The 61,969-nt window shown below is 36.3% G+C and overlaps 2 protein-coding genes across 6 annotated transcripts in view; one reads left to right on the top strand and one right to left on the bottom strand.

Annotated features, from left to right (window-relative positions):
* Positions 1–2,339: 2,339 nt before the first annotated feature.
* LOC114643396 (transmembrane protein 80-like) lies at positions 2,340–37,772 on the bottom strand. 5 transcript variants are annotated; one of them, XM_028791982.2, is made up of 6 exons: positions 37,675–37,771; positions 26,085–26,101; positions 4,539–4,632; positions 4,062–4,154; positions 3,465–3,666; positions 2,343–3,087 (listed from the first exon to the last, which is right to left on the bottom strand). In XM_028791982.2, the coding sequence occupies exons 1-6, from the start codon at positions 37,688–37,690 to the stop codon at positions 3,075–3,077; spliced, it is 435 nt and encodes a 144-aa protein (XP_028647815.1). In that variant the 5' UTR covers positions 37,691–37,771; the 3' UTR covers positions 2,343–3,074. The 5 variants fall into 5 exon arrangements, with proteins under 5 accessions (XP_051778035.1, XP_028647816.1, XP_051778036.1 ...); XM_051922075.1 differs by lacking the exons at positions 4,539–4,632; positions 26,085–26,101; positions 37,675–37,771 and adding exons at positions 4,236–4,281; positions 10,000–10,149 and having other exon boundaries at positions 2,340–3,087; XM_028791983.2 differs by lacking the exons at positions 26,085–26,101; positions 37,675–37,771 and adding an exon at positions 4,236–4,284 and having other exon boundaries at positions 2,340–3,087.
* A 21,335-nt stretch (positions 37,773–59,107) lies between these two features.
* Positions 59,108–61,969, top strand: part of rnf141 (ring finger protein 141) — a 69,899-nt gene continuing 67,037 nt past the window's right edge. Inside the window, exons 1-2 of the mRNA XM_051922064.1 lie at positions 59,108–59,233; positions 60,900–61,110. Of these exons, the coding sequence (XP_051778024.1) occupies positions 60,965–61,110 (146 nt within the window). The 5' untranslated portion in view covers positions 59,108–59,233; positions 60,900–60,964. The remainder of the gene's footprint in view (positions 59,234–60,899; positions 61,111–61,969) is intronic.

The following is a 61,969-nucleotide window of genomic DNA, read 5'->3' as shown; positions in this document are numbered from 1 at the left end:
TATGAACTTAATTTAAACTTTAGGTTTACACGGTGCTTTCTTTCCGAAGTACCTGCACTCATGAATATGTCTGTATGCGTCAGTCGCTCAAATCCCCGCGCTTCGCACCAGCGAAGTACTGCTTTTAAATTTTTATTAAGAAGAAAACCTTTTTAAATTGAGAGAAAATATACTAATAACAATTTGTTAAGGATCTGTTTTTTTGTGAAGCTGCCTTTACTCGAGTGATCACTTTGAGCTGACTTGCTGGCTAACCATAAGCGTTACCTGGTAGGTAACCACCCATACAATCAGACTGTGAATCAGACTACGAATGCCGTGAATGTTATTACCCCGATCTACATGCTGTCAAATAAACGAACCACACGCCGTGGCGCAATTTTAGGGGCTTCGCCTCTAGCGCCGACGTCCGAGGTTCGATTCCCGTAAGGGAGTGAAGTGAGCGCTTCGCACTGGCGAAGTATTGCTTTTAAATTTTTATTAAGAAGAAAAGAAAACCTTTTTAAATTAAGTCTTAAAAAGAGCTGTAAAGATATTGACAATAAGCTACGCAAACCCACCAAGACATGCAATCGCTTAAATCAAGGCGTGAGTCGAAAAACACCATCCCATAATATTAGTTAACGATTAACACATTTCTATATGTATTGTTAGCATACAATACAACTGATAATATGTTGCGCTTATTTATCTGGTGTACCGACATTTTTGCTTGTTTAACGGCTGAAATCCAACGTGGTTTGTGCCCTTCAGAATGAAAACAGTTTGCATTTATCTTTTTAATAAAAGGCGAGCTTTTAAGCCTGAGAAATAACCCTGTAAATGCACACGTTTAATTGCACGTGTTAATATGTATGCTTACACAGTATTAAAAGACACTCAACAACGTCATTTACCTTTGTTCCCGCGTTTGATAAAAGGCGAGCTTTTAAGCCTGAGAAATCACCCCGTAAATGCACACGTTTAATTGCACATGTGTTAATATGTATGCTTACACAGTATTAAAAGACACTCAAAAATTAACGTCATTTACCTTCGTTCCCGCGTTTGACTCGTGCTGTAAATCTCTTCCTTGTTTTTAGTTCACGTGATTACGTAGGAGGCGTGATGACGCGATACGTGACTCCGCCTCCTCCATTAGAGTATATGGACAAAAAACAGGTTCCAGTTATGACCATTACACGTAGAATTTCGAAATGAAACCTGCCTAACTTTTGTAAGTAAGCTGTAAGGAATGAGCCTGCCAAATTTCAGCCTTCTACCTACATGGGAAGTTGCAGAATTAGTGATGAGTGAGTCAGTCAGTCAGTGAGTCAGTGAGGGCTTTGCCTTTTATTAATTAGTATAGATATATATATATATAGATATAGATATATATATATATATATATATATAAACACACACCTACACATGTACATATACATCCATACAGTATTTTTTTTTTTACCCGAACACCACATTCATTTGAAATGTTGGGGTTGACCTCTGTATTTCATTTTAATAATGGAATGAAATAAAAAACAAACTTGAGTTCTACAATTTGTTCTCTTCCACCCCTTAAATAAACAAAATTTGGGCTTTAGGTAAAGGTGTATTAAAGTTATTTTGTTGTAGGCACTGTGATACCTTAATAATGATAATTCATGGTTTTTATTATTATTTTGATGCCTGATGCACAAGAGATTAATCCTGACATTATATATATATATATATATATATACTGTAAATTGTAAAAGGTTAAGACACTGTAGTATTGCTACTTTTTCCCCATAGGTTTACACATATGACTGGAACTTCAATCTTCTTCTATTGTTCATCTTTCTAGTGTGATTGTTGAAGGTATCTGGTGAACCATGAAGAGAGGGCAATGGAACAAAATATCACAGATCAACATTGTAAATGCAAACTTTTAAAAAGAGTTTTCTTTACACTGTTTGTGGGATTGTTAAGTAATACAGATAAAACACTAATTTATTGAACTGAAACATTAAACAATCTCTAGTATTATCTCAACATTTTTATACATTTCTGCCATCAAGTGGACAATTACCAACTGTGTTGGTTTTTTAAGTAATAACATAGTACTAAATAGATATTGCATATATAAAATATGAATAGTCAGATGCAAGTTGACTGACAATATAAAAAAAAACAAATCAATGTATTGTGTTTAAGAGCATTTGGATTTGTAATAGCAGGCATTCCATGATATACTGTAACATTGTAAATACCTGCATAATAATTGTTGCAAACACAGTATGCTCAAAGCAGTAATTATCTGTTACTTACATAACTAAAAAATTATAAGTAACTTGGATAATGGATGGATGGATGTATAAAATCATGCAGTAAAAACAAAATGTCCATGAAAGTTTTCATTATGTCAGTGTTTTATTAAAGAAATGTAAACAGAAATATGAACAACAATAAAATTAAAAATATTTAATCTAAATTCAAATTTACTTTGCTTGTGAACATTTGTTGCAGCTGTTTACACTGAGTACACTTCCATGAAATAAACATGCTGGAATATATGAGAAAATTCTGCAGACACATGTTAATGTTCAGAATAAAAATAATACATTTTTGTGCTACTTAATATATACATACAATGCCTTAAAATATACAGTACAGTACATTATGTAACCACTGTTTTTTATGATAAAAGGGTAGTAATTTAATTTGTAAGGGGAACAAAATAAAACACTGATTACATTTTAGAGTGTAAAATTCAGTGACATGATTTTGTTAGGAAAAAAATGTGCATACATCTTTACATTAGATGAAAATGCCTTTTTTTTTTTTTTTGAGAAACAGAGAATTAAACGTATTTAATGAATGACAGATCTGACCAACCAATTACTGTTGCAATGCAGACAACCTGAGCTCTCTTATTTATGAGATATGTTCTCTGTACTAATTATACAGTGTAATCTGACATATGTCTATGAAAATATTTACAGTATTATAGGTAACAAATATCAATTTATCTTAGATGGATCTGTGTCATACTGGAACTGGCCAAAACACTATTATGAAACTTTTGACCCATATTGCCTTTGTTCAAAATCCCCCTATGCATAAGCACTGTCAAAAGAAGTAAAAAAAAGGAAATGATTACTTATTTGATAGAGATTTAATTTATATTACATTCAGTATTTACTAGCAACAGAGCAAAGCATGTTTTCACTCATTTAACCTGATTCATGATAATGATCAGACACAAAGCATGCATCAGCCCTGGATGAGACAACAGCTCATTGCAGGGGCAACTTGTGCAAACATCCACATTCATCACTGTGCAAATATTCCTTATAACAATCAATCAAATTATTTCAGTATCTTGAGATTTTTCTGGATTCAACTATGTTCGGTCTCTGCTCATAAACAACATGTATATACTGATATACAGTATACTGCAGTGAAAAACTTAAGATTTAAAATAATCCCTTCTTAACACTCACCTGGCAAAAGCAGCAATTGCTATGATGTCAAGCACACTTTCCAGACAATAGATGATTAACAGGATAGCATTAATGATTATATCAGCCCTCAGAACATAAGTCTGCCACACCAAGAAGTAAACAGAAAGCATAGCACTTCCACATGTGAGAGCAAGACTAATTCCCATGGGAACTTTCTCCTCTCTTAAATTGCCCTTTGAACCTAAATACAAAAAACATACTGCATTTAAGAAAACCAGAAACAGTTATTTAATCCTAGGCGTTGACACTAAGACATTCATTTAAAAAAAAATCTAACAATAATAACCAATTTAATAGTATTTGGCCAATTTTCTTATAAACATTAAAAACAATGCAGAATATTTATGAATTTAACTGATGAAGTTACTTTGTATTGTAACTGGCTTAAACTATTCAGTCAATGTATGAATTGTTGTTAGCAGCAGAGGAATAAATATGAATAAAAAAGTCATAAAATATTAATATTATTGAACTTTTGTAATTTATAAAAATGTAGGTGTAACACTTTATAAGTGAGTAATAAATATGGAAAAGACAATAATTTACAGGTGAGTTACCATATTTATTCACACTTACCCAGGTATAGTCTGATTGCCTCCACAAATATCATGATAAAAAGCAAGACCAAGTCCACTGCCAAATTGCCATCAGGGTAGCTTAAAACCTGGCCTATAATATATAGCAGTATCACATTAATTAATATTTTCTAACTAGTCGTTTTTAAACCTAATAATAACAATTGAAACCCACCATTTCCCCCTTTGTCTGATATCCCTTTTCCTGTGGATTCCATGAGCTACTGATGCCGATCAACATAGAAAAAGAGGCTTTAAGATGAATATCATCCACTGATGAATATCTATCTGCATCTGCAGCAATGCTGTGAAGCTACAATGTATGTTTATCATATATTGAATTAATGCACCTTAATGAATTTTCTGTTAGTCACAAGGAGGTTTGGTTAATTCTTCTACAAGGCATCTATATTTATACCAATTAAATACTATGTAACACACAATACCTAACTGCAAGTTAAAAAAAGGTATAACTTACTTTTATAAATGATCATCAAAAGTGTTGCCAAGAAGTAAAATACAAAATAGACAACATTTAAAAAGAAAAGTATTTGTAGTGGTACAGAAGAAAGCTAGGAAAACTCTGTAAAGGAAAACTGTCATTTTATTCATATTCAAAATGTCATCATTGAGATAGTACAAATAAATACAAATTATAATCCATATCTGGTCCAGTGCATAATGTTCTAGGTAAGCTCCTTCTATATATATTTGTTGCATGTGATACAATTTAAAAAAACAATTTCTCTCTTTTTTTAATCACACATACTCGTATATAAAAATTTTGCTTAGGCTATCCATTACTTGGCCAACCTATTTTTATAAAGGTCACTACAAAATTAAACAGAACAGATTACCTCTGCTGCATAATCATCTTCCATTTTTTTTATTAGAAGTAAATTACTTTGAAATATGAAATGTTATTTCTAAGGTCTGTAGGGGATAAATACTTGAAGAGAAATTTTCTCCTTATGGGAACTGTATTAGGTTATTACTTTGTCACTTTAACTTGAGGTCCAACTCAAATAGACAACAACAAAATGATGGTTATATAGCAAAATGTGCTTTTGTACTAATACAAATATTTAAAGTACACGGTAAAACATTACTTACAACATGGACTTTTAAACAGCAGACAACTGATAAAAGCACAGCAACACATTTCTTCCAAAATGTAAAACTTAATACACTGCTGCAGTAACCCTTGTGCTCTGTAATAATGTTGGGATCTTAAATTATAGGTTCTGCCAATTTCGTGCTTTGTTTTAATTTCTAATATAATGCTTGGTTTACCATTAGATGTGGCTAAAATGGTGATATCGATAGCATCCTTAAAAGAGAAGAAAATATATAAATAAATAAAATATAACCTATTGTTAAGTAGATATTCAATATGTTACAAGTGGCCAGCTGTCAACAGTGACTGTGGAACCTACAAACAGTTCAATTCAATTCAAACTCTTCTAAATCCCTCTCAAAATCACATCCAAAAGCCTTGTAGTAAACAAGGCATTCATTCCATTACCAGTGACAATCTACGCTGTAGTTTAACATGTGAGTTTCAGAGACACAGTTAGCACCACACAGAATGTTTCACAAAAAACGGTTATTACCTTTACCATTACACAAACAGTTAAATCCATTTTTAACATTAAAGGATAGATTCTAAAAAGCAAACATAAAACAGGGCACAAAGAAATTCCTACGTGCTGAAAGGAGAAACAAAAAAAAATATTCAACAGCAAAGAGCATCATGTTAATAAATATTTAATTGGCACTATTAATGTCATTGAGTCATAACAGCAAAACATATTGTGGCTTAACTACCTTTAAGCTGAAACTGCATTCACCATATGTTTGGAGTAAGTTGCCGGGGCCACCTCATAAGAGTTAAACTGACAAATTCACTGGTACTGCACATAGCCAATGAATACACAAAAACATTAACTTTTTCAAAGTTTAGATATTCATCAGCAAGTAAAGCCAAATAACGAAATACAGTGGGGCAGACAAAAAAGTGTTAAAAACTTTGCAACACTTACCAGACTGCTGCACTGATCTGTATTAAGAACAGCAGTAGAGAGAATGAAAGAACAAATGTTTTATTGATAAGATACCGTGTGTTTAAAACGTAACTAAACAGTGATCTGCAACATCTTATGCATTTCTGATTTTGAAATGCAAGTAATCTGAATTTCGGTTACATTCACAAAAAAGTTACTCCATCTAATGCATTTTTTCAAATGATCTTTCATTTAAATCCATTGAAGTGGAACTTGCAAAAAGACAGGTCACTTACATAATTACCATCTTCACTTCTAGAATGTCTTTCTTGCATGTCAGACTTTAATTATTTTTCTTGTAAGAAACCACATTGAATCTTTTTTCACAACCTGTTTTATTAGCATTGGGCCATGGGGATCTCAAGCTTATCCTGGCAACATTGAGTGCAAGCATTTGTCTATTAATAATTTAGTCATTATTTACGTGTTTTCAGGTGAAAAGAAAAAAAACTGCATGGTAAATCAGTAATTAGAAAAGCAATACTGATATCGTCTTATTCAAAGGCACTGAACTTTACTTTGGCTGCATCTACATAAAACCTTAAATGTTAGCTTTTTTATGTATTTAACTTAAATTTGTGACATTATTACATTATTGTAGCACATTTCAGATAGTGGGTACAGTGCCTGAAAGAGTTCTACCTACTGATTCTGTAGTGTGATAACAGAGACACCTGAAGGCATGTGATAAGGAGGAATGGTCTTCATGATCGGAACCTAACTGTTAACTGTTAATAGATTTCTGTAATATTCATTTGTTTAAACACAGAAATGTAAATTTATCACAGGCAAAAAAACAATCATCCACTTTGTAATTAAGTTATATGATCTTAAGCTGTATGGACAAAAATAGGAATGTGAACTCTTTACTATTTGATGAGCTGGCTCAGGGGATCAGTGCATTAGTTGGACAGATCTAGGAAAATGGACCTATGAGGCTGTCTTGAGAGTGAATAATAGAAGCCTTTGATTAGGATGAATTTGATTCTGACATCAGGAAGAAGCTCTCCTATAATACAGGGGTGGTTAGGATTACTGTATTGGAATGTACAGTTTTCTAGACTTCGGTAAAAGAGGTGGCTGCACAAAGCTAAGACAGGAGGAAGGCTGGCCTAAACCAGCACAGCATGAATCCGTTTAGGACATACTGTAAGTGGTAAGAAAACGTATTGAGTTAAGGGGGTTTTCATACAATATTAACTGGAGAGTCCCTGGATCAAAACAAGATGTACTAGTGGGGCAAGAAGGTAACAGCTGAAACGGTGCCTGAAATAAAGGCATAGTTGTGGAAGGAGTGGGATAAAGTGAACCTCAGACAAATTCTGATAAACAATTTGAAGAGTCATAAAAGGGTTGACATGATTCATCTCAAATGCTATTAGTGAGGATTGAAATATAAAGAAACAAAAACTTTGGTGAACTCTTTAAATTGTAGACACATCAAGCTCAAAGGAGTTCATGGTATGGTTGGGCCCATTTCTGAGGTTGACATAAATGGTAAAAGTTCAAGATATCATCACAGAAGAATCACAAAGGTTGCCTAGAAACAAACAATAATGGTTCTGTGCAACCATGATAGATATTTTAGAAGCTTTATAACATCATAACAAGATGCATGTGAAAATCACATGACCACCGCACCATGCTATTGCCAGAACTGGGCCACATCCAATTCAAAAATCCAGAAAATTGTGGTGAAATACAGAAGTAAACAAAATGGCAGTGCAAACATCATATAATTTAAAAATACTATTTTTAAATCAAAATAAAATGTGTAAACAATAAAAACATGTTGAACAGCTTTTGTCAATCCTTTATAATACTGAAGCATTAAATCAGACACAATGTGAATATCAGCGTTCACAGATCTGGAACAGGAGTTTACCCTTGTTACAGGCCATGCACCGTAACAGGGGTGGATGGCCAAGAACAAGGAGTCAAACTCCTGTGTTTCTAGATGGTTCCTGGGCATTCAGCTATACAAGTTTGGGGTCAAACATCATTGGGGTATCAAGCATGCCAACATTGATTCCCTTTGCTGTTTGCAATGATCTATTGCTTAAGGACACCCCACCCAAATTTGAGTAGGGGGCATCTTCAGGGCTTATACATTAATTGCAATTCCTCCCCAAATTGTGGGTTGGTGTCATTTACACATTTCATGCTTTTCTCACAGAAATGAAGAGGCTCGAAGGACCCTGACTACACTTCTGAAATCTTTTGTAACTGGACACTCCTGCATCTACATTCTTTATCCCAATGCTCAGACTTGCTACAAAAACTACAATTATCCTGTCTATTTCCTTTCATTATCTGTTTCCCACTTTGTTAAACTGTAGATGGAACCAACTTGTCTACCAGGCTTTTAGTCATTCTTTAATTTCTACCCATACACTTATAATTCCAAAACACGTTCACTAACCTTATTATCTTATACTGTAAGTTTCATATCCACCTACTGGCTTATGTGCAATTGTACTGTGTGATTACTTTTTTCACACTTCTTTACTATGTTTATTTATACATTTTATCTTCTGCTACTCTTATTTATTTACTGTATGTATTTACACATCACCGTAATTGTGACACATGAATTTCACTATGGGCTCGCAGTGTATGTGACAATCAAGATATCTAATCTGATCTATTATATGTACTAGTTCTTCTCCAGTCAACAACTGTACCAAAACATTCTAAAATTATTAAAAATGTCTTTAGCAACAGTCATTCAGATCTTTCACTGCTGTTTTTGTACTATCTTTACCAACCAGCTTTATTTTTATTTTCATTTTATGAAAGAATGAAAAACTACAATGTACTTTAAACCCATGAGTATTCCTAACTTTCTCCAAATATTTAATACATTGTATAACTGTTTTGCTTAAGGTATTAATTCAACCAGCGTTTTATTTCTTTTCAGCTAGGAGGCACATAGTGATGGATTTCCATTTGTCCCTTTGTTCCCATCTCTGTTTTTTAAATTTGTCATTTTAGTAAATTTTTTTTCTCTTTTCTTTACCAATTCCTTTATAAACACATGCATGGCTAGCTTTTGTCCATTAGTTTATTTAAAGACTTGTATTTTTTGCACAGTTTCTTTCCTTAACTTGATAGAGATAACAGAGCAAAACAACACAGATGCCACTTTGCAGTGCCATTCTCTGGCATTTGCTAATGCCCTACCACAAACTGAACAGTGAGAAAAACAGAAAATGTACAAGACAGGGAAATGAATCAAATCCTGGGACAGAAAAAGGGTCATAATTAATTGTCAATATAACCATAGCATCAAAACCAAATAATAAACCAAAGATCGTAGTCAAAATGGTAATGACTCTGTTGTTGAAAATAAAAGTTAAATGCAGTACTTCATTCTTGCAGTGGCCACACACAATTCTTTAAATGTTTAATCTGTTCACATGCCTTCTGTAACTGATTTTGCTCATTTACCATTTAATGCATGCAATCCTCCGCTCTCTCTCTCTCTAATATTCTATGGGGTAATATTCTCATTTTATTTTTTTGCATAGGTTCTGCCACGGCTATTGATCTAGACTAGCTAAAGGGTCCCGTCATAAACCTGAAGCTACTCACCATTCCTTAAACCCTAAAAAGACTAGTGAAAGGTTCACCTTCATAAGTATATTTGCTTTTCCCAGACCCTACCTACTTGCTTTTTCTTAAGCATTATAAATCTTTCTTAAGCTAGAAGAAAAAACAAAAACCACTGCAAGTATGCTTGTTGATTTTTGATCATATGAATTTCCCACTTTAATGCATATAGGGTCCAACACTTCCAGTCTTCCCACAACTCACCTGGTATACCACTTTACAACAATCTGTTGAAAAAACAATATGTAAAAAAGAATCCCTTACCTCATTCAATGCAGTCTTGCCATTGTCCTTCGACAGAGTGTTGGGGTCCTTTGACTCAGCTTTGAGTCAGGATTTTGTCTGACTATGCCAATTGTTGAATGCAGTAAAATATGAATCCTTATGATTCTTTTAAGAATGTGGTTGTGATACTCATTTGGACCATGATTATATTTTAATTATGATATTTTTGGAAGTAGCAGCACAGTGCCATCGTGCATTGTCCTGCCTGATTTAAAAAGTCTTATCTAAAATACAGTATTTAACCACAAAAGAGCAACTTGATTACATAAACAGATTGTTATGTACATTTGTACATCAAAGGCTTAAAATTATATTGCTGTCCAACTTCTAAAACTGTGAGACTCTTTGAATAAACAAGCTGTTAAACTAAGCCACATCCTAACAGACTATTTCCTTACATTAACGTGTTGAAGTAGGTTACTATCCTTTATGTTCATAAAGGTCCTGAAGCTGTTTCATTCCTTAATACTTACAATAGGAAGATCATATAGAATAAGCCAAATTATTACAAATGGACTTGGAAAGAACTCAGATTTGGGCACATTTTTGACAATGAAATTTAAAGCAAATGGATGTAAAGTATTACACATAAGAAATAAACATGTTAGATTTGAATACACAACATAGAATATGAAATTTGAAAATATACCTTATGCAAAGAATTGATGAGTCATAGGGGACCCATCACTATCTACATTCAGAAATGTATAAAACTCATTAAGGTTAATAATAGGACGTTGGCCTATAAATGTAAACCAAGTCAAGTGAGGCTGTAGTTAAGCTATATGACCACTAGTCTGGCATTATCTGAAAAATTGTGTTTACTGTGCTAGTCTCTATAGCAAAAAAAGAGATAGCAGTGCAGAAAGTTTTGTTTAAAACTACAGATGGCCTCCCAATTGTCCTTCATTCACTCAGAATATGGAACAATTGTAGGAAGCACTTCCAAGTTAGAGAAGCTTTTATCTGTGGCCCCTCTACATAATAACCACCTTTTTCCACCCTCTCAAACTTACACAGTTTTTAATGTTTGGAAAATGTATTGGATTAATTCATTTAGAGATCTGTATAAATATAAACGTCTTTGCATCCTACGAACACTCCAAGTTTACCTTCCTATCAACACAATTTTCCACTATCTCCAAATTAGAAACTTTGCTAAATGAAATCTGCCGGATTTTCTCACCTCCCACATATTTCTATCCCAGAAGAAATATTGATCAGTCTTGAAGACTCAGACAGCATTTCTATAACATATAAAACCATTTTAAAGTCCATTCTATTGCAATCGAGCTCCAGCCTCACTAGGCCACATGTTTTGAGCACGTGCCAAATCAACATCATTTTGGACAAAAATTTTAAATGCCTCTCAGACAGCCTTGGTGTCCCAATCACTCCTAATCCATTAATAGCTGTGTTTGGTGTACACCCAGATGATCTTAAAGTGGAGAAGGACAAACTCTAATTGTCTTGTATATATATTTTTTAAACTTGGCAGGATCTAATCAATAATAATAATAATAATAGAATAAGTATTTATAAGGGGGGGAAAGACTCCTTTCCCCCTATACTACTCTCAAAAGTTTTAATCTGGCTGTTGGCCTTCCTCTCTTTCTCATGGGTGAGGGTTGAACTGAATTTAGTTTTAAGTTTAACTTGATTATACGGAATGTTACATGCTTCAATAAAAGATAGAAAATAATAATAATAATAAAAAAATAAAACTAAGGCTGGCCTGATTCCAGGACTGCAAGCTATGAGAAAAGACTGAAGAAACTGAACCTTTTCAGTTTAAACAAATGGTAATTAAGAACCAATTCAATTGAAGTGTTTACCATTAGGAATGGAAATAGTATACAAAGTCGATGCATTAATTTAAAATGTGTTCTTCAACAGGAACATAAGGACACAGATGCAGAAGGGTAAATTTAACACAAATGTTTGAATGTTTTTTGTTACAGTGGTAACCAAAGATGCATGAGAAGAGTATCCAAGGACTCTGGTAAATAGTAGTACTGTGGTTCCTAAAGGACCTAGATGATCAGCCATAATTGAAGGGCCTATGAAATCTTCTGTTATGTAAGAGAACAAAGCACATACAGTAACACAATTTAGTTAAATGAACACTACAATGGTGCATCCATTGCATTCCAAAAACGATATTATGAATACTAAAAAGAAAAACAAAACTAAAAAGAAACACACAAAATCTTTCCCCTCCCCACATCTGAGAGCTATATGGCAGAAAAGGTTTAATGCAATTCCTAATATATATTAAAACAACAACAAAGATAAAGCAAACACTTTAAGAAAAAACATGTAAGCACTTTCCCACTGAGTTGTGAGAGGTGGAGTAGGTTCTTCCAATTAAGCAAAATGAGTCTTTATGCAGTGTATTAAAGCAGGGGTAGGCAATCTCGGTCCTGGAGTGCCACAGTATGTGCAGGTTTTTGTTCCAACCCAGTTCCTTAACGAGAACTCAATTATTGCTGATGAAGCACATATTGCTTAAGTGACATTTTAATGCTTCATTTTAGTGGTCTCGCTTGTTAAGGTTCTCCAACCTTAATTGCTTATTTCAATCTTAAACTGCTGCATTCAGTGTTTTAATTGCTCCTTATTAGCAATAAGATGTAAAAGACAAAGCAGCCAGCAGTTCTCCAGCTAGCTTTTTTCCAATTACATCTGTGTGTGTTCATCATGCACGGTTTGATTTAATAAAACACTTAATAGAAAAATGTGACAGACTGAAAATGATCTGTTTTAGGCTTCAAATCATTTGGATGATATCCTTGGAAAGGAAAAAATCTACGATATAAAAGCCTTACATTGCACAGACTAACAAGCCATAAAATTAAATAAGGTCTGAGATTGGCAATGATTGGTTTCTAATTAAGCAATTGGGTTGAATGAAAACCTGTAGCCACTGCGGCTCACCAGGACCGACATTGCCTACCCCTGTTTTACATCTTATTGCTAATAAGGAGCAATTAAAACACTGAATGCAGCAGTTTAAGATTGAAATAAGCAATTAAGGTTGGAGAACCTTAACAAGCGAGACCACTAAAATGAAGCATTAAAATGTCACTTAAGCAATATGTGCTTCGTCAGCAATAATTGAGTTCTCGTTAAGGAACTGGGTTGGAACAAAAACCTGCACATACTGTGGCACTCCAGGACCGAGATTGCCTACCCCTGTATTAAAGGATATGACAGTTGGCTTTACCTTAGATGATGTTGTCCCATTAAATGTTACTCCAAAGACTGCTGTAAAGGGGCTGGAAGTGATTTTAGATTCAAGCCAGTCTAAAACATGTGCAAAAAATTGAACATAAAAGGTCCAAGTTTAGATTGCTCCGAAAACATATACTTTCTGAGAGCGTTCACAAAGCCGATTTTGTTGTGGATACATTTCAGGCCATTTTAAACTAGATAAATGTACCCAATGTTGTTTGTGATTCAGAGCCTACTACTTGAAAATGGCTTCAATCCTTCAAAGATGCCTAAGGGTGAAATTTAAAAAGGCATGAGGCCTACATGTTATTTAATGGACAGATATTGTTGTTTTTAATTTATGTTAATTGGTTTCAAACTACTTTGTTTTCCTGTTTGTTTAAATCTGTGTCTTTATTTGTAGTAATTCTGTATTTAGTAATTTGTCAAATTTATACTTGCATTTTACTTTCACTCTGCACCTGCATTCAGTGAAAAGCACTGTACAAACATGAAGTGAAATGAATATATTTACAAGAGAGAGGGGAACTGTAATTCCCATGACCCAAAGAAACAGCACTATTCATTATTTAATGTCATAACTCTCTATTATAAAAAAAAAATCTTGCGACAAGATGTGATCTTCTGAAGAGAGACACTTCAGAGAGGCAGAGACACTTTCACTTCCCGTGACACATGTCATACTGACATCCATTGGAAGCATGTTCCCATGAGATGGTGACCTAGGCAAGGAAAGTAATAATCAGCCGGGAACAAGTGGAATGAAAAATGTTGCAGGTTCAAATGGGGTCAGAAATAAAAGACAAAGAGTAAAAGACACAGTAGAACTTCATACAGACGTTAAAAAATGTTGGCGCCATACACATGCAGAGCTGATTACAGATTATGAAAGCAGTGGAATTGGAAGCATGTTCCTGTGAGACGGTGACCTAGGCAAGGAAAGTAATAATCAGCCCGGAACAAGTAGAATTGAAAACCTTGCTGGTCCAAATGGGGTCAAAAAACCATGGTGTGATATACACACAGAGCAAGTTCAAAAATATGAGTACTAAAATTTGAAAATGTCAAACAAAAGAGACTACAGATCGCATTCGCGCAAACAAATGGAAATTATTACTAGGTGAAATAATGGAACAGCGAAAAGAGAATGAATATATGGACATAGGTGATATGTCGGAAGTATGTAGATATTGTAAGGCTTTAAACTTTAAGTCGGAGACTTGTAGATCATCTAATTCATGTTGCCATCAGGGAAAAGTACTGCTGCTTCCCAATGATGAGGCGTTTCTGCAAGAATTAAAAGATTTGTTGTTTGGTGAAAGTGCAATCCACAAACACTACAGGCAAAATATATGCGTCCGTTTATAGGAGATGGACGTCTGAAGCAGAGCTCCGCTAGCAGTGGCTTTATTTTCCCACGTATTTCATATTATTTAGAGGTATCCTGTATTTAACCCGACCAAGGAAGTTCCACTACAATATACAAGCATGAGTAACAAGAAGAAAAGTCAGAAAGAACCAGAAAAGAAACTTAAAGCTGCATCAAAGTCCGGACAGACTTCTGGCCTGAGTGCAAGTGTAAGGTATGGCCTCACGGAGACTGACCTGGAACAGGCAGACGAGAGCGCAGAATTCCTGGGACCCCGCTCCATTGTATCGTCTCCAGTCGAGAGTGAAAATGGGAGCGAAGGCGCAAGTGATATAGGTCGCGATGGATCGCCGATTTCTGAGGATCATTCGAGACTAGAAAGGGCTCTGCAGGACGTGCTCTCATCTACTCATCGCGAGCCTGTAACAGGTGCTGCATTTTCACTTGCGGAGCACGAAAGCCGAAGCGAACTGTCCGAACTGAAAGAGATGATCGCTACACAGAAAGAGATGATCGCTACACAGTCCACTGCCATGGTTACGGCCATGAAGGAGGTTAAGAAAGATAACACAAATGATCTTAAGAAGGTGGCCATTGAGCTCAAGAAGGATAACAAAGATAAGGAAACGCGTTTATTTAAACGTTTTGACGTGAACTTTAAAGCTATGTTGGAGAAATTAGTGGAACACATTGAAGAAACTAATTCCAAACTGAAAAGGCTTGATGATCATATTAATGACGTTTCAGATCAGCTGGAAGACGTTAAGCAGGGGACTCACGGCTCGAGTGGAAACAGCGGAACAACTGGCATCTAACGCCGATGAAAAAGCCACAGCTGCGAACTCGGAATGCAAAAAAACTTGGAGACAGACTTGCAGCCCTGGAGGATGGGTGCAGAAGAAATAATATAAGAATTGAGGGTATACCTGAGAAACGAGAAAGCTCAAGCCCAGTGAAATTTGCAGTAGAATTACTGTCTAAAATAATTGGAGATGACTTTAAACTCGACATTGAGATAGCCACGGCTTATCGCACAAAGATACCAAGTGCCTTTAAACCTAGGTCTTTTATTGTCCGCTTCGAGCGACTAAGATGTAAGCTTGATGTGATGGCACTTCTCAGACACAAGCAAGAGATTATATTCGAAAATAATCTTATTCGTATTTTTCCCCGACTTCTCACCATCAACAGCTGCAAAACGCAGATCCTACATCGACATTAAAAGGATGCTACGGAAAGCCGATATCAAATACAGCCTCTTGTATCCTGCCAAACTGAAAGTGGAAGTTCAAGATCGACATTATATTTTCTTCAGCAAAGAAGAAGCTGAAAAAGAACTAAAGAAGCTGTTTCCGACACTTTTTTGAAAGTTAATAAAGAGCCGTATTCTATCAAGGCACGGGAAGAACCTGTGATCTGATCTCTGGATCCATGTTTAAAGAGACTGGTATTATAATTATACATCCCTTATTTTCTTTTTTTTATCTGGACTTTATATGTTATATGTTTATGTTTTAATCAGAGTTATACAGTTATAGACGTGAGTGTGAAAATGTGGAAGTGATTAACCCTTTAACCGCCAACTCCCTAAATATTCCCCAAGCCAGGCGAAATCTGAACAATTTTTTGTTTTTTTACTTTTTTACATTTTTTTTACATTTTTTACATTTATTCAAGCAGTATTGACCACTAAATGTTGTGCAAGTTGCCAGTGTATACACGAAATCTATAAATGTAACCTGAATTCTCAGCTAAGCAAAACATCTTGATACCAAACCGTGCCCTTTTCAATGGTAGATACTGTCGAAACTGTAAGCGGCCCTTCCACGACAATAAACTTTCATCAACTGCAACTGACGGTCCTGGCATGTAGGGCAACTGAAATGCTTCAAATAAATGATCAATCAAAGGACGTAGCTTGAACAAGCGGTCGCGGTTTGGATCTTTCTTATCTGGCTCGTTTCTGTTGTCATTCAAATGAAAGAATTTCAGCAGCAAAGAGAATCGGTTACGTGTCATGACAGCTGCAAAAATATGTGTTGCATACATAGGATCTGTAGACCAGTACATCTCAATATCTGGTTTTCTGATTATTCCCATCAACATCAAAATCCCAATGAATTTTTTCATTTCGTTTTCATCAGTGTCAAACCAAGCACGAACACGGGAATGTGGAGGTAAATTGGGATTTTTCTCAATAAACTGTGCTGCATACAGATTTGTCTGATGAACAAAATGTCTGATCAAATCAGGTGACACAAACAGCTCATAAAACTGCTCAGCAGTGTAATTGTTTACATCAACAATAAAGCCACACGTTCCCTCAAACGAATGCAGAAAAGGTAGTTCACCTCGGGCAGCAGCCCAGCTGAGATGCTGGGGATACACCCACTCAGCGCCGTCATCCGATGCGTCTTCATTCACAATATCATGCAGCGCACGTTGCTGCTCATCACTGTCACTAAAATCTTCTTCAGAACTGCTACAATCATGATCAGAACTGTCCAAAATCGCCTGCAAAGCCTCACTTGAAGTCAGTTTACGTTTCGCCATATTCACAGCTGTTACATGCGAATCACGTCACATGACCGGCCAAAACAACCACAGACTTGTCGAAATACAACGTAGTAATAATACCCACGCCAAACCGTCAGTTATACTACTTGCCAGGCATTCATATAACCACAGGCAAATGTGCCGGATAATTCCGGCAGTATGGCGTTAGCATTAAAACAGCGGTGCCGGATATATCCGGCAGAGGGCGGTGAAGGGGTTAAAGTAGGATTCGTTTTTTTTTTTTTTTTTTTTTTTTTTATTTTACTATACCTTAAAGTAGACTGTTTAACTTCATACCCTTGGTTTATTGCTTGTTCTACTATTTATACAATTACCATTATACTATTACAGTAGGAATTACCAGGTTTATCCTAGACTAGTTTTTAAAATCATTCCCTGGGTTGTTTTTTTTTTCCTTTTTTTTTTTTTTTTTTTTAATCTTAATATCTTAACTTAAAAGCGCTGAAGATTACTTCAAGCTTAAATATTGTTAATGAGAACATTTTCGGCAGATAGTATTAAGAATTTAACTGCAAAAGATATCTCTGTTTTAATTCTGTAACGCCGCTGCAGGGTGGGGTTTGTTTTGTTTTGGACGTGCTCTGTCTCTTCGTATGTCAGAGGACTGGAACATCGCGAAGTGGGATCTAGCCTCATGTGGGGAGGCAAAATGGGGGGGGTGGGGGGATAAAGGGGGGAGAGAAGGAGAGCAGGTTATATCTAATCTATTCTTGTAATTCTTATAATTATAAATATCAATGCAACAATAGGCTAAAATGCAATAACTCATGGGGAATCTTGAAACTAAGATTAAAACTGCCATATTACCAATTAAAACTATAAATGACATTAAAAACTCAGAATCAATGTCTCCATGATGGGACAGTTAACTTTGTGAGCTGGAATGTTAAAGGCCTGAATCACGAATTAAAGAGAAAGAAAGTATGCTCTCACCTAACAGGCTTAAATGCTAAAATAGTATTTCTACAGGAGACCCACTTACTAACCAAGGATCAGTTCAGATTACAAAAAGACTGGAATGGCCAAATGTTCCATTCTAGCTTTATAAAGAAAACTAGAGGGGTGGGAATTCTCATACATAGAACAGTTCCATTTGTAGCATCAGAGGTAGTGTCGGACCCTGAAGGGAGATATGTGATGGTCATGGGCAACTTATATAACAGTAAAATGATTTTGATAAATGTTTATGCACCCAATGTTGATGATAAGGAATTCATGCAAAATCTATTTGCATCCATTCCCAATGTGAACACTCATAAAATTATAATGGCTGGGGACTTTAATTGTGTTTTAAATCCACTCTTAGATAGGACTCCTGTGACAGGGGGGACAACATCTAATACTGCAAAGATAATTACACAGTTTTTAAATGATCACAACTTATCAGACCCCTGGAGTTTTCTTAACCCAAACTCAAGAACATATTCGTTCTACTCACCAGTGCATTATAGCTACTCAAGAATTGATTATTTTTTTATAGATAATAATTTCCTGCCTACAATTAAATCATGCAAATATGACACAATTGTTATCTCTGACCATGCCCCTCTAGTCTTGGAGCTAAAATCATTAAGCCCCTCACACTCACCTCGCAGATGGCGTCTTAACCCTCTTTTATTGGCAGACGAGAACTGCACAGAATTTATATCCAAACAAATCAGCTTCTTCCTAGAGACAAACACGTCCACAGAGGTTTCTGCAGGAACACTCTGGGAAACTCTAAAGGCCTTCTTAAGAGGCCAGATTATTTCATATCTTTCCCATAGAAATAAATTAGAAACCAAGAAAGTGTCAGAGCTAAGAAATGAAATTACTAGAATAGATGAAGAACAAGCCAGGCGTCCAAGTGAAGCTCTTCACAGGAAAAGGCAGGCCCTGCATACAGAACTTAACATCTTAACAACTAAGGAAACTGAACAACTTATTTATAAGTCTAGACAGCATTACTATGAACACGGAGAGAATGCTAATAAGCTTTTAGCTCAACAAATTCATAAACAAGAAGTTCACAATGCAATACCAGTAATCACCAACAAGAATGGAGAAGAAATCATCGACCATAATAAAATAATGCACACATTTAGAGATTACTATAAGTCTTTATATTCCACTGAGCCCAAAGAAGACAACACGCAATCTAATGCATTTCTGGATAATTCACAAATACCACAAATAGATGCTTTAAGTGCTGAGGAACTGGATAAACCTCTAACGCTAACAGAATTATTAGACGCTATAAAGTCACTACAAAGCGGGAAATCATCAGGCCCTGATGGTTACCCCGTAGAGTTTTATAAGAAATTCTCCACTCAGCTAGCTCCACACTTATTGGCAACATTTACAGAAGCTAAAGACCACCAAATACTACCTCAAACATTTCGACAAGCATTAATCACCGTCTTTCCTAAACAAAATAAGGACTTGTTACAATGTGCATCATATAGACCAATTTCACTCCTGAATAATGATGTTAAGATACTCTCAAAAATCCTAGCTAGAAGGATGGAGAAAGTGCTGCCCTCGGTAATATCACAAGATCAAACTGGATTTATTAAAGGCCGACATCTATCTTCAAATCTCCGACGCTTGTTTAATGTTATATATTCACCAGCAAAATCAAACACCCCAGAGATATTACTATCATTAGACGCAGAAAAGGCATTTGACATGATCGAATGGAATTACCTTTTCACTGCATTGGAGAAATTTGGGTTTGGCCCGAATATTTGTGCTTGGATCAAACTACTGTATACCAGTCCAGAAGCTTCAGTTTGTATTAATAACATTTGCTCAGACTACTTTAAACTAGAACGTGGTACCAGACAAGGATGTCCCTTGTCGCCACTGTTGTTTGCAATCGCTATTGAACCACTGGCGGTTCACTGCCGAAATTCTTATCAGATAAAGGGGATTGTCAGAGAAGGACTGGAACAGAAAATTTCTCTATATGCAGATGATATGGTCTTATATATATCGGACCCAGAAAACACTGTCCCTGTTGTTTTAACAGCACTAACAGAATTTCAAAAGATATCTGGTCTTAGAATTAATCTGAATAAAAGTATACTCTTTCCAGTGAATTCACAAGCATATAATATTAGATTAGACACCCTACCTTTTACCATAGCAGATCAGTTTAAATACCTAGGGGTAAATATCACAAGTAAACATAAAGCTCTTTATCAACAAAATTTTGGCGTCTGTATGGAAAAAATTAAACAAGACTTGCATAGATGGTCAACCCTTCATCTCACTCTAGCCGGAAGAATTAACATTGTTAAGATGAATATCCTTCCTAAACTTCTCTTTTTATTTCAAAACATTCCAATATATATCAATAAATCGTTTTTTAAACAGTTAGATTCAATAATAACCTCATTCATTTGGAACTCAAAACACCCACGTATCCGAAGAGCGACCCTACAAAGACCTCAGGCAGAAGGTGGCATGGCTTTACCTAATTTTCAGTTTTATTACTGGGCAGCAAACATACAAGCCATAAAAACCTGGACACAAATAAATGAACATACACAGGCTTGGTCCGCAATAGAAGTAAAATCCTGTAGTACTTCTTTATATTCCCTGCTCTGCTCTCCAATAAATGAAAGTTATCGCAAATATACTAATAACCCAATTGTGCTTTACTCACTCAGAATATGGAACCAAATTAGGAAGCATTTTAAGATGGAAAATCTTTTATCAGTGGCACCTCTGCAAGAGAACCACCTCTTTCAACCTTCGCAAGTATATCCAGTTTTTAATACCTGTAAAAGTTTTGGGATTAAAATGCTCAGAGATCTTTATATAGACAACATATTTACATCTTTTGAACAATTACGTTCAAAATTTAACCTCCCAGCTACACATTTCTTTTACTATCTTCAAATTAGAAATTTTGTTAAACAGAAATTGCCCAATTTCCCCCACCTTGCACCCTCCACAATGCTGGAAAAAATACTCAATTCCGAGGAAACAAACACTATTTCCGCAATATATAAAATCTTATTAGAGTCCCTACCTTTCAAAGATCCAAGAGGACATTGGGAAGAAGATCTCTTAATCAATATATCAGAAAAGGAGTGGAAGGTAGCAAAGCAGAGAATTCACTCGAGTTCTATATGCGCAAAGCATAGAATTATTCAACTAAAAATTATATATCGAGCTCATCTGTCTCGCTTAAAACTGTCCAAAATGTTTCCAGGCCAGGATCCAACCTGCGAGCGCTGCAACCAAGCTCCTGCCTCACTGGGTCACATGTTCTGGGCCTGCACCAAACTAACATCATTTTGGACAAAAATTTTTAAGTGCCTCTCAGACAGCCTTAGTATCACAATCCCTCCTAACCCACTAACAGCTGTGTTTGGTGTCCTTCCAGATGGACTGGAATTGGAGAAGGACAAGGAAACGGTGATTGCATTCACTACACTCTTGGCACGCAGACTTATTTTGTTAAATTGGAAGAATCCTAATTCTCCTCTTATAAGTCAGTGGGAAACCGATGTTTTATATTATTTGAAACTGGAAAAAATCAAATTTTCAGTTAGAGGATCTGTACAAAATTTTTTCAAAACATGGCAGGATTTAATCAATATTATTTTAGAATAAGAGAATTAACTATTATTGCATTTAACTCCCTTCTCCATCTCTTATTTATATAGATTTTTACTTCTCCCCTTCTTTTGTCTAATGTTGCCTTATTAAAAAGCTTAAAGCAATTTTCCTTTAGCTAAGCTCTCCTTCTCAGTGGTGGGGTTTGATTTGTCTTCAAATTTGTTGGGTTATAAATTGATCTGTTTGTATGGAATGATTACAATGAAAATTAATAAAATAAAAATATTAAAAAAAAAAAATATACGCGTCTACAATAATCTTTTCGCATTAGCATCATTCAATGCAAACAATGTAGATTTACACAATAATGGACCATACACTATGAGAATCTGTGTTCCCACAACAATTACAGCTACGACAAGTTTAATTTAGAAAAAAACACAATTTGGTCAGGTGTATCTTTATGATCATGGGGAAGCGATGCAACATAGATTCAAAAGAGTTAAATGATCCGATGTAATAGAAATTATACAGCGAAATCCATACGTCCAAACCTATCGCACTTTACACAAAATTTATCAGCAAAACACAGACAAAGAAATTTTCTTGGATTTCTATATGAATCCGAAAGATCACAGTCGCATTTATAATAAACCCACATGTGACGAATTGTCAGCAATAATAATTTTGAAACACAGAGATATTAATGACAGAGTAGATATTCGTGTATATGCAAAGGCAAAGCATGATTCATTATTTATGTCAAATACATCGCCACATGCCGACCTTTTACTCTTTCCTTTGCTTTTCCCAGATGACGAAACAGGATGGTTGTACAATATGAAACAAACACATTCAGAAAAAAGAATAACACCCACACAATATTTAGGGTCAAAATTAGCGATACGTTCCCATGTATGTAACCCACTTCTATCATCTCAACACCTATGGCAACATTATATTATTAATGCGTATGTAAAAGTCGCAGCTAATCACCTCTTTTTATTAAATTGAATCAAGCAGAACGGAAATTCAAAATCCAATATTCAAATATCAATAGTTCAGACAAATTCAAAATAGGTAAAGCAGTAATATTACCATCATCATATCAAGGTAGTCCAAGAGCATTGCAACAGTTATATCATGATGCAATGGCAACATCCAGAACTATCGGTCGGCCAGATTTATTTCTTACAATGACGTCAATGGCCAGAAATCCGCAGCTACTTGAGAACAATGCCACTGGCTACGTCGGCTCTGGTTATTCCCACTTTCGTAAGTGTATTGTTTTAACAGAAAGTCTTTTTTTAATTGAATGAACTCGAAACGGTGTTCGGGCAAAAAGGAGATCTTGATATGCCATTCATATTAAACAGTTTCCAGTGAGAATAGCCTTTGCAATAACAATTAACAAATCACAAGGACAAATATTTGAAAAAGTCAGTTTATTTATAAGAGACAAAGATACGATATTCACTCATGCCCAGTTATATGTTGCATTATAACGCTGTAAGACCAAACAAGGCATCAAAATTCAATGTGATCTTGAAGAAAAGTTCATTCCAAATATTGTTTTTACTGAAGTTTTAAAATCAAAAGTGAAAATAATGCATATGTAGCAATTCACATGAAAAAAAACACTTTAAATTGTATTTCCACAGGACCAAACCTAGGAGTTGGCAAGCAAAGCAAGCAGGGGATAGAGCCCCCTAGTATTTGATAAAAAAAGTCCAAAAGACAAAGACCACAAAAAGATCAAGACAACAAAACTTCAACAAAAATATAATAAGTTAAAACAAACTATTTCAATCCATAAATAACAAAAAAAATCTTTAACAACCAAAACCCAAAATTCTAGTTATAATGGTTAAGGAACCATCAAATCCATGTAGTAACAGGAAATCAAAAAAGGGAAACTGCACAACAGAAGCATGAGCCACCACAAGCATCAAAAGGACAGGATGATAACTTAAACCAACTTAAAAGAAAAACATATTTTGAATAAAACATAACAAAATAATTCACAAAGAATAACAAAAATTAAATGAACTAAATACAAGGATGGAGTTCTGGCAATAACATAACAGATGTATATTTAGCTGCAATATACTGTAGTATGCATTTGCATAAATTGAGGAAGACTATTTTTTTTGAACTGCCGATTTCCATTCTGTTGAAAAAAGGTATACAGTAATCCCTCGCTATATCGCGCTTCGCCCTTCGCGGCTTCACTCCATCGCGGATTTTATATGTAAGCATATTTAAATATATATCGCGGATTTTTCGCTGCTTCGCGGGTTTCTGAGGACAATGGGTCTTTTAATTTCTGGTACATGCTTCCTCAGTTGGTTTGCCCAGTTGATTTCATACAAGGGACGCTATTGGCAGATGGCTGAGTAGCTAACCAGCTTACTTTTCTTTCTCTCTCTCTTGCGCTGACTATCTGTGATCCTGACGTAGGGGGTGTGAGCAGGGGGGCTGTTCGCACACCTAGACGATACGGACGCTCGTCTAAAAATGTTGAAAGATTATCTTCACGTTGCTACCTTCTGTGTGCAGCTTTTAAGTATGCTGCACGGTGCTTCGCATACTTAAAAGCTCAAAGGGCACGTATTGATTTTTTTATCTGTCTCTCTCTGCTCCTGACGGAGGGGGTGTGAGCTGCCGCCTTCAACAGCTTTGTGCCGCGGTGCTTCGCATACTTAAAAGCAAACAGCCCTATTGATTTATTTGCTCCTTTGAAGAGGAAGATATGTTTGCATTCTTTTAATTGTGAGACTGAACTGTCATCTCTGTCTTGTCATGGAGCACAGTTTAAACTTTTGAAAAAGAGACAAATGTTTGTTTGCAATGTTTGAATAACGTTCCTATCTCTCTACAACCTCCTGTGTTTCTGCGCAAATCTGTGACCCAAGCATGACAATATAAAAATAACCATATAAATATATGGTTTCTACTTCGCGGATTTTCTTATTTCGCGGGTGGCTCTGGAACGCAACCCCCGCGATGGAGGAGGGATTACTGTAGTTTAGTTACAGGAGAGTTTTAGATGGAAGATCAGGAGATAACAGAACAAGAAAAGGCTTAAACAAAAAAAAAAAAAAACAGTCAGAGGAACAGCTGTTGGCCATACCAAAAGATCAAAAAATCAGCAACAAAACCAAAGTACGAGACAGGAAACGCAGTCATGAAACAAGACTGAGCGATTCTAACTATAACAAGACAATTTTCGCTAACTAGAAATAATCACAATTCTTCACTACCAGTATTATTATTTTAATACAAACATTGGAGACTAAAAGCAGGGAGTAGCCATCTTACATAGGCAGGGAGTAATGACATAACATGTTATCAGAGACTGAATTATGATGAGGAAAAGGGATATTATTTTTCACAAAATTTCTAACTTGTACATAAAAAAGATAAGGGATTGTTATGTTACTACAGTCGTTTTTGAGATAACAGTTCAAAACAAGCATAACAGTTGTCTATATAAACATCTCTAAAAGACTGGATACTTAGTGATTTACATATTTTGAAGAATGAATAGCTTACAGAAGGATGGCTTATATGGTTATTATATATAATGCACAGTAAGCACAGCTGGTAAAGGCATCTTTGCTTTAAAATATGCTCTACAAATTGGACCAAATCTTTAGTGACTGGTGGACCTCATGATAGCTGGCAGATTGACAGTAGGTAAATTTAACTAGAGCACAAAGCAAGGAATACGGTGTGGATTATTTCCATAGCTAGCCCAGCTAGTAAGCAATTCCATTAAGAGATGCCAATAGCGCCAAATTCCTGGTTACGACTTTTTGTTTTGACTAAATGGCTGTCCATTGATTGATATTATTCAGTATAGTGTCATAAATTTACAGTAATAGTGGACAGGGGCAAACACAAACAATGCAGTATATTATAAAACTTTATTGAAATTAACCCCATGCCATCATTGAGAAAAAAAGTGGATTTTTTATGTGGCTGTGCATAAAAAAACTTTCAAGGTGTTACTGAGTCAACAAATACAGTTTGTATCGATTTCTTAACATGAAATGAAAGGTTAAAACCATGATTTTTATATACAGTATTTCAACTAAAACGGAATTCTTATTTAAAATTCTGTCACCTCAAAAGGTTCATATCATTATTCATTTGAATTAAACAACTAAGCATACTACATAGTTTTAAACATCAATCAAAACTGTAGGTCTGGAAGATGGAAGGCCTCCAGTTTATACTTAACATACTGTAGACAGCTGCTGAAATCAAAAACTATAGTTAGATAAGCATCTTAAAATTTATCATAAAAAGGTATAAAACAAAAGGATACAACAGTTGCTGATCTCCCTAAAAAATAAAGAGTTTTAATTAACAATAAAGTATTTGGTTTAGAAGTTGAATTTTAAATTTTTTCTGTTGCGGGTTATAAATCATAGGCAACAAAGAATAAACTGAGTTCAAGAAACAGACAAAGAAAGTTGACTTTGTAAATGTACTAATGTTGGTGTCTTGACTTGCTATTAAATCAAAGTCAACTATATAGTTTTTTTTTTACATTATGTAAAAACTGGTATTCACATTGTAAAGTCTTGAAGCAAAAACATTAAATTAAATGCAGGGTAATTTTTACTGAACACAATAAAAAGTTTCACAGTACCACATTTTTTTCACAGACCAGGGACCTCATGTATAATGCTGTGTGTAGAATTCACACTAAAACATGGTGTATGGACAAAACTAGAAATGTGCATAAGCACAATTCAGATGCATAAACCTGTGCATAAACAAAAGCTCCCCTTTATAAATCCCAATCAATGTGAATTTTAATGCAAATGCACACACCTAAAGTCCCACCCCAACTCATCCATGAATTTCACATATTTGAATATGCAAATCAATATAAATAGCCCCTTTATTCAATTTTTTATTAAAAGACAATGGCAAAAGCATGTGGAAAAAAATAAGAATTTAAGCAAATGCAAAATTTCCTCAGTGAAATATGTAGGCAAGGAAAAACTTACTATTTGGTGGCTTTAATCTCAAAATTTCTGTTAACCTAAGTTTATTTTGTCATTAAAATTGAATGTTGTAAACTTCATCATAAGATCGATGTTTAATTTACTAGAGTTTCTCAAACCCCATCATAACTTAAGTAGCACATTAAATGCTTCATATTCTAAGTGTTCCCTGAACCAGTCGCTAATTGCTTCTTAAATGGGCTTTCTCTTACGCAGACAGCAGCACGCATAAAGTGATTGCCACACAGAATACATTAAATTTGTGATATTACAACTCTCTGAACATTTTTAGAAAACTAAGATACATACTTGATATCATTTTTGCAATGAAATGCATTAAAGCATGTATTAAACATGTGGGGGAACAGTAGCATAGCAGTAGCGAATACGAAGACTTTTATTTTGTAGTGGTTGGTTACGTGGGGAATGAAAAGGAAAAGATAGGAACAGGGGTTTGGTACATTCGATAAAGACAGACACGGCTGCAATAAAGAAAGCCACCGACCACCAGCTCACGAACCCAACATTTACACATTATTTCAATTAAACCAGTGGGATACTCATTCATATATCTAGCCTCGACAATGCGAGTTACGCCGCTGACAGTTTCTTCCTATGGTTCATTTGAGTTTTTTGTCTGTCAACTACCTGGCTCTATTCCCACCATTGTTGCAACTATTTACCGTCCTCCTAAATTCAACAAAGAGTTTCTGAATGACTTTTCTGCTTTTTTAGCTTATTTGTCGTTATCTTCGAACATAATAATAATGGGTGATTTTAACATTCATTTGGATAACAGTAAGTCCTCGGCGACCAGAGATTTTATTTCTTGCCTTGATAACTTTGACTTTCAGCAGTTTATGGAAACCCCGACACATTTCAAAGGACATATCTTGGATTTGATTTGCTATATTGGACTTACTCCGAATGACTGTACTGCGGAAGAATTTCCCTCTTCAGATCATTTTCTCCTTACATTTAATATGATTCTTACTGTCTACACCATTAAACCTCTTCGAGTAATAACTTTCAGGAATCTTAAAAATATCAACATGGATAATTTTCAATTAGGCACTGATATACTTGTGGAATCATTACAAACTATTTCTTCGCCAGATTTAGTTAACTTTTATAATTAAGGACTTCTGGACATTTTGAATTCGGTAGCCCCACTCAAAACCTGATCAGTTTCATTTACACACACTGCCCCATGGTTTACACCAACTTTGCGCATTTTAAAATCTAAAGGTCGGCAGTTGGAACGGCTGTACAAGAAAACAGGTCTTAATGTTCATAAAGAAATGTATTTTAGCCATATGCATCACTATAGGGGCAGCATACGGCATGCTAAAGCTGCCTATTTTACTGCCCTAATTTCTTCCAACAAGGGGAACTCTGGAACACTTTTTTCCCTGCTTAGATCGCTAACAAGTCCCCCAGACTCTCTTTCCTTGCACTGCCTTTCTAACGAATTTTGTAACACCTTAATGACATTTTTTAATGATAAAATCCAGGCAATACATTATAATTTAGGCTCTGTTGCTATTGACTCCACCATTGATGATTTTCCTCCTTCTACTCATTCATTTTCCATGTTTGAGCTTCCCTCCACCTCAGAAATCATGGATCTCATCAATAGCTCTAAGCCTTCAACCTGTCACTTGGATCCAATTCCCACTGTTCTGGTTAAAGCCTGCCTTCCCTCGCTAGCTCCTCTTGTTGTTTCAATTATTCACTCGTCACTTTCCACTGGAATTGTTCACCAGTCTATGAAAACTGCAGTGATTCACCCCCTACTGAAAAAACCTGGGGTTGACCCTACTGACTTTAATAATTTTCTACCAATTTCTAATCTTCCTTTTATTTCAAAGGTTCTTGAAAAAACTGTGGCTTCCCAACTTCATCAGTATTTATCTGCTAACAGTTTATATGAACCATTCCAGTCAGGCTTCCGAAGTTTTCACAGCACTGAGACGGCACTAATTAAGATCACTAATGATCTTTTAGTGGCTGCAGACTCAGGCCTAATCACAATCCTTGTTCTTCTTGACCTCAGTGCTGCATTTGACACTGTCTGTCATTTCACCCTACTAAAAAGGCTATCTGCACTAGGTATTTCTCACATTCCGTTAACTTGGTTTAAGTCATATCTTACTGACAGAACTCAATTCATTCAGCTGGATACATGTACCTCCACTCCCATTCCTGTAGTATCTGGGGTTCCTCAGGGTTCTGTCCTTGGCCCCCTGCTGTTTATCATTTATCTGCTTCCTTTGGGTGTCATTTTTCGTAAATGGACGATAAACTTTCATTGTTACGCAGATGACACCCAGTTATATATTTCAACTTCACCATCTGCATCGCTTCCACCATACTCACTTACTGATTGCCTTGCTGAGATCAAGTCTTGGTTATCTTCTAACTTCTTGCAGTTGAACTCTAATAAAACTGAGGTGCTTCTTATGGGCACGAAATCTGCAATAACGAAGGCATCAAAGATCTCAGTATTAATAGACAACACATCTGTTACCTGTACAGATCAGATAAAAAGCCTTGGTGTAATTCTGGACAGCACGTTGTCTTTCCAGTCTCACATCAGTTCCGTTACTCGAACAGCTTACTTTCACCTGCGAAACATTAATCGCTTGCGTCCATTTTTGTCAAATCACTCTACTGCCATTTTAGTCAACAGTTTGGTCACCTCCCGCCTGGACTATTGCAACTCACTTCTCTTTGGTCTGCCCCAAAAGTTACTACATAAACTTCAACTTGTTCAAAATTCAGCTGCTCGTATAATTACTAAAACACCCTATTCTGATCACATTACACCCGTTATTCAGCAGCTTCATTGGCTGCCAATAAAGTTTAGGGTCAACTACAAAATTTTAGTCCTTACATATAAGGCCATTCATAATCTTGCCCCCACATATCTCTCACAGCTCCTACAAGTCATTAAACCCTCTCGTATGCTCAGATCCTCTTCTTCCATCAACTTAAATAATCCACCAGCACATCTTGTTACGAAGGGATATCGAGCATTTAGCAGATCGGCACCTTCCTTATGGAACTCATTACCTGCTTATCTTAGGAATATGACTACCCTTCACCAATTTCCGGCTAATCTTAAAACTTATCTGTTCAAAATTGCTTATTCACTGTAATTGTTATTGGTGTTTTATCTGATGTTTATTTGGATTTTAAATTTTCTAGTCATTGAATGTTTATTTTTTAACCTGATTGTACAGTGACCTTGAGTTTTTTGAAAGGCGCGCCAAATAAAATGTATTATTATTATTATTAGCCTCTTGGAGCCCTGTCACAACTGCCATAAATGTTCTTTGCATTGAATGTACAGCTGCTTGAGCATTCACATTTTAGAAATATTGTGGAAAGGTGTCCTAGGAATTTAATGAATGTTCTTCTGGATGAGATTTATTTATTATTTATTCTTTATTTTAGCAGTACTGCCTCTGTCAAACGCACCATCCCCCAATTCATGTCCTTCTGTTTTCCTTCTCCATAAAACCAAATTACACTCAATAAATGTCTTCATAGTTACTATCACTGTGCCACTATGCAACCCATATGTTTAATGCATGCTTAAATGCATTTCATCATAAACGTGACAGCAAGTATATATCTTAGTATTCCAAAATGAGCTGTAATATCATTAAGGCAATGTGTTCTGTGTGGCAATTAGTGCCTGCGTGCTCCTGTTGGTGTGCGGCAGTAGGAATTTATCGTACCACCAATTGTTTAATTATTAACAGTATACATTATTTAAATGAAGTTAACAATTTATGTATAAAATGTAATATACATACTTTAATGCATTTCATCACGAAAATTAAATTCGGTAATCATCCTAGTATTCTAACACCACACAACTCCAAGAGTATAGCTCTTGGAAATCTAAGTCGACTTAGAAGCCAGAGATCATCATCTGTAAATATGTGCTCTCTTAGATTGAATTGAATTCCTTTATTGTCATTGCATGGTACAATGAGATTCAGTATGGAAGTAATTTTTCTATAAAATGAAGATAATAATACTACTACTACTACTAATAATAATAGAAAACAAAGAAAAATACATAATATGAAAGCAAACGTACAATATGCATGTACATATAGTGCAGATGGTTCATAAGGTGGCTCAGGTTGTGCAATATTACAGTTGTAGTGCAAATTTACAGTGAGGTAATTGTAATTATAAGTACAAACAGTTCTACTGAGAGCATGTGATGGACTAATTCAGTGTGGTTATAGCTCTTGAAATGAATCTGTTTCTGACCCACGAGGTCCATGCAGGAAAGGCTCTGAAGCATTTGCCAGACTAAGGAAGTTCAAATAGATTGTGGCATGGGTGAGTGGAATCCATGCAGAAGATGGTGGCTTTTCTGAGGCAGCGTGTCCTATAAATCAGTGGTCCCCAACTTTTTTGACAGCAAGGACCACTTTATTAGATGCAAATTTATTCCACTGGCCGGTCGGGGGGGCAGTTTTATACACAATTTACATAACATTTCTATTATTATTAAGTTATTAAACAGTTCACATACGTTTGCAACCCGAGATTTTTCTTCTTTTTTTGCATATAACAAAGACATATGCTTTGCATTTGCCATTCCAACAGATTGCACATCACAAACATTAACACTGCTATCTTTTTTTCGTGTCTGCCGTTTCTATAGGAGGGTGACAATGAGTTAAATTCCAATGGATGTTTTTCAAATGTTGACAAGCAATAAGCAAAAGGTGTCACTGAAAACCACAGAAAACAAAAACAGCAAAAAAAAAAAAAAAAAAAAAAAAAAAAAAAAAAAAAAAAACAGTACAAGGAAAGTTCGAAGAAAGAGATTTTACAATGTTTCTGTTTGGGGATCGTTGTGCAAATGTGCACAACTGAGCTGGGACCACAGATCTAACTGCTCTGTGGATGATTCATTCAAGCATTTCAAGGTCACTTCTTTGTAATGAAAGCATCTGCTAAATGTACTTCGTAGTAACATGATTTCTATAGACTCGTGTCATATGGGGAAACTGTCGGGACCATAAAAATACTTCTCTTGTAATACTCTCTCACCTCGGTCTCTCTCCTCTCTTTGCGCCGCTGCAAAGCCCCGCTCGCCAAGCGTTCTGAAAAGTCTGAGCGAGTCTCCGTTGCCAGCAGTTCTCTTGCAGCCCGGCTGTCAGACGGCTGCGGACCGGGGGTTGGGGACCCCTGCTATAAATGTCCTCCAGGGCTGGAAGCTGTATTCTGATCTGCACTCTTGACACAACCCACTGTACTGCTTTCTGATCAGCTGTTGTGCAGCTATGATAACCACACACACATACAATGGGTTAAAATACTCTCTAAAGCTACTGGTAAAGCAGGTATGGTATTTGGAATAGTTTGGCCATTCCATGCTCCATTACATTGTTAAAGTGTCTTAAATTTGTAAACAATACGCAATTAATTTTGGTGTATATGATACAGCCCATGTCATGGATGTGATTCTAGAAAAGAAATCACAGAAACAGTAGCACTGCTTTGACGCTGGGTGCCGCCTTTTTGCAAAGCTGAGCATAAAAGCGTGTATGTATGGTGTGAGGCTGCCGTGAAAATTTGTGTGGCTTTACGTCAAGTTTAGTTTTTATACACCTCAAAGTGAGTGCAGAAACAAGCGTACACAACATTTTTGGCCATACACAACGTTTATACAAGAGGCCCCAGGTGTGTCTTCTTTTGTCATCAATAGTAAGTAGTTTACTGGAAATCTTTGCAAAACAAAGTTTATATACAGAATCTTGAATAAACATATACATTTAATCCAATGTATTTACATTTACTGCATGTAAATTCCCCACCACACAGATTTAGAGTGCTATACCTACTGAAAAAGTTAAAATGCATTCAAAATAAATCACAAAACCATCAATTTCACATACACATATATGTAAAAATGAATGCATATTGGTGTTTTTAGGATCTTAATATTTTCTGTTATAATTATGGAAGTACCATTGTATTATAATGGTAATAACATTAAGATAGATAGATAGATAGATACTTTATCTATCTATCTATCTTAATGTTATTACCATTATAATACAATGGTACTTCCAATTAAGTTAAAGTAAGCTAAATTAAAGTAATACTCCACTCAAAAAAGATATTTTCTATATGGTACTTACCTTATGCAGTTTGTAGTGATGGCCAAGGAACATTTTTACACTAATGTTTTTATGCAGAAGACGACAAAAAAGTTTATGATATAATAGGCTCTAATTGAATCCCATACTGTACAATGGCAAATGATGTGATAAACATCCATGGAAAAGAGAAAATATTGTAATGTTGCTCATGTTGCATAATACACATGTCTGTTATGCAGTAGTAAACTCAAAACTTGTGAAACACATTCCTTTTTTCTTAACATTATTATTAACAGTTATTTCCAGGGAAAGGCATTGTTCATTGTAAACAGGAAAATGCATTCCCATAATTATGTGCTTTTGATTGAAGCATTCCCATAATTATGTGTTTTTGATTGAAGACAAAGCTCTTGACCAACACATGAGGGGGAGAGGCAGATCTTCAATTCAAAGGTACAAAATTATTGGAGTTTCCTCACTCTGCATGAAAACGTAAGATTAAAGTAACATATAAAAAAATAATTTTTGGGTGGTGTATTTCTTAAAGACTACTTCGAAATGGAAGAGAATAAAACAAAATGCAGCTCTCTGAAAAATGAAATGTACCTATGCCCTAATTTTCTCAACATGTTGTTTCAGTGGGTGGAAATGTAACAGGTCTGAGCTTCAAGAAAAAGAAGATTTGGTGTTATCTTTGATACTTATCTATGCCTTGCAAAATTACAATTTCTGAACATTTAGAATTTTAAAAATCTACCTTAGTCATTTTTAACATAAATTAATAAAACATTCGTAAACCTGCTTCAACCAATTTAGGGTCGTGGGGAGCTCAAACTAATCCTGGCAACACTGGCAGCAAGGCAGTAAACTGCCTTAAACAATTTGCCAGTCCATAATAGATCCCACTTATAAACACAGGCTCACACAGGACCAATTTATTTGTACGATGGACAGCCGATTACAGTAATACTTTCTTTTCTGGACCTTCAAGTTATTTCTTTACTACTATTCAATAAACTGAAAAACAAATTACATGAGTCATAACTAGAATTAACAACTATGACTGTGTAATTCACTTTCTTAAGTGTGTACATTAGGTTCTAGTTAAGTTGTAAGTCAGCTTCAGTTATTTCAATTTGATTTTGTAATATCTTCAAAAGCCTTTACCATACTAAATTCCTAACACTGATAATGAATAGTTATCACAAAATCTATACTTTCTAAAAAATAAAGAATATTTCTGCTGGAAGAATTTTCTTTAGATAGAGTCTCAAAACTCTGATGTTTAGTCTTCTGCACTTTAAGTGATGTCTTAACGCTCTCAGCTTTAAAACCATGACTGAAGGCATGTGACAAAAATTCCCTACTCTTGGCAAGACTGATAATTTTGCTTTTAAATACTTTTCAGTGTCCTCCAGTGGTGTTTTGCTTTGTTGCCACTTTGACTATGTTATTATTTTAAAATAGAACATCAAAGAGAATGGTAGACAATGTAATCAACAGTGACAGATCCATCATTGGTCCTTCACCATATCTAACACACTCATCACCTGCACTGTAGTATATTTTAGGGGCTTAGCATCCAGACTTTGATGTCTTTTGCCAAAGATGTTGACCTATATACAATTAAGTTTGTGGCATCTTTGAGGACCAAACTTTTGTTTTCCTCTCCTTCATTGCCAGCTGGCCCTAGCTTTAAGAACAGAATTAACTCATTCAGATTTACAAACTGTATCTTATTACAGCCATATGAATCTTGAATTGGAGAGAGGCAGAGAGAGATAGAGTTTTCTTCTTTACTAAAGTGTTAAATGTTACTGCTGTCTTACTGTAACGTTATTATATTTATAAATGTGTTACAGCACTTTTCACCTGTAAATAGGAGGTGTACTATATAAACACATTGAATTATTTAAGAATTTTAAATTGATTTCTTTTTTTGGCAGCAGTAATTATATACTACTTAAGAAAGTGGCTGGAAGGAATACCTGTGACTACTGCAGCCCTTCAGGATCTAAGTTTGACAGAAAACTGCTGGTCTATAACTTAATAATTCAGCAGTCTATAAAATTTTTAAATGTTTTATACTCAAAAGTGAGACAGCATATTTAAATAAGATTGTTGAGAATCCAAATTCTGAAAAGAATAATGGGAACCCCATAGAAGAATGGCCTGCCAGATGTCACATTACACTGCATCCAGAAGAATGTTCATTCTGCACAGTCATGTTACTTAAATATACACATTTAACATGTGACTTTCTAATTTATCAACCACTTATGAATCTTAATTTTGATTGCCTTTGCACTTGTAGTAGATATAAGAGATTTTGGATTTTACCATGTACTGTAAACAAAAATGTCTGTTGTGAGAGTTGCCCAGCTGTCAAGGGATTGCCAATCATAAGCTTGTACAGAAAACAGAAATGTTACAGATCTTCATCATGACAGAGAACCACACTGGTAACAAAAGTCAACAAAGTGGGCCCTGAAAGTAAGATCATTGTGGTCACCGAAGCAAGACAGCAAGGGAAAGTGGCACCATTTGAGGAAATCTGCAATATTTCCATGGGTGCTAGAGTGGAACAATCTGATGGTGCCACCCAAAGACAACAGAATCACAGAGGACTTCCAGAAGACAAATTCAAATTTACTAGATTGCTTCATCATCTAAGAGATCAGGATCTCTAACCTGGTGGCCATGCAATCACAGGTAACTATTAATGCAAAACCCTTTTCTGGCTCAGGAACATTTACTCTTCAATCATGAAAACAGCTGGAGTCAGAGCTCACCAGTAGGAAGGTGTGAAGGTCAGAGAGAGGGGAAGAGAATAGGTGTGATGAGGAATGCTTCTGTGGTACTTGGAAGTAGAAAAATGGAGAAACTGCATTTGAGAGAGAATGATCACTGGGAAACAGCAGTTTCTTGAATTTCCTTTAATATTTGTGTTCTGCCTATCCGCAGTCTTATTTGGATAAAAACTAACTGTACTCTTTTAAGTATCTTTTTATTCTTCTGGTGTTATTTTGGACTGTAAAGTAACCACTAAGGTGTGTTCTCTTGTTAATTTTTGGCATATTTATAAAACTACTATTTTCTTCAGTGTTTTTATTTCAGTGTGCTAATGCAGTTAATCTACCTTTTTTATAGTGTACATATATTTCTCATCAGTAACGTACAAATTTTAAAAAGATTTTATTGTGTGGTGTTTGTCTAACGGTTCCAAAATTCATCTTAAGTTTTCCAAAATTTGGCATGTGCATACTAAACTTTGTCCTCATTGTGATCTATAATTTTTTTTAACTGAGATTAAATGTCATATACAACTAACTAAAAGGGTTACATTATAGTATTTTTTGTAGCTTTCATACATACTATATTGTATGATAGAAAAATCGCATGCATTTTCTTTACAAAAAATAATTAGCGCAATATAGCCTCTATGTGTTACCATCTGCACATACATTCACTCTGATTTAGTCTGCTTTGCCAAATCCAATACATTTTTTAAAGGCCCAGTAATTTATGATTTTGTTAACTATTAAAATAAAGGAAAAACTATTGTATTTAGATGAAACCCCCATCTCATGTACAAAAAAGAAAATGAGCTTATTAAAATTTCAAACTCAAAATTAACTTTCAGTTTGACCAAAGAAGCAGTATGAAACACAGAATCTGTCTTATAAATTGATTTTCAATATTAATTTTAACAACATTAAGATGCTTATACACCTTATATTGAGTCCGTTTTAACTTATATCTGGTTGACTTAGACTTAAAATCATAATATTACCAACAAAAAGACGAACAAATGTGGAATTATAAAGAACTAACAAGTAAAGCTGCCTTACTCATTGGGTAAAATGTTGTCAACCAATTCATTCACACCCTAACTCTCCAGCTTTTGTCATCATATCTGAAGTGAAAAACGCTTTTTTTATTCCACTCACAGACTCGCTCAATCCAATTCATGGTCACGGGGACCTTCAGCCTATACCAAAAGCATTGATGGCAAAGTAAGGAGATACGCATCTCTGGACAGTGCCCTAATCTATCACAGGACCCATCCATACAAACACAAGACAAGTCTGGAATCATCAATCAGTCTAACACACAGGTCTTTGAGGCAGAAAACTAATGGTTAGGACATACAAACCACTTCAATAGTCTATTACCTTATTAATTTCCAAATAAAAGCCTAATATGCTATTGTTCTCATGGTCAATGTTAAAATGAGTTGTAATAGTTTAAAAGTTTGCAACTTTTCAATAAATCGAATTTTCCCACTAAACAGTAATAAATTTCGAACCAAATTAAGCACTAGAAGTAACCTAGCGCGGCGCGTTAAATTCACCCCTTGGGAAAACTGGCGAACTGTGAGTGTGCCTATCCAGGACTTCTTCGTGTATCGTGCACGATACTACCGGGATGGGTTTCAACGTTCGTGACCTTTAATTAGACGAAGCGAGCGAAATGAACGGATGAAAACATAGACAGACAGACGTGGAACTTTTCAAAGCAAAACAGTTTCTCAATACTTATCAGTAAAATCTTTGTCTTGAGAAAAACAGCCTTAAATCTTTGCATTTATTATTTCACGTTCGGGTTTCAACTAGTGTTTTTAGCATTACAGTGGGGAAAACGCTGGAAACAACTAACAAAGTAAATAGGAACTTCTTCAATCGATAGCGGAAAATTATGAAATAGTTAAGGATAAAAAGTTTTTTTCAGGTTCTTTAATCTTTTATAACACACTTCTCACCGATTCTAGTAGCCATCTTCTAAAGATCTGAAAACTGAGGCAATCTGTAGTCATAGCGACAGAAAAAAAAACAACTTCCGATCAATTAGACTACTACTTCGACTTCGTCCGTTTTATGGCAGTTTGTGTAGTCTTAGTGTATTACCGCCACCTACTGTACGGAGGGAAAACTCCTCATTCCATTTAATGTGTAAAATTACAGTATTTTCCCAGTCCCGTGTTTGTAACAATTGTAATGCTTTTTCCCAGTCATGTGTGTCTGATGCATTTCATTAGTTCCTTGTATTTACAATTCTATTATACCCAGAAGACCCAGAATGACATAGTATTCACTTTAGTTTTGCTTGGACTTTTAGTAAGTGTTAGTGTTAGTAAGTGGACTAACACCCCATTATACATGTTGACTTGTTTCCTTTGAGACATATTTTTCAGTTTCCATTTCCGTGTCGACGTATTAAAAGCAGTCCTTAATTTAAGGCAAAGTGACCTAGCTTTAGCCTACTTAATATTACTTCTTCTCTTCTGTTTTTACTTACATATTTAAAAGGGGTAACATTATCATGACAGCAAAGGTCCAAAGCAAAGAAACATGAAACAATAATAGTAGCAGCAACAATAATAGTAATGCTAATACTGAAAATATATTTTACAGTTTTATGCACATTGTTTTTCTACAGTCTTCTCCTTTCAAATGCAACACCGCCTGTACAAAGATATCAAAAAGAAAAAAAAAAAGATAATTAATTTGGGATAGCAAAATGAAAAGGTCCAAATAAAGCAGTGTTTAGTGTAAACACAATTGAAGCTTACATTACAAATGTAAGATGACCTCCATCTCTGTCAGAGGCACCTTTCAGTAACTGAGTCACCTCCCACTGCAGTTCCTCTTCATTAGCTTCCTTCTCCTGATTGCCCCTTTCATCACACAGATATTTTTATTAACGCCTGTTAGTTACCTCACTGTATTAATGAGTGACATTGAAATAATAAAGACTTATAATACATTGATTTTGGCATCCAGAAGGATTAATGCTTGTTAGTAGTTGTTAAAACCTATGGAAAAAATGGACATACGGTTGAGGTCCTTGAAAGACATTTTCTCTCCCACACCTATCAAATTATACAATTGGGCAACAGCATTTGTCATTAGGCAGGGAATCATTCACCTCACTCATTCGACTGTCTTGCTTCCTTTAAAAGATATTAAAGGTATTGCCCCTGTTGGAAAACAACATATATTAGCATGCATGTCTTAGAACAGCTGTTCAAATATCCAAAACTGTATTGTACACTCTTTGACAAATGTATTGTGAAATTATCAATTTCTCTCAAAGTTCCTGGTCCTGAAAGAGCATGGAATCTATATCCTTCAGAGACTCCCCTTTGTTGATGGGGGAGATAAAAATGGAGCTCCACATCAATATATATATTATTTGTAATTTGCAGGGTCTTTTCTATATTGTCCAGTCTCTGTATGATGTTATAAAACTTGCTGGTGAGCTTCTCCTGAATCTCCTGCATCACCATTGTGGTTGTTCTGAAGTAATCTATAATGTGTAAAGCAATACATCAAAAATTATATAAGTTCGGTTACTACTCTATCTACTATGTGTTATGTGAACACAATGCTCACTGTCAAGCTCATTTTGAGCAGGTAAGTTCTCCTGGAACCTGCCAAGGTCCAGACCTACTGCAACATGTCATAGTGACATTATACAATTATAGTAAGTTGAAAGTAGGGTTAAATGCATACATCAGTGTATTTCCATAGTGATTATACAATTAATTTAACTTTGCCTGGTGTTTCTTGTAGCACTAGTGATTCTAGCTCTGAGTGAAAAATTATGAAAATGTCAATTTGGCAGTGTTTTTTTTGATACAGTCTTATATATAAAGTGTCACATGTATGTGAATAGGGGACAGTTTAAGGGCTCAGATAATTGTGCTTTTCCTGTGGAATGCCAGAGAGCGCAGTAGACTAATGCCTTTTCTCTTCCTCTCTCTGACAACTATGACACCTCTGACACTACTTCCAGTTACTGCCCACCTGGACCCGCCTCTTCCTGCCCAGGACATTTATCTCTGGAAGCAACACCATCTTGAATCAGTATGATGGATATTCACATTGTTTTAAGGTTTTTTCATAGAGCTATAATGTTTTATTTGAATATACAGGGTTGGCCCTTGTGGTGTCCTAAAGCTCTCTAATCTCTCTTTGTCTCATTATTACAGTGATGAGCCAGGTAGGAAAAGAATGGACACGGAAAGCTGAGACAGAGGTACAAAAGAGAACCTGTGCCCCTCCTCCACAGGAACGATTGTCAGATCAATCCTAGTTATTGTTACCGTTACACCCTGATGATGATATTGAGACTTTCTTTCTAATTTTTGAATATGCTGCTTGCCGTTATTACTGGGAGCATGCAGAATGGACTCACATATTGGTGCTGTTTCTGAAGGGACTGGCCCAGTGGGCTTATTATTACCTTGATAAGTTAGCTTCAGGTGAGTATGGCCAACCCAAAGCCAAGGTGTTGCAATGATATGGTGTCAGCCTGGATCAGCAGGCAAGGTCATTAAAGGAGTGAAGTTTTGACCCTGAGCGGCCAGTGTGCTCACAAGTGTTTGATTTATGGGGAAGAGTTGGGTGCTGGTTGAAGCCAGAGAGTAACTCTCCCAAAGCAATCATAGAAAGAGTCGCATGAGACGGCTTAATGAACACCCTCCCCAACATTCTTGCCCTGCCAATCCGTTGGCTTGAGATAATGTCCATGGAAACCCTATTAGCAACCTTCAAGTGCACTGTGTGGCATCACGACTTGAGGGATGAGAACGACCAGCCGACCCTGACGAGGTGTGTTGCCCTACCTAAGCCTGTCCACAGCACTATGGGTAGGGCAGTTGGACCACAGGAGAGAAACAACATCTCTTCCCACTGCTATAAGTGCGGGGAGGAGGGTCACAACATCACCTATTATCCCCATTTCAGTGAGCTGATGAATTGCAGTTGGGGGTGAGGAGAGAGGTCTGATGGCTAACCTCCTCTCTCTTCCATTTACTGAGGTGGTTATAGTAATTTGACACAAGGTTACAGCACTTATAGATTCCAGTAGTAACATTTTCATTGTTGCTTGCCGTTACGTGCTTCTGCGACAATGGATCCCGTCTGACCTGTATTCATGGAGAAACTTGATGGTACAGGTCCATCATCTGTGTCATTACCAACCAGGGGATAACCCAGAAACTAAGGGTCAACAGACAGAAGTGGTGCACGATCACCTGGCAACTTTGTATGACGTGAGTGACATAACGCTGTCTAACGCCGACATTTCCACAGAGACTGAAGGCGAGGTGTCTCAGGGCTTCGCTCCACCTATTGAGGTCTTTCTGGATCCGGTTGCTACTTTACATTTTCAATTTAGGTAAACTCTGGCCTTGTTCAAAAAAGAACAGTGGAATGATGATTCCCTTAAGTTTGCCAAGAATGCAGTCATCTGGATTAACAGCCAATGATGTCTTATCGCATCCCATTAGGGACTCACTTTGTGATAAATAATGATCTATTGTATTGTGTAGCTGAGTGTAAGGGCAAAGTTAGGTCATTGCTGCTAGTCCCATGAGTTTTCTGGAGGAAGGGTTATGAACTAGCTCACACCCACCTCCTAGGTGCCAATCTGGGTACCAAGAAGACACTAGAATGGATTAAGTTCTGATTTATTTGGCTAGGCATAAATGAGGAGGTCCGCCACTTTTGTGCTTCCTATCTGGAGTATCAACTCAACTGTGGCAAATTCCTAGGAGGTGCCGTGCTCCTCTCCTCTCCATCCCACTCATTGACATCCTCAAACTGACTTAGTGGAGCAGTTCAATCAAACATTCAAACAAATGCTTCACAAGGTGGTCAAAAAGGATGGGAGGAACTGGGATCAGCTACTCCGCCTTGTACTTTTTGCTTATCAGGAGGTTCCCCAAGCCTCCTCGGGCTTCTTCCTGTTTGAGTTACTGTATGGTAGATAACTATTTGATATTATAAAATAGGGCTGGGAAGGAGAGACCCTTCCCTTCAACAATATTCTGGAATACACCATAAAATTACGTGACAGATTTTGAAAAAATTCGACCGATCTTAAAAGGTAATATGAAATGTGTGCAGTCAGCTCAGGCTTGTAATTATGATCGTGGCATGACACTTAAGGAATTCTGGCCCAGAGATCAAGTCATAGTCTTGATACCTACTACCCACTCCAAATTATTGGCACATTGGCAAGACCCATAAAAAATTAAGGAGAGGAAGGGGCTGGTCATTTATTTGGTGAAACAAACAAATTGCTGACTGGCTGACCGAGTATGCCACATGAATCTGCAGAAGTTGTGGAAGAATAGAGACCCTAATCCCTACTCCATATGGCCTTGTTCTTTCTTCAGTCAAAACAACACCCTTAATTTTGCCCTAATTTGACATCCACTCAGTTACAAGGGCTTGAAGCAGCCATCTTGTCTGTCCCTAAAGTGGTGAATAAGCAACCTGGAAGAACTTCCCTGATTGCACATGACATCATTACTGATCTTGGGGTCATCGCCCGACAACATCCGTATCACCTCCCAGAAGCAAAAAGAGTGGAAGTGGAGCTTGAGATCAGAAGAATGCTGTATTTTGGTGTTATTTAGGAAAGTTTTATTTCCTGGGCCAGTCCTATAATTCTAGTCCCTAAGACTGATGGGAGCTGGTGCTTTTGCAGTGACTTCTGTCGACTTAATCAAGTTTCCCAATTTGATGCCTACCCAATGCTGTGAGTGTACGAACTCCTCAAGCGACCTGGTAAGGCTCAATACTTCACCACGCTTGACATGACAAAAGGGTACTGACAAATTCCCTTAACGGAATCCACCAAGGTAAAGACCACATTCAGCACTGGCTTTTGGCAGTATCGTGTTCCCCCATTTGGGATACATGGGGCTCCTGTGACTTTCCAGAGTCTGGTGGATGGACAATTTCGGCTCCACAATAACTATAGTGCAGTATACTTGGATGACGTTGTCATCTATTCCGGCACCTGGGAGGAACATGTGCGGCAGGATTGCATGTTTCTCTTGACACTTACAGTAGCAAAGTCGGTCTACATATCCACCCAAAGAAGTGTTTCTTCCAATTGACCATATACAGTATTTAGGCTGCTTGGTGGGCAAGTGTACCGTTCATCCACAATGTGCCAAAGTAAATGCCATCCTGAATTGGCCCCATCCGAAGATCAAGAAACAGGTTCAGCTTTCTTAGGTTCAGCGGGTTACTACTGCCGGTTTGTCCCTGGTTTTCTGAGAGAGCAGCACCCTTGATGCACCTTACAAGGAAGAGGGCTGCTACCAAAGTGGTATAGGATCTTAAAACAGAGGCTACATTCCAGGAATTAAAAAAGGCCCTTATGTCAGCACCAGTGTTAATTAGTCCTGATTTGTCTCCTCCTTTTATTTTACAGACTGACACTTTGGACACATCCATCATGTTCCTGAGCCAGAAACCATTTAATTAGGAGACCAGGGGCCTCATGCATAACACCGTGTGTAGACTTCACACTAAAACATGGCATATGGACAAAAGTGGAAATGTGCGTACGCACAAAAAAATCCAGATGCATAAATCTGTGCGAACACCAACTTCCACATCCTTCTGCTCCATAAATCCCGGTCAGTGTGAAAAGTAACGCACATGCACGCGCCTGCTGCCACTTCCCAACTCCTCCCAGGATTATGCCTCTTTGAATATGCAAATCAATATAAATAGCCCTTAAGCTCAGTGTTCTGTGAAAAGGCAATTGCAAAAGCATTGAAATAAAAGAATTTCAGTGAATACGAAGTGGAGGCAAGGAAAAACTTACTCTTTGTTGGTTTAAACAGTGGTACAAACTACAAAAGGAAGTTGATCAAGTGACATAGTGAGTCAGAGAATCTCGAAAGCTCAAGTTCACAAAATCGCACAGTGCGCAAAATAAAAAAAGAAGTTGTCAGATATCAAAGTCGCTGTGAAAAGGCGAGTCGTAGCCCACCGTCTGAGTGTCATATGAAAGCTTATTAGGGTACAGAGAAAAGAAAAAAAAAATAGGGACACAGTGGGAAAAAAATCTTGAAATGTCAACTTTAATCTCAAAATTTCCACTTTAATCATGTACTTTATTTTGTCATTAAAGTAGAACATCATAAACTTAATTTTAAAATCGTTCAATTTACTAGTTTCTGAAATCCCATCGTAACTAAAGTAGCACATTAAATGCTTTGTTTTGTACAGTTGTGCTTGAAAGTTTGTGAACCCTGTAGAATTTTCTATATTTCTGCATAAATATGACCTAAAACATCATCAGATTTTCACTCAAGTCCTAAAAGTACATAAAGAGAAACCAATTAAACAAATGAGACAAAAATATTATACTTGGTCATTTATTTATTAAGGAAAATGATCAAATGTTTTGTCTCGGTAGAGTAATATATATTGCTCTACTTTCCCCTATTGTATTATTAATATGTAGCCTTAGAATGCCTAATCTCACAGACTTACCACTGTTTATAAGGTACTATTGTATATAACTTGTCCCCACCTTCCCTTCTACAGTATATCTATAACCTCAGGCAATTAGATGTAGTAAAAAGACAAACAGAAGTTAAGAAACACATAAAATAATGTATTACTGATAATATTCATAAATAATAACAAAATGCAAAGTACATTTGAATATTGGCAACCATACAACCTGATTAAATGGTGATATGTAGTTCAGGCAGTACACACAGCCTTCTAGTTACTTAAATGTCTCTAGTTGAGGCATCATTGGTGCTCAGCTTTCAGCCACATGTCTGTTCAAAATGGCTGCTGAGCTGTGCTCTTCATTGTGTTGTCTTCATCATCACAGGTTAGCAAGAGAGAGATACTTCTTCATCATATGTTGGTTGGTAAGAGAGAGATACTTCTACATCATCACAGGTTAGCAAGAGAGAGATTGTGAGGTTAAACACATACATTTATAGATGTTCTTTCCAACCCCTAGAGCCAATAGGACATCATGGTACTTAAAAGCTTCTGATCCAAGCCAATTCCAAACAGCCATACCTCGGACCAATGGGGGAATAGAACATCTTAACACCTGCCCCCAAACCATATGTTACACCTTAGCCTATTTGCGGGGGTAGAAACACTCAGCAAACTGGTTTAAGACACATCCCCCAAATCCTGTCATAAAATTCAAACAGACCCATTCCTAAGGGGGGGGGGGAGGGGGGTAAACACTAAAAATTACAAATAAAGACATACAAAATATTCATCAAGTTATATGTAAAATCTCACATCACAACAAGGGATCACAAACTTTCAAGCACAACTGTATGTGTTCTTCTATGTGCTCTATGTGTGTGAATCGCTGTGCTTCTTAAGCAAGCCTTCTCTTCCTCCGACAGGACGTAGAATCCATTACATTTGTGATATTACAGCTCTCTGAATAACTAAAATACTGAGATGTATACTTGATATCATTTCAGTATCCATATCATATCAATTAAAGCATGTATTAAACATGGGAACACGGTGGCACAGTGATAGTGACGAACTGGCGCCCCATCCAGAGATTGTTCTGCCTCACGCAAGATGCTTGCTGCTTCATGCGTGACCTTCGATGAAATAATTTATTGCAGCAGTACTGCCTCTTTCAAACGTACTATCCTCCTATTCCTGTCCTTCCTTTTCTTTCTCCAAGTATCCAATCGCCACACAATCAGCTCAGTAATAGACGTTAAGCTATCTGTAAGCTTCGAACTCCGATTCTTCAAAACTTTTAAGGAACATTGAAATATCTTCATAGTACATGTTTAATTATTCTAGCCATCTATCCTTCCATGTCGCACCAGCCCCAGCAAGAATACAGCGCGATGCAGGAACAATCCCTGAACGAGGCACCAGCTCCTTGCTAGTGCTGCGACTCCGTGCCCTCACATGTTTAATTAATAAAAAGAGATTATTTAAATGATGTTAACATTTTATCTGTATAATGTAATAAACATATTTTGCTGCATTTCATCTTAAAAATGATATTATCATCATATGTAAATACATGCTGTCATGGGCGGCTGGGTGCCATACCCAGCCAGGACGCCTGGAAGGACTAGGAGAGGGACTACAGTAATCCCTCGCTATATCGCGCTTCGCCTTTCGCGGCTTCACTCCATCGCGGATTTTATATGTAAGCATATTTAAATATATATCGCGGATTTTTCGCTGCTTCGCGGGTTTCTGAGGACAATGGGTCTTTTAATTTCTGGTACATGCTTCCTCAGTTGGTTTGCCCAGTTGATTTCATACAAGGGACGCTATTGGCAGATGGCTGAGAAGCTACCCAACTTACTTTTCTTTCTCTCTCTCTTGCGCTGACTATCTGTGATCCTGACATAGGGGGATTGAGCAGGGGGGCTGTTCGCACACCTAGACGATACCGACGCTCGTCTAAAAATGCTGAAAGATTAGTCTAAAAATGCTGAAAGATTATCTTCACGTTGCTACCTTCTGTGTGCAGCTTTTAAGTATGCTGCACGGTGCTTCGCATACTTAAAAGCTCAAAGGGCACGTATTGATTTTTTTATCTGTCTCTCTCTATCTCTCTCTCTCTCTTTCTCTCTCTGCTCCTGACGGAGGGGGTGTGAGCTGCCGCCTTCAACAGCTTTGTGCCGCGGTGCTTCGCATACTTACAAGCCAAACAGCCCTATTGAATTGTTTGCTCCTTTGAAGAGGAAGATATGTTTGCATTCTTTTAATTGTGAGACTGAACTGTCATCTCTGTCTTGTCATGGAGCACAGTTTAAACTTTTGAAAAAGAGACAAATGTTTGTTTGCAGTGTTTGAATAACGTTCCTGTCTCTCTACAACCTCCTGTGTTTCTGCGCAAATCTGTGACCCAAGCATGACAAAATAAAAATAACCATATAAACATATGGTTTCTACTTCGCGGATTTTCTTATTTCGTGGGTGGCTCTGGAACGCAACCCCCGCGATGGAGGAGGGATTACTGTATACCTTCCCCGGTCCATGGGAGGACAGCCGCCCTGGTTGTTACGGGGGTCACGGGAACCGAGCTGGGAAACTCAACCCTATAGGGGCCTGTGGCCACCGCCAAGGGGCATGTACTGGATCCTGCAGCCCTGGAAGCCAGCATGTCCACCACACCAGGAAGTGCTGCCGGAAGTTCATCAAGGGGCACCTGGAGCATATCTGGGGAAGCATAAAAGAGGCTGCCTTCTAACAGTCGAAGAGCTGGTGTCTGGAGGAAGCAGACAAGGCTCTGGAGAGCGGAGAGAAGGCAGCCCGAAAATGACCATTGAAAGGTCGAGAGAGAGAGAGGTGTTTGGTCCTGGAAGCACTGTGTGCTGTGAGGGACTGTGGACATTGTAAAAAACTGTAAATAAATCGTGTGTGGTGGACTTAAGATAGTGTCTGTCTGTCTGTGGTCAGTCTGGCTTTCACAGCGCTTTATAAAGTGGCGCAGGTTGTGCAGTATTATAACTGTATCGCAAGTTTACAGTGAGGTAATTGTACTTATAAGTACAAACAGTTCTACAAGGAGCACTTGATGGACTGATTGATTGCATTTATAGTTTTTGAGATGAAACTGTTTCTGAACCGCGAGGTCAGGACAGGAAAGGCTCTGAAGTGTTTGCCGTATGAGAGCAGTTCAAATAGGCAGCAAGGGTGAGGTGGCATGTTCTTGATGCTGTATACCGATAATTCTCTTTCCGATCAGCTGCTGTAGAGCTGTGATTCTACACTCAGACACAGTGATATACTGTAAATACCCTGAATGGTGCAGTGAGAGTAATATGGAAAAAGATGATCCGCAGTGGCAACCCCTAACGGGAGCAGCTGAAAGAAGAAGAAGGTGCAGTGAGAGTAACAACGCTATAGCAGCTGTGGTATTTGGAATAGTTTGGCCATTCCGTGGATCATTATATTGTTACAGGTTAATTACAATCAGATGCCTTAAACTAATAAGCAATATGCGGTTAATTTCAGTGTATATGATAAAGCCGTTTCAGGGATGTGGATCTAAAAAAGAAAGTGAAACCACACTGGAACAAAAGCGCTGCTTTGACGCTGGGTGACGCCAGTTTGCAAAACCGAGTGGAGAATTTGCGTAAGCCAAGGATTTAACTGGCGTGAAAATGTGCATGGCTTTACGCCAAGTTTAGGATTAATATATTGTAATTTGAGCGTGGAAACGGGAGTACGCAACATTTTTGTGCGTACGCACCGTTTATACATGAGGCCCCAGGTATGCGGCAGTGGAAAGAGAAGCCTTGGTGATTAAAAGGGGTATTAACCAGTTGTGTTACTACCTTATAGGACAGGAATTCACTCTGGTGACAGATCATGCACCCCTGCAGTGGCTGGCACTTCATAAGGAGTCAAATCCTCACATGACCCAGTGGTTCTTGGATCTGCAACTATTTTGGTTTAAAGTTATTCATCGTCGAGTCTCTCTCCTTGCCAGTGATACTCTGTCCCATGTTCATGACCTTCCGGTTTGGAACACCTGACCCGATGGTTCTGGGCTTTATCACACATGTGCAAATAGGAGACAGTACAATTATCCAAGCCCTTAAACTATTCACCTGGGATGCTACAGGTTGCTGTCGACTAATGCCTTTTCTCTTCCTCTCTCTGCAGACCGGAAGATTGACAACCTCTGACATCACTTCTGGTTCCACTCACCTGGACCCACCTCTTCCTGCCCAGAACCTTTTTCTCCAGAAGTAACACCATCTTGAAGTCTGATGGAGATATATCACGCATTTTATTTGAATATACGGGGCTGGCCCTCATGGTGCCCAAAAGATTTCTAATTTCTCTTTGTCTCATTATTACAATGACTGCTACCTTTGTATCATTTTTTATTCATTTGTCTTTTGCATAAACCTGGAGCTTCCAAAGCACAGAGGTTTAAATACTGAGTTTTTCATCTTCATTTAAATATCTACAGAAAATGGTTTATTTTGACTTTGGAAATGTATTGTTACAGCATTAGAGTTCACATTAAAAAATACTGAATGAATAAATATATGCACAAATCTTTTGTCATGCAGAAAATTACGAAGACTTTCATGGGGATTGAATACTTTTGCACATCACTGTATATCACATATCTCTATGTGTTCTTCTCCATTGTTCAAACAAACCAGATTATATTTATCTTTCATTGATTCTAATATTTTCTCATTATTATTTGTTATCTTACTTGCCCCATAAGGTGCTGTAAGCATTGAAATCCTTACACCAGATAATATTAAGATAGAACATCCATCCATCCATCCATTTTCCAACCCGCTGAATCCGAATACAGGGTCATGGGGGTCTGCTGGAGCCAATCCCAGCCAACACAGGGCACAAGGCAGGAAACAATCCTGGGCAGGGTGCCAACCCACCGCAGAAGATAGAACATGAATTATAGAAATTTATTAGGAATAATTTGCTATTTTGTAACCATACTTCAATGGAAATGCATTTTAGATCATATCTATTTGAGATTACTTGATAATTAATTCCTTTATTCTAAAAAACTACATACCCCCCACCTATTCCATTTTCTTGTCCTTACATATTCAGATAATTTTCTAATTTAAACTACAATTGTGAAAATAACCATGTTTCTTGAATGCATATTATGTCAGGTTTATAATATAAATCATCAAAATTTTTTAAAACTCTTGACCGTTTGCAATTAAAAGCATTCCATTGTAATATAATAGTACACATTAATTGTTTTCAGTTGACTTTGGGAAACCAATCATCAAGATGTTATTTAAAATGTCCATATTTATATTAGATATCTCCAAAATATTTTTCTGCTGCTTCAACTATTGTTTTAATTTTTTTCTGTTTTACTTGTGGTTTGAGCTGTACAATTTATAACCTCAGGCATAAAAGCCAAAAATCAAATTTTACAATTTAAATGTCATTTTTCCTAGCCTCTCTGTTTATTTTATTTTGTTGGTTTCTTTGTTACCTAATGAAAGAAGTTTTGAATCATTACTTAACTTGACTTTTTAACTGCATCAGCATATGACACATTTTCTTCCACTTTCACCATTTTTACTTCCTTTACTTTCATGTGCATTTCATACCCACCAAAAGCTGCTGTGTGCACCCCACCACAATACATTTAATTCCTGTTCCTCCTTCACATTTCCCATAGTCATGTTCTCCTCATCTCTTTTTCCCCTTACACACCACTGCACTGTGACCAAAATGCAGACAATAATAGCATCACAAAGGTGGAGGAATAAATAACAGTAAAACAAAGATACCCTAAATAAACTTTTTCTGGCAAAGTATCTCCTTAAAAACTCATGATTACCGACATGCTTTCACTGTTAATCTTTTTTTGCTTTCTTATAAGCCTGTTAGTCTCCAGTACTTTTCCACTTTTAATATATATATTTTTTATTTTATTAAAATCAAAAAACATTCCTTACATACAAGTCAATTTTAACAAAACTGGTTTGAAACAAATCAACCCCCACCCACGAGAAAGAGAGATAGGTCAGCAGAGTAGCACTTTAAGAATAGTAAAAATATGTAAATAAATAAACAAAAATAGATAGAATAGAAAAAGAGGGGAGAGAATCCACTTCCTCAATTTAAATGCTTATTCTAAAATGTTATTTATCATATCCTGCCAGATTTTGAAAAGAAGTGTTTGTACAGATCCTCTAAGTGAGAATTAGATTTTTTCCAATTTTAGATAAAATATAACATCAGTTATCCACTAACTTAAAAGAAGTGAGTTAGGATTCTTCCAGTTGAGTAAGATTAGTTTACGTGCCAATAGTGTAGTAAAGGCAATTACAATTTGCCTTCTCCACTTTAAGCCCATTTGGAAGCACACCAAATACAGCTGTTAGTGGATTAGGAGTGATTGTGATACCAAGTCTGTCTGAGAGGCATTTAAAATTTTTTGTCCAAACTAATGTTAATTTGGTGCACGCCCAAAACATATGGCCCAGTGAGGCTGGAACTTGACCGCAACGTTCACATGTTGGATCTTGCCTGGGAAACATTTTGGACATTTTTAAATGAGAGAGATGTGCTCGATATATAATTTTAAACTGAATTTTAAATTGAATAATTGTATGCTTTGCGCATATGGAGCTCAAGTGAATTCTGTGTATGGCTGCCTTCCATTCCTTTTCTGAGATGTTCAGTGAGAGATGCTTTTCCCATAATACTCTGGGATCTTTGAAAGGGAGGGACTTTAAAATGTTTTTATATATTACAGAAATGCTGCTTGAGTCCTCAAGACTGATCAAAAGAGGTAGGTGGGAGGTGAGGGAAATTGTACAGGTTTTGTTTAACAAAGTTTCTAATTTGAAGGTAGTGAAAGAAATGTGTTGCTGGAAAGTTAAATTTGGAGTGTAATTGTTTGTAGGATATGAAGATGTTGTCTATGTACAGATCTCTAAGCGATTTAATCCTGTATGTTTTCCAGACATTAAAATCTGTGTACGTTTGAGAGGGTGGAAAAAGGTGGTTCTCATGCAGAGGTACCACAGATAAAAGTTTCTCTGTCTTAAAATACTTCCTACATTGGTTCCATATTCTGAGTGAGTGAAGCACTATTGGGTTGTTAGCATATTGGCGATGACTTGTACTTATTGGGGTACAAAGCAAGGAATATAAAGCAGTAATGCAGGATTTAATTTCTATTGCGGACCAAGCCTGTGCCTGCTCACCTATTTGTGTACATGTCCAGGTTTTTATAGCTTGTATATTCGTTGCCCAGTAATAAAACTGAAAGATAGGTAGAGCCATGCTACCTTCCACCTTAGGTCTTTGTAGGGTCGCCTTTTGGATACATGGATGTTTTGAATTCCAAATAAATGCGGTTATGGTTGAATCTAATTTCTTAAAAAATGATTTATTGATGTATATTGAAATGTTTTGAAATAGAACGAGAAGCTTAGGAAGGATATTCATCTTGACAATATTAATTCTTCCAGCTAAAGTGAGATGAAGGGAAGACCACCTATTCAAGTCCTGCTTAATTTTTTCCATGCAGAGAGTGAAATTTTGTTGATAAAGAGCTTTATGTTTACTCATGATGTTTACCCCTAGGTATTTAAACTGATCTGCAATGATAAAAGGGAAGGTGTCTAATCTAATATTGTGTGCTTGAGAATTCACTGGAAAGAACACACTTTTTTTCAAATTAATTCTGAGACCAGAAATCTTTTGAAATTCTGTAAGTTCTGTTAGGACTGCAGGCATAGTATTTTGTGGATCAGATATATACAATACTATAACATCTGCACATTGAGAAATTTTCTGTTCAAGTCCTTCTCTGATAATCCCCATCATCTCATAAGCATTTTCGATAGTGAGCAGCCAGTGGCTCAATGACTATTGCAAACAGCAGTGGTGAAAAGGGGCATCCTGATCTAGTACCCGGTTCTAGTTTGAATTATTCTGAATTAATGTTGTTAATGCAAACTGAAACTTCTGGACTGGTGTACAGTCAGTTTGATCCATGCACAAATGTTCGGGCCAAACCCAAATTTCTCCAATGTAGTGAAAAGGTAGTTTCATTCAATCATATCAAATGCTTTTTCTGCATCCAACAATAATAATATCTCCAGGGTGTTAAATTCTGTGGGTGAATATATCACATTAAACAGGTGTTGAAGATTGGAAGCAAAGTGTCTGCCTTTAATAAATCCAGTTTGGTCTTTTGATATTACCGAAGGAAGCACTTTCTCAATCCTTCTAGCTAGGATTTTGGAAAGTATCTTTACATCGTTATTCAAAAGTGAGATTGGTCAGTAAGATGCACATTGTAATAAGTCCTTATTTTGCTTAGGAAAGATGGTAATTAGAGCTTGACAAAAAGTTTGAGGTAGAATTTTATTGTCTTTAGCTTCTGTAAATGTGGGAGTTAGCTTAATTGAGATTTTTTTTTTTATAAAATTTGGCAGGGTATCCATCAGGGCCTGCTGCTTTCCCACTCTGAAGTGAGTTTATAGCATCTAGTAATTCTGATAGTGCCAGAGGTTTATCCAATTCTACTGCACTGAGAGCATCTAGTTGTGGATTCTGTAATGCATCCAGAAATGCATTAGGTTGTGTCTTGCCTTCTTTAAAATCAGTAGAATATAAGGACTTATGGTAGTCTCTAAATGTGTGCATTATTTTTTTTATGATCAATGATTTTGTCTCCGTTTGTGTTGGTAATTGCTGGGATTATATGGCGAGCTTCCTTATGGATTTATTGGCTTTCTCTCTGTGTTCATAGTAATGGTGTCTTGATTTAAAAATGAGTTGTTCTATTTCTTTAGTTGTCAAGAGGTTGAGTTCTGTATGCAGAGCCTGCCTTTTCCTATGAAGTGCTTCATTTGGATACCTGGCATGTTCTTGGTTTATTCTGGAAATTTCACTGATTACCTTCTTGGTTTCCAATTCTTTTTTGTGGGTAAGACATAGGATAATCTACCCTCTTAAGACAGCCTTCAGCGTTTCCCAGAGTATTCCTACAGAAACTTCTGAGGATGTATTTGTCTAAAAAAAAATTGATTTGCTTGGTTATAAATTCTGTACAGTTCTCGTCTGCTAATAAAAGTGGGTTAAGATGCCATCTGCAAGATAAGTATGTGGGGCATAGTGATTTTAGCTCCATGATCAGAGGAGCATGGTAGGAAATAACAATAGTATCATATTTACAAGATTTAACCGTAGGCATATGCTCCTGAGTTTGGGTTTAAAAATCTATAGGGGTCTGATAAGTTGAGATCTGTTACAAACTGTGTAAATGTTTTTTGGGGTGGCAGGAGACCTATCTAGATCTGGATTTAAAATACAATTAAAGTCCCCTGCCATTATAATTTTATGTATGTTCACATTGGGAATGGATGCAAATACTTTTTGGATGAAGTCCCTATCATCTGCATTGGGTGCATAGATATTTATCAAAATCACATTTACCTATGACAATCACATATCTCCCTTCAGGATCAGATACTACATCTGTTACTGCAAATGTTATTGTTCTATGTACAATAATGCCCACACCTCTTGTTTTCTTTGTAAAGCTGGAATGGAATATTTGGCCAGTCCAGTCTCTAAACTGATCCTTGCTTAATAAGTGGGTCTCCTGCAAAAATACTATTTTGGCGTTTAGACCTGTTAGGTGAGAAAATACTTTCTTTCTCTTTAATTTGTAATTCAGCCCACATTCCAGCTCACAAAGTTAACTGTTTGGTCATGAAGATCTTGATTCTGAGCTTTTGCTGTCATTTTGTAGTCTTAATTTAAAATAAGACATCTTTGACCTTAATTTCTAGTTTTCCCAGGAGTTTTTGCCATTAAGCCTAATGTTGCGTTGGCACTTATAAATTATATGGATTAAAAGAATAGATTAGAAATAGCTTGCTCTCTTTCTCTCACCCCCTAGTCCCCCCGCCCTAATGTTCTTTAACTCATCTATATTTATTTCCAAATTAATACCATGCATAATCCCTCCTTTTTCAAATTTATATACTGGATTATAACTTTCAATCTTCATTGTTCCTATATATTTAAGTTTTACCATGTTATTTTTTTCATCTTTACAATAAACTAAAATTCCTCCATTATTTAGATTTTTTGCTGCATTTACATCACCTATTTTTGCTTTTATCATATTTGCTAGTTTAATTTGATTTATCCTATTAAGTACTAGAGACTGACTTAATTTTAACTCTGTACCCATTTGAAGTATTAATTCATTAATCTGATTTATTTGAACCATTCTTTTCTTCTCTGTTCTTTTTACCAGTTCATCAAATTTTTTCCCATTTAGGACTTTTTTCATTCTCATCTTCACAATTCATTATAACCATATTTGTTTATAAAGTTTTGGAGGATTTTCATCCTCCTACCATTTCCTGGCTTCTTGAGGGGCTGCAGCTCGTGTGAAAAAATTAACTTTTGCGACCCTCGTTCCAGTCACTCCAGACTACTCAGTATATCAAAATAAAAGTATTTTTAGCATCTGCAGCCAGACTTTTTTTCTAATTTAAAGTTTCATACTTGAAGATTAGCAGTTTAGAAATTCTTATAGGTGCTATTGACTGGCTTCTCTTTCAGGGTGTCCTTAAATTTCTTTAAAGTATCAGAAACATTTTGCATTTTTTGAGAGATGCAATCTGTTTGAGAACAAAGCCTTTTGTTAATAAATTTAAATCCAATATGCATGGTCTCTGTGATACATTTTATTATGATTCATTCATTCATTTTTTTTCTCCACACCCATATATTTAAAGACAGTGCCAGTCCAGGGAGCACTGAGACACATGAACAGGCCAAAAAAAGAATTTGGCAGCTAGAACCAGACTGATGATTGGATTCCATATGTTTTCCCATTACAAATATGGACTGTAAAAGATTATCAATGATCATACTTAAATATCTACTGAAAAATAAATCATGTATGTTTATTTAATTTTTCTTGAGAATATATGAAAAGTACAGATTTGACTAAGAGGTTTACTTTTCATTAGTAACCATGCAGCAATGACATATTATTGTTGACAAATGTTCTTCTGTCAAAGCCTGCATTTTAGGGATAATTATAGAAGAAATTAATTTTGCAGACTTCCTATGCTCCAGTTGCACAATATACCTGTGAATTTTTTCTTTATAATAAATTGTATTATACATAGCATATGGGATGCTTTTGAAGGCACTTTTGGATGGTGTTTCTGATTATTCACTGCACCTTTATTTGTCAAACTTGGGTTTGCATGAGGTTAACTGTGCTGTCTCACAACTCCTGTCATTCGAGTTGCAGATCAGGCACTGTCCTTGTGGAATTTGCATGTTCTCTTTATACTCTGTCCTTCCTCAAGACAAAGATGTGTGTGTGTGTATGTGTGTTAAATTAATATTTAGCAGCTGAAAATTGGTTCCCCATGAGTGACCGTATGTGTGCATAAGTGTAACTTTTGATGGACTGGCACAAAATCCAGGGCTAGTTCCTTCCTTTTCTATAAAGCTTCTAGGATAGACACTGACACTCTTCAATTCTGAAATGGAAAGGTAAGTTAGAAAATGGATGAATTGCTGGATGAAGTTTAAATAAAAAGAAAAGGACTGGTACCTGCTGCTGAGCACACAGATCTTTGTAACCTACCGTGGGGTTACATTTGAACCAGAGGGGCACCAGTGTAAGGGGAGACATATCAGTAGGTTATTTGAGGACTATTTAAACTAGGGAATGAGGATAATAAACTTGGGTAGTTAGAACACACCAGGTTTATAACATCACATAAAGGGATAGACAGCTGTATAAACAGAAATGTACAAGATAACTTTAAAATGTCTAGCCCACAGTTAAAAAGGCATAGTAAAATGAGTAATTATTTAAAAATTCCTTGTCTCAATGCTATCAAGAATAAAACAAGTATGTTGGAGTGAAATGTAGCTGCACATAATTACGATGTTATAGCAATAATAAAAAATCTGTCTATGTACAATAACTGAGATGATGATGAGTATAAAATAGATGGATACAAATGGGCAAAAACTGAAAAGGTTGGGTAGCTTCCATTTATGGGAAACAGAATCTGAATATGTGCCCTCTTCAATTATGAACTGCATTTTAGAGAAGATATTTGAATTTAATTACCAATTTAGGAAAAGAGACCTGACATTGATGTTGGGTGTGTGTTAAAGACCCCTAAAGCAAACAACAATTTCAATGTGCATATTTTAGTAATAATAAAAAAGAAAGTCTGGCAGGAGGTAATATTGTAAAAGGGACTTTAATTACTCATAAATTAACATTTAATCATTTAATGTTTTTACAGAGTATGTGAATGCACAAACAGATAAAAGATGAAACAAAAAGAGATTCATTTTTTAATTTAGCAGTAAAAGAACAATCAAGGAGGATATGAGATGCAAATGTGAAGAAGTTGATAACCTCTCAGCAGTTACACAGACTACCAAGAAGTTATTGATTTGGAAATTGTAGAGGGAGAAGTGCTGCATAGAATAAATAGGCTGAAGCCAGGGAAATGTGACCAGCTAATGTTTTTCATAAAATGCACAATAAGGCTAGCAAGTTCATGCATTATACTGTATAAACCTCTAATGCACATTTAAAAACTGTACACTGAGAACGTTCTCAAGGATTGGAAGCTAGAAACCATTTTCTCCTTGTATGAAAAGGTGATTGATGTGATCTAAGTAACTATAGGTCACTAAGGTTAACATGCATCATGGGTAAGTAAAAGGAGGCAATTATTAAGGAAAACATCAAGAGTCACATGTCAAAAAGTCTAATAGGTGAATATAATATTATTAATCATGATATTCATAAAGCTTTTGATAAGGTTGCACATGAGAAGGAAGTGATGAAACTAAAAGAAGTAGGAATTTAAGGTGCAGTGTGTAGATGGGTCCAAAATGTCTTAACTGGGAATAAAGGATTATGGTAATAGGAACATTTTCAGAATAGGGTGATGTTAAATGTGGTGTTTCATGGGAAGTAGTGCTATGACCTCTGCTATTTTGGATTTTATAAATATTTATGATCTGGATAAAAATATAAATAACAATCTGGTTATGTTTGTAGATGATACTAAATTATGTGGAAAGACACATGAAGAAGAATAAACCATCCATCCATTTTCCAACCCGCTGAATCCGAACACAGGGTCACGGAGGTCTGCTGGAGCCAATCCCAGCCAACACAGGGCACAAGGCAGGAACCAATCCTGGGCAGGGTGCCAACCCAACGCAAGACACACACAAACACACCCACACACCAAGCACACACTAGGGCCAATTTAGAATCACCAATCCACCTAACCTGCATGTCTTTGGACTGTGGGAGGAAACCGGAGCGCCCGGAGGAAACCCACGCAGACACGGGGAGAACATGCAAACTCCACGCAGGGAGGACCCGGGAAGAGAACCCGGGTCCCCAGGTCTCCCAACTGCGAGGCTACCCACTGCGCCACCATGCCGCCCAAGAATAAACCAGATTACATTTAATCTATTGTAAGCAAATTATTGTAAATTATTACAAATAAGAAGAAAACATTTTACATTTGAAAATACAATGAGATGTTTGAAACTTAAAAGTACATGTACAGAGAAGGACCTAGAAATCATAGTGGACTCATTGCTATCTGCATCCAGAGAATGTACAAAAGCCTTTAGGAAGATTGCTAGCATGTTGAGTAATATAGCATGATGTGTAGAGTATATATGAAAGTTAATTATAATAATAATACAATATAATAGACTAATGAGGCCTCATCTAGAGTACTGTGTGCAGTTTTGGCTTTTTTTAATTATAAAACATATCAGTGCTAGAGAAAGTGTAGAGAAGAGCAACTATCCTAATTCCAGGACTCAGAGGTGTGAGGTATGTGGAAAGATTAAAGGAGTTGAACATATATAGGGAAAAACAAAGATTTTTTTTTTTTGTAAAAGTAAGATTTACTTACACATTACAAAATACAATTGACAATAATCCCATTATACCATACAACAAAATCAGTTTTGTTAAGGAACAGTCATTAACATGTGACATGATCAAAGTGTTTAAAATTATGAAGGAAATTACAGTAGTACAATGGATCCCAGCTGTTAGTTTAAAATAAGTTCTCAACAAGAATACGGGTATGTAGATGGAAACCTCTTTATGTTAAACTTATTTTCACACAAAGAACCATAGAAATATTGACTAAACTACAAAGTATTGTGGTAAAGAGTGGTATTTTAAGGCTCTTCAAAACTTGATATTGGGACAGTGGGATTGGAAAGCTTTTTTGGGATGAATGACCTTTTCTAGTTAAAATGGTTCTAATGTTCTGCTGAATAAGCTAACCAGTGGAACTCATTGTACCTAGTTAAATGTATTTTAATATCACGATTGAATATACAGGTACATTATGAGAGGTAGCGCAATTTTAAATGTGAAAGTTCATGTTATTATAAAAGTTATAAAATCATGGGGTAACTTAATTCCCTTAATTTTTTTCAGTAAATCTACTTTTTCATAAATTTTTATAGCTTATCTATATTACTGAATCTAGGAAGGAAACTGAAAATAACATAAGTATGAAGAATATAAGGATAGTTTCGTATAGGAGTGTATCATCATGAAAATAGTTACTTTTATGTTATAACCAAATACAGAAAGCATGCATAGTGGAACTGGGAGACAGATATAAAACATCATTAGAAATATTAGAACATGCCTTATTATACCGTGAATCTTAAATTTTTAAAACAAAATTGTGGCTCGAAGGTCACAAAACTGAAGGAAGAGTGACTTTAAAAGAGGATACACAAGGTTCATCACGTTTCTAAGCAGTTATTCATCCTAATCGGTAGGTGGCAGTAATGCAGATTCCCAGCCGTTTTAATTCTGCAGGCCAAATATACGACAAAGAAGGAGAAGAACCTTTGGCTGTACGGTTGGCTGCTTGTAGCGGTATAGTTTATTTAGAGAAGATACAAGACGTTACATGAGCACTGGGTGAAAATTACGTATGTGTAGTTTTATAATGTATTTTCTCCATTTAAAAGACGATATAGACAAGACCTGTTTAAGGTCTGTGTAGATATATTTTATTATAGTATCAATAAGTATCCCCTCTTATAGAATTTTGATTGTTCAGTGCAAAGTAACACTTAAGTGGATAACTGCAGTATGCACCTTTTAAATTATATTGATTTTAAAGTAAGGCATGATCACCTTTACTCTGATTGTGCGTATATGTTCTGTGTATTCGCATCATATTTGCTGTTGAAACGTTTTGTCTTTAATAAAAAAACATTGTTTAAAAATAATTATGAAATTACACATTTTTCAGTAACACTGAAAGTCCAATTTTGCGGTTTAGTTAGTTGTGAAAATGTAAAACGAAACCATACTTATAATCAGCATAGACTGATGCGCAGTAATTGATTGCAATATTTGTAACTGTTTTATGCGTATGGGCCTGCTCCACACGCACCTTTTAAAAGTAAATAAATAGTATTACTAAAACCCATCTATTCGTCTGTTTTCAGACCCAGTTTATTCACGACTGAAGAGCTTGGTGTTGTGGTCGTATAATTTAAGCTTGACAGTCTTTTAGAAATATTATTCAACTCATGTCCGTAATTACTACTGTTTGAAATTCTCTTTTTGCAGTGTTTAGTCTAGAAATGTGTTTCTCAGTCAGGCACCCTTTCTGGTGTCGCGATCCTCCAAAGGGGAAGGGCGAACGAAGTGCGGTCGTCGGTCGCCGCCACTCACTACCATTAACAATAGCAACTCCCAACCCAAAACTGGGTTGCAACACAGTGGTGGAGAAATACTAGTCTACAATTTAGATAGCGCATCATGTATTTTTATTTGCCTTTTTTCTATAACGAGGCGAGTTTTAGAATTCTAGGTACACACGCTGACATGACTTTACAGTAGCGGGCAGCACGTACCTCAAGAATCCCTTGTCCTGGAATTGAATTCTGCACCTTCTTGTAGTCTGTGTGGGACTTCCCTCAAAAACTCTCTCACACATCCTTAAATACGTGCTGTTTAGGTTGATTAGTACTAACAAAATAAGTGGGCCTTGTGAAGAACTTGTGCATTGCCCTGGTCTTTTGTCTTGGCGTAGGTCTAAAACTCTCAAAATTAGACCATTCAGATTTGAGAATGTTATTTTATGCTATGCCTTGACAAAATACTGTTACTAGATTTAAAGTTTATTATTACTTGTATTTTCACAGTCACTATTGTTTACAGATAACTGTTGTTGAATTCTGTGCAACTAATTCCACATTTACAGTAGTACAGTATACCCTTCTGTTGACTGGTGCACCATATAGGGTTGGCTTTCAAGTTGTCCTGCAATTCTGTAATAGGATAAGCAAAACTGGAAAAATGAATCTGTTCTAGCTTTATTATAAAATATTGTATGTTATTATGTTTTTGTTATTTTGGTGATTACTTGTAAAGAAATTTTTTTGAAAATAGCATTAGCCATCAAGCCTGTAAACTCTAAAATTGTCAATAGTAATAAAGTTCAACATTTAATCTGCTTATTGCATATTGCAAGAACATTTAATCTGCTTATTGCATATTGCAAGATGAAAATATTTCCCTTCCCCTTGTTTTTTTTTCTTCTTTAAAGCAGTTGTTTATTGTTACTTTTTTTTCTCTTAACAGCATTTTTGATGAATGTAACATGATTCTGCAGCATCTGTATTATCACTTCAAACCACATGTGGTAAATGATGGGTCAGCAGCTTTCTAGCCAGGCTCACACCAGCATCAATAAGTTACCAGAGAAGGTGGCACGGCATGCTGCCTTGGCACGAGAGAGTGGTTTTCTCACACACGAGGAGTTTTTGGCCAGACTGGCGGAGCTTAATGAAATGTAAGATTTGTTTTTCATGCCTTCAGTAATCTTGTATGAATAAGCAAATATTGATTGAAGCACAACAGATCTGTAAATTTGTTTTGTACAAACTTAGAAATGTTTTGCAAGTTACATAACTAAGCAAAGTTAATATTCTTGCTTGCGCCTGTTTTAACAAATTTAAATAAATGGTCTTTATCATATCTAAAAATTTGGTTTTAATTAACCTTTTTACAATTTTATTGATTATTAATTAGCATAGAGAACAATTTACAGTTTTTTTTGCCTTTTGGTGGTAAGGAAATACAGGCAATGCCATTTTTACCTGAACCAAATTGAGCACACCCAACAAAGCCTGACATGCTATGTCAATTTGCTTTAATGCTATTACGAACTAACACATTATCATGTGATGTGCGCCAGGTTTGGAAAGCATTGGCAGCGTAGTGATCAAAATATGCTGTGTCCCGTGGAGTCAACTGTTGCAAAAATAGTCAGATTATCATTGCCGGTGCCTGGAAGTGCAGTATTTGATGGAATGAAGGGGCGCCTCTGCACCCAGTGATCAAGTGGGTGTAATACTCTATGGCTGTGCTTCTCCTTGGAGGCTGAGACTAATTTATGTTTTATAAGCATGTGAATATTGCTCCTTTTTCATGGGCAGGCACCACATAGCTCAGAAGCTGCTGTTTCTGAGAAAAGGGAGAAGATGTAATTTTTGTCTAATTCACTTTATTTTAAATATCACATGTTTTTAACAGTTTGAAAGTGCTCACTCTAAGCTTTCTGTTATTACTGTACCTAGTTTATATGATTATATGGTGGAGTGAGGAAATACAGGAGAGTATACAGAGGAAGAGGATGGCAAAGAAGAAGT

Source organism: Erpetoichthys calabaricus, chromosome 2, assembly GCF_900747795.2.
Source record: "Erpetoichthys calabaricus chromosome 2, fErpCal1.3, whole genome shotgun sequence".
In the NCBI taxonomy this organism is placed as follows: domain Eukaryota; kingdom Metazoa; phylum Chordata; class Cladistia; order Polypteriformes; family Polypteridae; genus Erpetoichthys; species Erpetoichthys calabaricus.
This window is presented reverse-complemented; position numbering and strand designations above follow the sequence as displayed.

Excerpts from the sequence above, each read along its gene's own strand:
- LOC114643396 (XM_028791982.2), bottom strand. Across the intron at positions 4,155-4,538 it reads TTTGATGATCATTTATAAAA|GCCAGGTTTTAAGCTACCCT; the intron begins GTAAGTTATACC and ends TATATATTATAG. Across the intron at positions 3,667-4,061 it reads GGCAATCAGACTATACCTGG|GTTCAAAGGGCAATTTAAGA; the intron begins GTAAGTGTGAAT and ends TTTTGTATTTAG.